Source organism: Columba livia, chromosome 2 (genome assembly GCF_036013475.1).
Source record: "Columba livia isolate bColLiv1 breed racing homer chromosome 2, bColLiv1.pat.W.v2, whole genome shotgun sequence".
NCBI classification, from domain to species: domain Eukaryota; kingdom Metazoa; phylum Chordata; class Aves; order Columbiformes; family Columbidae; genus Columba; species Columba livia.
The window spans coordinates 60,046,023-60,118,111 of NC_088603.1; the positions used below are offsets into that span (position 1 = coordinate 60,046,023).

The 72,089-nt window shown below is 39.9% G+C and overlaps 1 long non-coding RNA gene across 2 annotated transcripts; it reads left to right on the forward strand.

Moving 5' to 3' along the window:
• Positions 1-6,763: 6,763 nt before the first annotated feature.
• Positions 6,764-38,565, forward strand: LOC110364467 (uncharacterized). Of its 2 annotated transcripts, XR_002423256.2 has the most exons (6): positions 6,764-7,123; positions 17,724-17,844; positions 22,427-22,477; positions 23,878-24,068; positions 27,417-27,463; positions 37,260-38,565. It is a non-coding gene; the product is annotated as an uncharacterized LOC110364467 (long non-coding RNA). The 2 variants fall into 2 exon arrangements; XR_010470218.1 differs by lacking the exons at positions 23,878-24,068; positions 27,417-27,463; positions 37,260-38,565 and having other exon boundaries at positions 22,427-23,565.
• Positions 38,566-72,089: the final 33,524 nt, after the last annotated feature.

Genomic DNA, 72,089 nt, shown 5'->3' on the forward strand with positions numbered 1-72,089 from the left:
CTTCTTTTAAAAAATTGGTCTGAAAATTTATTACGAATTGCCTTGTTTCCTCCCAAGGGTATCTACCAAACAGAAGTGGATGAAGAAATCACTTTACTGATGGTGACAAAAGGAAAATGTGAATTGTCTCATTTCAGAAACATAGCACAAAAATTCCCAAGTTAGTGGGCTGGGCTTTCTATGCTCAATCAAAAATAGTGAAACTCCTTCAAAGGGCACTTTAGAGCCTGACTCCAGCTTGGGTGCAAAATGATGTTAACCAGACAAATGACTCTCTCTGTCTTTCTTGATAGCATATGGAGTTGAAGTCAGAAACATCTGACTTTGCAAGCAAAGTTCAATGCTGTTTATTTCCTATATTACATTTATCCTCTGGTATGTCTCTAACTAAATTCTGCATTTATATATATAGCAGTCTCTTTAAAGCATAATGATATATATGTAGTTGTTTTTAGATTCCAGGCAGATTTGATACTACTGGCTGTTCACATGCAAATAAAGGCATTCTATACACTGGAATATAATTATCTAATGATAGAAATTAGCTCAGGTATGCGTCCTGGGAGCTTGCTTCTTACTGAGTTTCTCCAACAGCTGGTTCAGCTGCAGTGAGCAGAGGAACTGTACACTGGTGGGTCTGGAGATGCCGTAGGTAATAATTATAATAGCAATAGAGGAAACAAACAAACAAAACAACCCACATGTTCCAAGTTATCTTTGAAGAATTTGGAATACTTTGTTAATGATTATTCAAGATTTTATTTACCTTACATTCAAATCTACCCGTTTGAAAAAAAAATAATGCTTTAAATCTTACCCAAAATAGTTACCAGCTCGTTGCAACTATATTTTTCTGGTGTAAGACTGGTATCTGCTGGTAAGTTTCATGCAAAAGCTGAGCCACAGGACAACAGCTTTCTTTCTTGTTTTAAATATCCTACAGCTAATGGGGTCTACACGGTTTAGTTCATTTATTGTAGAGGTAACTGCCACTTCCTATAGAAATCACAGTTGTGTGGGGTGTGTCTAGTGTGGAGCAGCTCTCTCCTTCTTCAGATTCAATTTATTAAGACATCTTTTTGAGTTAATGGAGTGTGGTTTAAAATTGATCACCGATTTTGCACTGCAGTTCAACAGTCTGCTTTCAGTCTTAGACAAGATGTAATTTTTCCCTGAAAACGTTCTCTCAACAGGTGCAAGAGTGCTTGAAAATGCCAACAGCTATTCAATGGATGATCTGACATTTTCAGAGTGCCTATTCCCAGTGATGATGTCTAATGGGTACCTCTTGGTTCAAGATACAGTTAATCTCACCTGAGTATATTGTCCATGTCCTGGGTGTACCAAGCACAGCATTGCCAGCCAGATGAGGGAGATGATTGTTTCACTCTGCTCTGCACTGGTACGGCCTCATTTGGAACACAGTGTGCAGTTCTGGGTGCCACAGGACAGAAAGGATATAAAGCTACTGGACAATGTCCAGAAGAGGGCTACAAAGTCAGTGAAGGGTTTGGAGGGGAAGCCGGACGAGGAGCAACTAAAGTCACTTGGTTTGTACAGCCTGGAGAAGAGGAGACTGAGGTGAGATCTCATCAAGATCTACAGCTTCCTCACAAAGGGAGGAGGAGGCACAGGTGCTGAACTCTTCACTTTAGTGACCAGTGACAGAACCCAAGGGAATGGCAGGAAGATGTGCCAGAGGAGGTTTAGGTTGGACATTAGGAAAAGGTTCTTCACCCAGAGGGTGGTGGAGCACTGGAACAGGCTCCCCAGGGAGGTGTCACGGCCCCAAGCCTGACAGTATTCCAGAAATAATTGGACAACACCCTGAGACACACAGTGTGAACTGTGGAGTTGACCTTTGCAGGGGCCAGAGTTGGACTCTGTGATCCTTGTGAGTCCCTTCCAACTCAGGACAATCTCTGATTCTATGGAAAATAGATATGGAGTATCGCAATTAAAAAAAACCAAACGGTTTTGTCTATTGACTGTCAATACAGACTATGTTGGCCCATTCAAACGGGGATTCTCGAATTGCTAGATACATAGGAAGGAGTGCTGTCTAAGGCTTGCTTTTGGTCATTTTGTAAATCTTACTTGATATACTCATCTTCATCCTTAGAGATCACGACACTTACTGAAGTGGTTCAAGATCCACAAATGTAATCATGTCATTTGGTGAATCACAGAGCTGACGTGACAACAAGATCCTCTCATTTTGCAGTGAGTAACTTGACTGTCAGACCTGAAATTCCAGGATTTACAAACTTGATCCAGAGGTGGAAATTAAGTTTAAAACATTTGCATCTTGTCGCCTATAAGGTATCACTGGCGAAAAACTGCAAATGCGAATTACATCTAGGTGCTGACAGGCCAGCTCTGTATTTGATAGCTTCCCCCTTCCTTGTGTGAACTTGTTTTGACTTTGAAGTAATGAGAAGAAGAGAAAGATGATCAATTTCTGCAGGTACCATTGTGGTGGGTTGACCTTGTCTGGCTGCCAGACACCCACCCAGCTGCTCTCTCACTTATCCTCCTCAATAGATCGTGTGGAGAAAATGGGTAAGAAAGCTTTTGGGTTGAGCTAAAGGCAAAGATTAGTTACCGATTACCATCATGGACAAAACAGACTCGATTTGAGAAAAATTAATATAATTTAATGCCAATTAAAACAGGTTTGAATAGTGAGAAGCAGGCAGTGTTTAACCTCATAATTGAAGTGAAAACTTTGGAGAAGGAGAAGGGTGGAGGCTGATGACTTCTGACACCAAGAGGAAGGATCCTGCCCCACCTAAGGGCTTACAACTGCAAAATAGATTTGACTGCCCTCAAAGCTGAAGGGAATCCAGATGTGCCTAAAAGCAAAGAACCTGACCCACCTAACACTAAACCATGCAAGACTATCAGAAAGAAGCAATGAATCGTGTTAACAGGTGCCTTCCTGCTGCAGGGAAGAGAGGCACCCATCTGTTGACCCAACCAATCATTCAGAGTCTGGGCAGGGTCCAGGTTCTGGGATGTTGTGGAGAGACTGCTGAAGGTCACCAGCCCCTCTGACTTAACCCACTGCTGTTATTCTGTGGGGGCACAAATGATACTGCCAGGGGAAACCCAGACAGTATCAAAAGTGATTACAGAGCTCTGGAGGTGGTAGTCAAGGAAACAGGAGACCCAGGTGGTGTTTTCATCAGTTCTGCCAGTGAGGGGCAAGAGTGTAAGGAGAAAGGCACTAATACGACAGGTCAGTAAATGGCTGCAGAACTGGTGAGATGGCTTAGGGTTTTGTGACCATTGGTCCCTGTTTGCAGATCAGCATCTGCTTGTGAGAGGTGGCATTCATCTCAATAAGCAGGACAAAGCTATATTCACTAATAGGATGGCTGATATCATAAGGAAGGAGGATGGAGAGAGTAAATCGCAGTCCTGTGACAGTGATGAGCAAATGGCATAGGGTGATTTTATAGGCAGGGATCACAAAATCAACAAAATGGGTCTTAAGTGGGGTCACGTCCAGCACTTGCATGTATCGAAGAATCACAGAATGTTAGGGATTGGAAGGGACCTCGAAAGATCATCTAGTCCAATCCCCCTGCTGGAACAGGAACACCTACATGAGGTTACACAGGAATGTGTCCAGGAGGGTTTTGAATGTCTCCAGAGCAAGAGACCTCCCTGAGCAGCGTGTTCCAGTGTCCTGTTACCCTCACTGTGAAGACATTTCTTCTCATATTTAAGTGGAACCTCCTATGTTCCAGTTTGTACCAATTGCCTCTTGTCCTGTCATAGGTTGTCACTGAGAAGAGCCTGGCTCCATCCTCGTGGCACTCACCCTTTACGTATTTACAAACATTAATGAGGACAGCCCTCAGTCTCCTCTTCTCCAAGCTAAAGAGACCCAGCTCCCTCAGCCTTTCCTCATAAAGGAGGTGCTCCACGCTCTTAATTATCCTTGTTGCCCTGTGCTGGACTCTCTCCAGCAGTTCCCTGTCCTTCAACTGAGGGGCCCAGAACTGGACACAATATTCCAGATGCGGTCTCACCAGGGCTGAGTAGAGGAGAAGGAAAACCTCTCTGGACCTGCTAACCACACACCTTTTAATACACCCCAGGATGCCATTGGCCTTCCTGGCCACCAGGGCACAGTGCTGGCTCATGGTCATCCTGCTGTCCACCAGGACCCACAGCTCCTTTTCCCCTATGCTGCTCTCCAAACGGTCGTTCCACAACTTATACTGGAACCTGGGGTTGTTCCTGCCCAGATGCAAGACTCTACACTTGCTCTTGATATATTTCATTCTATTTATCCTTGCCCAACTCTCCAGGCTGTCCAGATCCCACTGGATGGCAGCACAGCCTTCTGGCATGTCAGAGACTCCTCCCAGCTTGGTGTCATCAGCAAACTTGCTGACAGTGCACTCTATTCCTTCATCCAAATCATTGATGAATATATTGAATACTACTGGTCCCAGTACCAACCCTTGAGGGACTCCACTAGATACAGGCCTCCAACTAGACTCCATCCCATCGACCACATCTTCTGTCACCAGGGCACCCACCTCATTCAGGGCACCCACCTGCATTGCCTCTAGTGTTAGTTTTGTCTGACATGCATTTGAAGAAGCTCCTTCTGTTGACCTTTGACTCTTCTTGCAAGGTTTAATTCTAAGGAGGCCTTAGCTTTCCTAATTGACTCCCTACAACCTCTGACAACAGCCTTATATTCTTCCCAAGTGGCCAGCCCCTCCTTCCATGATCTGTGGACTCTCCTCTTCCACTTGAGTTTTCCCAGCAGTTCCCTCTTTAACCAAGCAGGTCTTCTGGCTCCCTTCCTTGATTTCCTACATGTCAGGATGCTCTGATCTTGAGCTTGGAAGAAGCAGTGCCTCAATGCTAACCAACTATCTTGGGCCCCTTTAACTTCAAGTCTGATTGGATTTTCCCTAGCAATTGCTTGAAAAGGCCAAAGTTTGCCCTGCTGAAGTCCAGGGCTGCTATTCTGCTTAGTATTCTGTTCCTGCCACATGAAATCCTGAACTCCACCATCTCATGGTTGCTGCAACCAAGGAAGCTCTCAACATTTATGGCTTCAGCCAGACCTTCCTTGTTAGTGAGAATGAGATGCATCAATGTTCCTTTCCTAGTTGGCTCATCCACCATCATCACCCATGCCAGTCTGCCCCTTAATTCCCACACACCTGCCCACTCTCAACTTGCTCCTCATCCGCTCCTGGACAGTACTCAATAAATCATAGTTGCTCTCTCATGTAAAGAGCAACTCCACCACCTCTTCTTGCTGGCCTGTCTTTCCTGAGAAGAACATAGCCATGCACGACCACATTCCAGTCATGTGAGCTGTCCATGTCTCTGTAATTGCCACCAGATCATAATTTCCTGACCAAACAAAGGTTTCTAACTCCTCCTTCTTATTCTCCATGCGCATGCATTGGTGTACAGGCATTTCAGGGAGCAAGCTGAGCACTCTGATTTCACCGTAGGGGGTTGGGAGGCCTCCTGGTCTTCATCAATATTAGAGTGCTGCCCCACTGCTGCAAGCCCAGCTACAACCCCATCTCCTTTGAATCTTGTTTGAAGCTCTCCAAATGAGCCCTGCTAATTCCTGTCCAAGCATCCTTTTACCCCTGTGAGACAAACCTTTCCCATGTATTACTGTCTGGACTGGTGTCTTGTAACACCAGCCATTATCAAAGAACCCAAGTCCCCACCTGGAGCACCAGTCTTGTAGCCAAGCATTTATGGACTGGATCCTTCTGTTCCCTCCCACATCCTCACCCGAAAATGGAAGGAGGGAAGAGAAATAACTCGTGCCCCAGACTCCTTCACCAACTGTCCCAGGTCCCTCAAGTCCTTCTTCATTCCCCTCAGACTATGGGATGCAGCTTCCTCCCCACCTGTCTGGAAGATCAGTATTGGGTCGTAGTCTATCGAGTGCACCAGGTTGGGAAGTGCCCTGGTGATGTCCCTGATCCGGGCTCCAGGTAGACTGCACACTTCCCTATGATGAAGGTCAACTCTGCATATTGGGCCCTCTGTTCCTCTCAGAAGGGAATCACCTCCTACAATTACCCATCTTTCTCTCTCATCCGAGGCAGACTTGAGGTGTGGAGTCAACTGCCTCTTCCTTTGTGACCTCGTAGTTGGGCCTTCCACCACATCCTCATCTACCTCTCCTTCAAGATCCAGGCCCTCAAACCTATTACGGAGGGGCACCTGGGGAAGCAAGGCAGGTAGGGAGAGGGGTTGCTCGTGACGCTGAAGTGGGATTTGCTTTGAACCCTCCTCATCTTTTCGGTCCACTACCTCCACCCAACAGCGACAGGGCAGGGGCTGTTCCAGGTCTCCCCGCTCTGCCTGACAGGATGGGGGGCTCCATCACCTTTTGGGGGATATCTCCCTGGCACCTTTCTGTCTGGAATTTCAGGGAGTTACTCCACCAGTCAATCTCCTTCTCACAGTCCCTGATGATCCTCAGTCTCTTGATGTCCTCCTTCAGTTCCACCACCATGCTGAGCAGATCTCACACCTGCTCACACCTCACACAGGTGGAATGCTGCCTCCCTCCCCTGGCAGCAGCAGCCTCTGGCACTCCCTGCAGCCAGAGACCTGAACAGACACAGTTCAGGGCAGGGCCGCCGTCTGGGTCCCCACAGCGTTTTTGGGACAAGTTCTCTGTCTGGAGGAGACCATGGTAAGCTGCAGTCTGGGAGACTGCCGACAGGTGAGATGGTCTATGGAGCAAGGAGGACAGAACCTCTGCACCTGCTGCACGAGCTCCCACAGCCGCTGCTGCAGCACAGTGTGGGTGGTACTCACAGCTTCACACGCTGGTCTCACCTCCCAGCGCCTGGTGGGCAGCGACGTGTCCCTGCCCTCCCTGAGGCTGTTTCAGGGCTGGGGGCGGGGCTGTGATTATTGTTACCCTGGCAACGCCCACATTACGTCAGCCGCTGTCACAAGAGCTGCCGGGTGCTGCAGCGTCGCACTGCTCTCACAGGGTTCCCTGGCAAAGGAACCTCCCAGACTCGCCATGTACCTCAAGATGTGCCGCTGCTGCTCTGGCTGTTCTGGCTCCAACCTCCTGACCTTGGGGACTGAGAGAAAGAAGGTAAAGAAGTGTCTACAGCGCACCATTATGGAGAAATCCCCCCAACTCTCTCCAGGCCACTAGGGTTCTATAATGCCTCTCGAAACTGACTGTATAAAAATGTACACAGGATGTGGAATAAGCATGATAAGTTCTAGAATTGTGTGCAGTCACAGGTCTATGATCTCTTTTTGGAACTGTTGTGGATGAGTGATTTCAGGTCCTGTTTGCCAGAGAGCAGTGTTTAGATCACTTCTTTAAGTGCGGCTTAACACAGTTTCATGGCAAGGTTCACTCTATTATTTACTGCATGGAGGAAATATTTCATGCAGCATTGGGTAAGACTTGTTTTAGAGTTATTTCTGTGGGGACAGGAGATGCAAAAGAGCAGAGAGAGGCCCTCTCATTGAGTCACAAGGTTCAGGATGGACACCCTTGCATTCCAAACTCCTTCTCTAAGGGGAGTTTAAGTGCATCTGGATCCAAACAGCCCCTGACTTGATCAGTGGTTCATGTCTAAGAGACACAGACGGTAAGGGAAAAGGAGTAAGGAATAATATGTATTTATGGCCAAAAGATTATATGTGCACACCTCATTGTTATATCACTTGGTTAGGATTTCAAAGTTTCATCCTTCTGCCTTTCAACCTGATTACCTCTCCTCTAGGAGCCTGGTGTCAGGTTGTTTCAAAGCATGGATTCTAGATCTCTTGAAGCGAGCTTTCAGGCATCCAAGTTCATTGGCAGTGAGTCTGGATCCTAGGTCTCTCAAAGAAAGCTCTCAGGCATCAAAGTTCATAGAAATAATTTAATGGAGTAGTACAGCGGCAGCGTGGGCTCAAGCTGAGTGTCTTTGCAGAGGTCCCAGTCAAGCACAGAAATCACTGGGTTTTTATACCGTTGCAGAAAGTGACAACAGACAATCACCTGGGAGGTCCAATTCAGTCATGAATTTACTAAAAGTATTCAGTGGAATTACAAACTACAGCGAACAGTGACTTGACAAAAGTTTGTAATTATATCATTAAACTTAGGAAGACTTAGACAGCAGAACCCACAACAATATTACTCTTATATGCCCAGAAATAAGGTTAGGAAGAGAGAAGAGAGGAAAAGAAAAGAGATTAAGATATCAGAATGAAAGTAAGATATAACTCTACAGGTAAGTCAATCCCACAACGTCCTCTGGAGTGGGGGTGGATGCATTAAAAACTTTGGTAATGCTATGCAGCAGTTTCATAACCTAGTCCATTTGCATGCAAGAGAGGAGAGGGGCGGCTTTTCTTTTCCCTCTGCTCGCTCTACATGCTGTTTAAGAAGATCTTTCTGGAAATCAGTCAGAGGTTGACAAATTAGAGGAATGGTCGCAGTACTGACCAGAAGTGAGTTGTTTTGTCTATTGGGGGTAGCTGTGGGTTCGTGGTTTCTCCTAGTGGTTGATAGTCTGCCAGGTGCATCTTTGATCTTCCCAATCAGATCAGGAGGCCTGGACAACAACACTGTTAATTGTCTCTGTCTCAAAAGTTTATACATTCATTTCACAGAAACCTTGAGAAGGACAAGACAGATTGTCTGCCTCTACAGCCACCTATCTTTCTGTCCAAAGTTGCAAAAACCAGATGTTTAAGGCATAACATGGTGCTTTGTTTCACAAAGGATGTGGGGGGGCTCTTCAAAGCTGTCACACTGCACCTCATACCATGATTCAGTCCAATAGCAATATTTGAGTCTGGGGTCTTCTTACTTCTCTTTGGATTCTTGCACTGACCTCAAACAGACCTTTGTTTTGTTTAGCTGTAGATACTGTTTACAGTCCATAACCACTTTGTGCCAGCCTTCAGCAAAGTGCAAAACAGGTCGTATCTTACAGGTGTCCATAATGGTCTGCAGCTGCTTTTGTTTCCAAGTTTGATGAACATGAGCAGAACTTTACAGCACACAGCTTCAGATTTCAGCAGATTTAGCTTATTAAGTAATGTGAGGCAGACAGTATATTAAAAATCACATGACCTTATAATTCTAAGTGATTTATTCTATTTAATATGCATTTACTTAAGCTAAATGTTTATATGAAACTTAAATTTGGCTCATGCAGTGATCAGTAAAAGATCATTGCTATATAGCCATCTTGGTTAGCAGAGAGAGCTCAAAGTAGGCTCACCCAGGCTGTCATACTTATGGAATAAAGTGGTTGGCTCACAGTCAAATTGCATACAGTGGGAAATGTATGCATGAGACTCCTTGTATCCACAACTTATCAGTGCTCAGTGTGCCATTTTGCTTCCTTTTGGCTTTCCTAAAATAAGTTCTTGGCCTGGCTGCAGCTCAGGCCTTTACCTCCTTTGGAGCCTGTATCAAACTATGGATGGTTTGGCTGGTGAGGGTGTCCAAGTGCATCCATCACAGTTACCAACCAAGACACGGTGGAATGGCTCCCATGAGTACCAGACTGGGATATAGGGAGGATAGAGGCTCCTGAGGAAGGACAGTATGGAAAGACTGGGGGAGGTTGGTGTCCTTTGTATGGAGGACGGATGATGAGCCAACTAAGAAGCTTATGTGTTAGGAAAGGACAGGGTGTCTGCTGCAGGCCACCTAACTAAGAAATGGATGAGGTCCTCTATAGACTGATAGCAGCAGCCTCATGTTCACAGGCCCTGGTCCTTATAGGTAACCTCAACTGCCCTGATATCTTCTGGAGGAACAACAGAGCAAAATATAAGCTATCGAGTTGGTTCCTGAAGTGCATTGATGATAACTTCATCTTCCAATTCATAGAGAAGCCAGTGAAGAGACGTGCTCTGCTGGACCTCATACTCACCAGCAAGGAGGGACTCACTGGGGCTGTGAAGATTAAAGGCAGCCTTGCCTGCAGTGATTATGAGATGCTGGAGTGCAGGACCTTGAGGGCAGAGAGAAGGACATGCAATAAGTTGAAGTATTTAATATCTTCTTTGCCTTAGTCTTTACTGGGAAAATCAGCCTTCAGGAGTCTGAATCCTCAGGGAGCGTAAACACATGATAGGTAATGTCTCAGTAGGCAGTGCAGCTCCTTGCTTTGCAAAGAATACTTCCTATTGTGTGTGATTTCACTTATTTGTTCCTTTTGCAAGCTGAAAGCAAAAGCTAAGTGTTTGGGTTTCTTATACTTTCTGCTGACCAGTAGTCAAAGTCTGTTTACATTAAATTACAAGGCTGACATCAACTAGATTTTGAATATCTATCTGCCCTTATCCCTCTGTCCCAGGACAGAGTTGTCCCTTTTCCCATTTATTTTAATGAAATGTGTAGTGCTTAACCTAATTAAAATAACATAATTATATCAGGAGGTTTTTTGTTTGTCTGGGTGTTTTGGTTTTGAATTCCCCACAGAACTGAGTAATTCACCTACCAAAATGCTAACTTCTTTGCAATCATCTTTTTGCTTAAAGTGAAAGAGGTTAGGTAATTATGTCACGGGACATACATCACATTCAGATTTTTCCTGAATTTACTTATACTCTCCCTCATTTAGTAATTTCTCTAGCTTTAACACTGAGGCAATATTTTGTGCATATAGGCGACTTAGTAACCCGAAGATATAAAACCCTCATTTCCTAAGTGTGCATATTTTGTGAATGCTAATAAAGGTGCGATCATGTGAATACTAGTGATCATTTTAGAGTGGGTTAAGTAAGTGGCTTATATCTAGTAACCACCTCTCAGTCAGCATTTTGATGCCTTCTTTGTTGGACATCATAGGTGATCATGCTTACAGTCTTGTTCTGTTGAAATGTAAAGTAAAATCAGATTAATTTAAGCCTCCATGATCACAGATAAAATATTGCATTTGAAGAAGAGGTATAATATTAAGTGCTACATGGTAATGAGTAAGTGAAGGGTAATGGTGGAAAGCCAAGAGCCTGTGAATGGCAAATCATGCTTAGATTAAAGGATAAAGCCTCTGAGATCCTCTAAGGCTGTCTGAATATCAAATAAAGTTTAGGAACATGATCCTGTCAAAACTGAAACTCCTGACAAAACTTTCAGTGATTAGAGTCAAACTGAGACCTTGTGGCAAGTGGTGGTTCTGAGAAGACTGGTGAAAAGCTCAAAGAGAGGGAAATGTCACAGGGGGAAGGCAAAGAGTACAGAGACTGGGGAAAAATGTGGTTCTGCAGAAGTCCTCTGAACAGCATAGTTTATGGCATGGGGTCTCTATTATGAACTAAAGCTTTGTGCTTGCTAGGTGTAGGTACATACATTTTTATGTTAAGACCTATGGTCCTTCAAATGAAATGTGTGCAATAATGAAAATCATAGAGTGGATTCTGATTTTGTGTGTGCTTTTACCACATGTCAGAGAATCTGAAATTACTTTTGCTATTGCAAAATAGCTGAAAATTAGGCAATTATCTTGGCATTCACTGCCACACTCTGGCCATGAGGAAGTATTACCATGGGCAATGGCACCTTTCAAAATAATTTCCAGTTTCCTAGGTTCTCCATTTTTAGATAAGTTCCAATTTTCCAGTTGTAATTTTAAACTGCTTAATTATTGACATATGTTCTTAGCCTTAATTCTAGTTTGGACGGTAGAGTGTTAGTTTGGAAATTATGAAATGTCTGTATGTATGTCCAGGCTACAAAAATAACTTTGACTGTAAAATTATTTCTTCTGGAAGCTGTCTCAGCGACTTGAGCATCTGCATTTGCTACTGCTAATTTCATTCATAAAGCATAGGACATAAGTTAAACAGCCTTTGTAATCCTTCCTTTTGCCAAGAGTTCTTTCTCTTCCCTCCTGCCCCCATAAGGAATACGTGCAAAGAAGATAAAACTGCCTCTTGTCAGGGGAAGAAGGTAAAGTTTGGGCTGAAGGGCAAAATATAATAAAGGATGCATGTGAATACAAATTAGGTGCCTGGCTTTGGGGTTAGAAGCCATCTCTCGGATCTAGGTGTCTTGGCTCCCTACACACCAGTGAAAGAACTTCAGGTATTTCAATTTAAGCAATGAATATATATACATTTTATATTGGGTGATATCCTGAGATTGCTAATGTCACATGCATTCTGCATGTTTCCAAAATAATAATTTGTTGAATGACTGCTTTAAAAAATAATAGTTGACCAACTTTTCCAATTTGAAAGCATTTAAAGAGATTTCTACTTCCTATTGGAACTTCCTTTCTTCCTTCAGAAGGTGGCTGTACAATCATTGATTCAAGACTGGTGTTGGAACCTTCTGGTAGAAAGGCTCTTCAAAGGCAACCTGTGCTCAATAATTTATTCCTGAATTACTAAGCTATCCCCTGAAACGAATGCTTAATACCTGTTTTCCTTAGTGTAGGCAGGGAAGGAGAAGCACCTACTGAGTGTAACATGGCTGCTGGCTGAAGATACTTCGGGTCATACTCTTGCAGAGAGGACTCTGATGTCTGGCAATATCTTTTTTCAGGAGTTTATGTGGATCTAGAGCCAAATTCCTTTTCCTTCCTGTGTTACTGTCTCTGTAGTAAATTATTGACATGAAATAATAAAACTAATAGCTTTAGCATAAGAAAGTGTTGGGAAATATAGACTGTCTTAGCCTATGTTGAGGCCTTAGCTTCTATGAACTATTTGGTAGACTGCTTCTTATAGAACTTGCTTAGAAAGTGGTCACATAAAACCTGATTAGCATAACTCTCTTAGCATAAATTACCTTTAGGCTGCAAGCTGTGAACTTCTGAAGTTTCTGCCTAATTTAGTAAAGAAGGGCCCCAGACTCAGTTCAAACCAGAAGACAAGTGAGCTTTGTTCATCCACAGAAGCTGCATTCCTGGATATAAAAAATGGAATGGTATATCTGAAGACAAGAAACCACAGAATGTGAGAATTTACTAATGTTTTGGCTATTGCCAAGGAGTTTTTTCAACTTCCTTAACTATGGTCTGTTTTCAGTTATCAGAAAGGCCGTACTACTCCTAATTATGCTAGCATTAGAAGAGCTGAATTTCTGATCTTATGAAGGGAATCACATAGCTAGAAGAAAGTCAGAGAAAAGGCTTATCTCAGAGTTTCAGGCAGATTTCCAGAGTTGCAGTGGAAACTTTTTATGGGAAGAGAGAGAGATCATGAAGGGGTTGGCAGTTCAGAAGATCAGTGACAAAAACAGAGGTACAGTGCTACTCCAACAAAGACCAAGCTAGACTTTATCCCTTTGTCTGCATGATTGCTATAAAACTCACCCAGCAGAAGTGTGGTGGTTTGGAGCTGAATCAGAACGTCTGAACCCAACCTCTGTGTTCTGAGTTGGCAAAGGAATCCATAAGATTGCTAGGCTTCTCTTTGCCTCAGAAAGACCTACGGAGGTTAAAATTCTAGTTAAAACTCTTTTTCTCTTCACTGTCCAATGCTTCAGTATCCAAAAATTAATATTAAAGCTACTTTGCACAAATACCTTTGGAAATAATCAATTGACACCAGCCCACATCAATCCCTGGAAGATTTCATAGGCTGCAAAGGTGTTTCAGATTAATATTTTTCCCCACGTACTCTGCTGATCACTTGTTTGATAAAGAATCTGCCCTGTAGGTTCAGCTTCTACAGTTCTTAAACATCTGATTAACTTGAAGTGAGGATATCAGCAACAGTAACATAATAATGTAGTTTAAAATGCTTATGTAAGATTTAATGTTTCTTCCTGGGAGAATGAACCTGGTATTTCATAGTTTAGCCCCAGCATCCCCCACACACTGCCTCTGCTGACAGATAAAACCATGTCCATACTCGGTGGGAGTAGGAGGAAAATTAGGAAACAAAGGCAATACTTGTGGGTTGGGATAAGAACAGTTTAACAGAGCAGCGAAGGAAAAAATGGACAAGTAGTATTAACAACAATTACGAAAGAACCAACAAAAGCACTGGGCACACAGTGCAACCCGGCCCAGGCAGTGGTCCCAGCACATGGCAGTCGTGCCCTGACAGCCTCTCCCGCCTCTGAAGGGACAAGTGAAATCCCGCCCTCATGTCACGTTAGAACTCTCCTGTCACCCCTGCCACAGCGTGCACCGAAACCACCCTTCCCTCCCCTGGCCCCAAACCATGGCTTGCACCCAAAACACAAAAGCACCAAACTGCATGGTCGAGAGGGAACCGGCCCCACCCAAAGCAAGAAGTAGACAACCCCTCTGGCTGATTGCCTTTGTAACTGAGCATGATCTTTAATGGTATTGAATAACAAGATGTCCTGGAAGTGTACAAATTAACCACATCTCGACAGCCCCAGCACACTAGCAAATGTCTGTTTCACTCCTGAAAGATTTAATTTGTCTGGGTATATGTCACAAATAAAAAATATTAGAATCGGACTGAATGAAAAAAGGCCAATTATATTTGTTAGGATCTCAATCAGGGCTGCTCACCGTCTTAATTCACTGAAGTGAAATTTTACGTTATGATTTAGAAACAGAAGGATTTAAGAAATAGATTTTTCTAAATAATCTGACATGCTATTTCATGGTCTAATGAGCCTCTGCTGTTCCTTGTAAGCTTTTAATAAGCTCTAAAACCACATTGGAATTATTGTAAGTCATCCTTTCCTCTTCTAAGATATTTAAAGGAGAGACCGGCTTGCATCATGTTGTGGTTTTCTATTTCTATTCTGTCAAATTTAATTGAAAAAAGAAAAATAAAAAATAGGGCACAGGTTTTCTTTTCCCAGGCAATGCATAGCAATGTTTTGAAAAACAGACCTTTTCCTAACAACCATGGTTGTAAATGGCAAGTTTTCTCTTTACTGCTTCTCGCAGATCCTGTGTTCAAGATTCAAATCAATCTGAATTTGTTGAAAGTTTCTGGAAGGCAATAATATCTTAGATATATTTTTTTTTTTCCTTAGTCTGTAGGTGCTTTCTTACTTTTTGTTTGTTTGGTTTCTTTCTTAGTGTCTATATAATTTGAGATGAGCTGTATCACCTCTGTGTTTATGTTTGTGTTTATATCTGGAGATTTTTTACTGTTTAGACTGCCTTATATTTTCCCATGCATTCAGTATAAATTAGCTGGCTGACTTTGTAGCCAGTATTTAATTGAATGCATTGCTTGTCAAAGAAGGTGGAGACTTGCCATTTAATGTTAAGCTATTTTATATCACAGATTTGCATTTCATCTTCTCTGAAATATGAGGCTGGAACTGTATGTTACTGTATAAATATGCTACCTTTCTGGTTCTTTGAAAAAGACTGTCATTGTAACTTGTGAAATATATTTCTGTGAAATACATTAAAATTCACTGTTGTTTACTCCACCTTTTTTTTTTCTTTTTTTTTGAGGGGGCGTTCTTAAACGCCTGCTCAATTGTACGCAAAGTTCAGAATGACTGCAATAATCTTATTTTTGAAACTTCTGATATCTCTTGAAATACTAGCTTTCTAACATTAGAGGCCAGCAGATTTGCAGGATGCTTTCAAACCAAGCATGGAGGGTCTCGGAAATCCAAGCTCCTTAGACTAGTTTAGGCTCCAAATAAGGTTTAAACAGGGAAAAGCAAGCATTTCAGTCCCATTTGTATCTTAGCAAATATTTCTTGCTAAGCAAATGAAAACCTCAGTCTTATGCCTTTGGTCACAGGTAACCTTACAACCCTGGTGCTTGTCTGTCACTTCTGAGTTTGAGATTAATCACACGAACACAAGCACATTGTTGCTGCTTTGCCACCAGCAAAAGGCTGAAAGGGGATTTATTTGTTTTATTTTCTTCATGTTGGATGGTTGCTCTAATGAAGCAATGTAATTACAGCTGTTTTTCTGATCCAGACACTTACAGATAACCTTTCTAATGGAAATACTTCATGTCCAATGCAGGGGTGCTGAAAAATGCCAGAGGAAACATACCTCTTTTCCAACCTTCTTCATGTTCTTACATTATCTTCCTGTGTCCTCTGTCTCTGATGGTCTGTATTACCATAAAATAAGGGCTTTATGAAAATAAGTTCTCAAATAACCTGTAGCCTCATCTGTTTAGAAAATCAGACATGGTGAAGGAGGAGATTTGACTGAAGGACTTAAAGTTTAGGGACAGGCTGAAGCAGGCAGTCAGTGGTCTATTCAGAAATCTGAAGCACTTCTTTTATTACCACTGCTCCCATGCAGTTATCATTGTTGAATGAGCAGAATTTCTTTATACATAGATGACATGTTATACACTTCAAAATATGATGCTGTTCTGTGTGTTCAGTGTATGCAGCACTTGGAAAAGATACTGCTTACACTTGCTATCACACATGAAACATCACAATTTCAAGCTTAAGTATTTGTGTATGAAGTGTATGGGAGATTGGCTCCTCTGTAAAAATAAAAGTATAACTTTAAAATAAATCTAGAAATTGTGAAAGATGACAATTCAGAGAGAAATCCAATTTCTGCTGTCTCATATATATTATATGTTCATGTTTATCTTTAATGAACTAAGAAAAATAAAGCATTAAAAGGTAATAGTGGTGCCATACATTTTAAAAAAATGTTTTGTTTGTGGATTCCTTAAAGACTGTAATGAACCAGATTATTCATATCTACAACTATATTTTAAATTAAACAAAACAAAACAGAACAGAAAGTCTGGAATGTTGAAAGAGGCAGGGAAAACTGCCATATATGAACTGCAGTAGATGAAAGGTGGGTTATTATACTGAGGAGCTTACTTATACTGTCTTACCCTTCCCTAGTCATCTGCTTTTGGAGGTAATATCTTGGTCTAACTGAACCTTTCACTGTTGCTACTTTTGTTTCCATAATTTCAATTAATCTTCTCATATATCCATTTCTCAGCATGTGTCCAGCTTTAAATACTGCAGTAATCCCATTGGACCAGATGGGAATGCTTTTGTCCTTTAAGTTTAGTGAATGTTTAAGTTTTCCGAGGATCAAGATGGCACTTAGAGAACTACTTGTTTAGAAATTTAAAGGCAACATTCAGAATGAAAAAAGGAAAAATATAAAACACAGCACCTCTGATTAAGTGGTTTTGAGGTTGCAAAACCAGCTGCAGTGGTATGATTCTGTAATTTAATCTCAAGAAAATGCTAGATTTAGTCATGAAGTCATAGAATTCTTTCATATTATTTACCAGATTGTTGTATTTAAAACTGTTGAGTCCAAAGATTAATTATTTGCAGCACAGGCTCTTAAATTATTAAAAACTGAGATAAACTGAAGCCAAATCTGTTCCATTGCACTTTTAAATGCAGAAAAGCATCACTATGAGCAGAACTTAGTTCGCTATTTTTCTTTGTAGAGCTATAAATAAGAAATGTGATTTCATCCATTTATAAATGAAGACCTTCATTACTTGTTTGTGGTTTATGATACACACAAGCTAAATCTGTCCTTCCATGTGATGCAAAATGAAGATCCCTGTCAGCTGTAATTCCTGCATGTGGAAGACAAGTGCTACATTCTTTTTCCCCAGTGGAGTGAATGTTTGATGTGTTTAATACCATACAATTTTATTTCCCTATGAGTCAATAATCTGAGGCTAAATGCTGCCATTCCTTTCGCATTCTACATTGTTGAGAGGTTGAAAATGAAAAGTGCTTCTTTTTTTTTGTATTTTTGTATTTTGTATTTTTGTTTGTTTGGTTTTGTTGTTGTTATTTTCAGCAGGAGAAATGCATACCAATGCTAAATGAACTGATGCTGACCATGAGAAGAGCTGAGATTCTTATCAATACAGGCACAAGGAACTGAAGAGCACCTGTCGTCCAACTTTGGTCAGACACAGGTAAACATGTAATATAGCTTTAGTCAAGAAGGATCCTTGGAACATCTCATCTTCATGTCCTGACATAGCGCAGATACAGAATGCTAAATTAAGCAATAAGAAACCATAGCCACACTTGAAGTGTGCCAGAATAAGAGAACAAGAGAGTTCAGTTTTCAACTGAATAACAAGGAAATTTGACACTTCAAATACCAAATGTCATGATTGGGTCAAGCCTGAGATGGTGAGCCTGATCTATTGGCTAAGCCTCTGACAGATCTACCATCTTAAATGTGGTCTCTAGCTATGTGTGATCTCATCGGAAAAGCCCCTTCCCACCCCAAAATTCTAGAAATTACACATAAAAGGGAGATTATAGGAAGGATCTTTTCTGATTGATGCAGGAGAAAGAAAAGCATAGGATTAACATAGTCTAAATTTGGTGCAAACAGACAGTGATGTAGTTTTGTCTCAGATCCCCTGGGTAATACCAAGGTAAAGAGCAAATATCTTTAAAAGGAAAAAGCAAGTCCCATATTTGATACAAATCTCCTGGGAAAAAGCAGTCTTTTGGGATCCAGATGAATATTACCAGAACCAAACAGCTTCCAAAATGGGTTGCTGAAAGTTAATTAAATGCTTACATTTGAAGTGAAGCCTTCAGTGATGCTAAAAATTGGCACCTCCCTGGAATGTTCTCCTTCATAAAATTTTTCTGCATCTACAGTCATAAAATGAGGCAATTCTTATAAAGCTGAACCATATTAGAGGGCTTATTGGACTCAGTATTGAGCATCATCCCCTAAAAATTATCTCTGAGGCATGTTCTCTATCAATGTGTGGTTTTCTCCTGCTAGCAGCTTCTTTCTGGAATCTGTGTTCATAATTCTCTGAGGCAATTCTTTAAGGGCATGTCCTGCAGAAAACAGTGTTTAAGCTTCCTTTCATCTCTGTAGTCTGTACACCTTGTCTAAAATGAGCTTAATTGAGAAGCGCTGGAAGAAACAGAGGACAATTACTATTGCTTTTTCCTAAAGACGAGATTAAAAATATTACCCTTTATGTTGTTCCTTCCAAAAGCAGGAAGAAACACATTTTCCTGTGCTGTCTGTGGAACAGATCCTGGGAATATTTTAAAAAATAAACTCTGTAAATATGCTTTCTATAGACAGTAATTTTTGTTTTTCCCAAGATGACTCTGAGATTTCTGTTTTATTCTAAGATAATTGGTGAAATAGAAAAATTTCCTAATTTAACAATATGTCTGATTCAACCAGTGGTGCTTGGCTGCTATTCTGCAAATGTTTGTGCAACAGAAAACTTTGCACATCAATATATATGTTAATTTATATGGGATTTTTATTGCTTATATGTAACTGTAGATTTTACATTCCTAGCTAAATCACTTCTGTATTCTAAAATACTACTGTGCTAGGTGTTTGTTTATTTATTTATTTGTTTTGTTTTCAATTTTGGTCATTGGGAATAAAAATAGTAAAATAATTTTAGCACATATTTTTATGAAGATCCAGATTCTCATATTTACTGCATGAAAAACCATTGTGCACAGGCTTAGTACATGCCATAAAGTGTCTGGTCTAAGAGGTCTTAGAAAATGGTCTCCCTTTCCCTGTACTACTGAAGTTTAGCTCTTTGATTAAATAATACACAATAGGGTTCAAGTCCTTAGAAATACTTTGCTAGCTCTGTGTCCACAAGGTGTCAGTGTGGATTCTTAATTCACTTCTACTGTTCTCTGCCTTATAACATTGCTGAAAATAATGGTGACAAACTTGGGCAACCCCTTCTGCAGACGTTTCCTTCAAAGCTGAAAGGGCTATTCATTAAAAATCCCATTATTGACCTGGATCTGTTCTTTGCCACTTAAAGTGACTTTTGGTTCAGTCCATTGTTTCTAATCCTTCCTTGAAGAAATACTAAGCTTTGGATGTGTCTATTGAACAGCAGAGACCAGTGAAGCTTATCTGACAGCTGACACTAAGGCTTGTGGTTTCAAGCCGTACAAGACATTGCTGAGTGTCAGGTATCCAACCTGCATAGAAACAAAATGATAATGACACGGGGCTGTAAAAGCTAACTACAATTGCGCAGAGACAAGGCTTGTTAGGCTAGGATCATTGCAGTGTTAATGTAGCATAAGGATTTTTCTAACCTGAATTAATATTTCTGCATTGGCTTGCATTGCATCTTGTAGGTGCTAACATGTAGTCAGGTTTAATTGATTATCTCAGAGTAAGTAATGTTGTTTGGCAATAGGTCCTGCATATTCATCTCCTTCTGTTTAATGCTTGGTGATTTTAGTTCAGGTTGTTTACTGTGTCTTGCTATGTATCCCTGTAGTGGGGGAAAAAGCCAGCAGAATTTGGTAAACTTTCAATGCCCAAATAGCTGTTGCTTAAATACTGCTGAATTTCATCTGAGTTGCCAGCTTTTCCTAAGGACAATTCAATTGACCATAATACTATGAACATGTAGCACATAAAAGGCATTTAATCAAGTCTCACACAACACTGTTTTGAAAGCCTGCTTGAAAACTCTGAAGATATCCTGATGAACATTTTATTAAAATGCACTTTTAATAAAAATAGTTTGCTTCATGCAGCTAGCTATAGGAGTAATTTTTTTTTTCTTTAGATAAATGAACTAAACTGTCTAACAGACTACTTTATAAATAATATTCTCTAAGTAAGAATTGAAGAGAAACAATGGCTTTGAACCAAAATTATGATAAATCTACAGAAAACGTTTTCTAGCGGCATGCATAAAAAGAATGTGACTGATGTTCCTTGTATAGCAGAACATGATTTTATTTCAAATATGTCTCCCAGGGTCAGGCAACCAGCAGGGAATCTACATCTGTCAAAACCAAAGCTATTTTTTCTAGGCAATTAAAAATACATTTAAAATTGTATCCTTTGTCTATCATAAGGAAAATCACAATTTTTTCAGTAAACATGGAAGTGAAATAATACAATAAAAATGTTAAAGAAGGATTCAACATGCAATTATAAATATATATTTCAATTACTTTTCATAAAACACATTTTTATTGTACTATTGAAATACATCCAGAGGAACTGATACATTCTTTAGTCTTGTGATTTTTATATCACACCTTTCTGTGTAATTGCAATTCTGGTCATCCTTAAATATAGCTTACTGTATTAGTGGATAAGCTGGCAACTAGAGGTGTGGGAGTCTGAGGAAACATTCTGTACTTCACATGTTTATTACACTGTGAAAAGCTGCACTGTGTCTTAAAATAAGATAATGAGATATTAGACATCATCTATTTGTGTGAGAAAATTCTTTGTAAATGTTAAGAAGGTATACCACTGTTCACAACTATATAATTTGACTCTTTGAAGCTTTATGATTCTCCAACTATTTATTATGTGCCTGGCATGTTTTCAATATTTTTGGTACAGAAGCCTTCTCTCATATTCCTTTTTGTCAGAAACCTTAGGAGTAGATATTGTGGAAAGTTCCCAGTTTGGGAACATAGGTGTTCTTGTGGGTCTCACTGACTCAAATGAAACAAAAAATTGTCTGGGATTTCAGCCCATGCAAACATCTTTTGTTTCATGCAAATGTTATAGAAGAAAATGTCAAGTGTGAAACATAATTCATGTCAGGACAGTACCATGTGTTCTGCTTACTCAGCTGAATAATTATTCTATCTTTGCTATAGATTCGATATCTGGTACTGAACACTTGGGGTTTTTTTGCTGTTTTGAAACAGCAGAAGACAGAGTAGCCAGGTAAAGTTTGGAACAGGAGCTCTGCTTGAGGAAAGTACAAGAAGAGGACTGGGTAGGATAGTGGAGTCCCTCTCCTTTTCCCCAAGAAGGAAAGGCTAACTCACCCTGAAGGAAACTTCCCACCAATTTGAAACACTAAAAAGCACAGTTATGCAGCCTTAGGAGGTATGTCCAAACTTCAGAGCAATCTAAATAAGGATGTGGATTTGATAGTACTTAGTAAAAAACCCCAACTTTTCAACAAAAAGAAAGGTTTTCAAATTTAATTATAGCAAAGCTCATGATATAGTGGTTTTAAAAGATATACTAGTGTCTGTATGTGGTGAACATACCATAGCTTGGTAACTCTCTATGTATTATTATTTGGGGGTCAATGGGGAGAACAAGCCAAACACTTCTTCACAGATTTTAAGGCAAGAAAGAATCATGACAGTCTACCCTTTTTTGTACCTTTTTTTTACATGTACCGAGGTTAAAATAAATAACAGTAATAATGCTTAGAGCTTATTTATGAAAGCAACAAGCATACAAAACCTCAGCTGTGTAGTTCCACATACCATTGTATGTTCATTATGTATTCAACAAAGTTGATGGGTAGAAAATTACCAGCATGGTCTGAAAATGCAGAATATTCATCTCAGGGAAAAGATCAGTTTGGGGCTCTGAGAGGAATATTTGCTGTTGGGAATATGGGAAGGGCATACACACACAGAGGTGCTATCATCCATCCGTCCATCCATCCATCCATCCATCCATCCATCCATCCGTCCATCCACTCATCCATCCCCTTCCTCTGACATGTGTACTATTTCTTTTCACAGGACATTAAGTGGCTTCTGGAACCCATCAGCTGACTCAGGATCAAGATCAATGTAATCAAACCTTCATAGCTCATACAGCAGAGAACTGTTAAGTAATCCAGGGACACAGCCCAGTTACATTTTCTGATGGTTTTCCACTGACAGGTTTTTTTCAGTATATGTTGTCAAATGTGATGAGATGTAGGACTCACATAAGATGTGGCAATGGGATGATTATTTTTAAAAAAATTATTCTTGTATATAAAACCAAATTAATTGCAGAGTCATAATGATGCTTTTTTTTCTCCATTCATATGAGTGAGTGTCTAATTAGCTACTCACTGCTACATTTTACTGAACTCCTTCAGTTTTAAACAAAGACAGCTGTATCCTTTAGAAAGTCCAATGGAAAACACATTTTCATTAGATTATTGCTGCTTCCAACTGAATGGCTTCAACATCACTGCTTGGCTACTAGGCTGCTAAGGCATCTCAAATAATCCAGTAGAAGTTAATGTGTTTTGTGAGGTTCGGTAAGAATAAGCTAGAATGAAGGTGAAATGAAGAATGAATTAACGTGGATTCTTAGGTTCTTAATAAAAAGTGTTTCCTTAATTAATGGAAAATATTTTTTCAAAATATAATTCCTTCCTTGATGCTTCATTTGATAACTTGTCATAATTGTTTTCTAATTTCTCTGATTCTCTATGTCATCACTGAGTGAGATATAGGCTGCATTTATTGAACACTACTGGCTGCTCTGGAAGACAGAATGATTTTGCCCATAAAATCTATTGATTACATGCTCTAAATTTCTTTTGAATTAGCTTAAAATTATCACTGCTACTTCATAATAATGAAGATGGCATTAGACAGGGTTGCGACAAGCATTTTTAATTTCAGGGAGCTTTTTAATAATGAAAACCAGTATCAGCTGAAGGGCATATCACTCACCACTAGCTGTCAAGGAAATGAAAGCAGATTCTATTTCTAATTCAGATATCTCATTTAGATGACTGAATAAATGTGGGACAATTTCAGTCAGGAGAGTCTTGAGTGTACCAAGGAATGGGTGGGTAGAAAAGATATAGTTACTCTACAGCAATGAGGTTAAGCATTTCTTCAACTTACAAAAAAACCTAATAAATATTTTTCAGATTTATTTCTCCACTAGTTCTTCTTATGCTTTGCTTTTTTCCCAAGGCATTACAGATTTTAAAAGCCTTTCAGCAAGTGCAGATTTTCTGGTGAGCAGAAGGGGCTGAGCAAACATCTCAGTTTGCTGGTATTACACCTTCACAGATTTGCTGCACTGATATTGGTGCTCCTCATGGTCATTATTCATCTTAAAATAAAGATGTCACTCGGGGATTTCAAGGACTGAGATTGAGCTCAAGTGAATTTTGGCTGTTATGAACTGCAGCTTAACATTGTATAAATTGTATGAATAATAATCACTTTTTATTCTTTAGCATTATCTTCTTTGAAAGCTACTCATTTGGTTTTTGAATCTCTTTGGGGACATTACGAAATGGAGATGCCATCTGTCATCCTGAGATCAGCCCTGCAAATGTAACGCCATCATTGTGTTGCTGTCACAATCAGAGGAGATAATATGTTGATGGGATAATTGCCTTGAATGCCACCAGCTTCCACTTTCAAGGTAACAGATTCCAGAACTAAATTAGGATTCAAACACAGCAATTGTTCTCTTGTCTCTTATATTACTTTCTCTTCACATTCCACCCCTCTATAAAAATGATACAAATGCAAACAATTCAACATTTATCAATTTCATAAATGCTATGAGCTACATTGTTTCTAGCTCTATGGAGGTTTAGAAAGGCATGTAATGGTGGTGGCAATATTGAACCTATATATCTGTATGAGTGACTTTCTCAGTTTGCTGAGAGTTTGAAAGGAAGGACCTCTCCAGAAGATGATTCAGCTTATCTGAAATATTGAATTACCTAAAAAGCATGTCTCACTTCCAATTGCACAGGAAATTAAGGAATATTCGTTATTGAGCTTCCAAAACCTGTGTGGGGCAGGTCCAGATTGGAAAGTCTATCCCATGGGGGAAGGAGGAAGTTTATTCTGTGACCCTTACTATTACGACACCACATTTTTTAATAGCCTTTCTTCATCATTCTTTCCTCCCTTTTTTAATTTGTGCTGACTTAAAATGCACTCTGTTTTTACAATAGCAAATAGAGATTAAATTCCTGGAATGGTATCAAAACCTTATTTGTTTCTGCTGACTTCAAACTCGGTTTTATTTGGGTTCAGGTCTGAGTGGCTCTCCATGAATTTACTCCAGGTGAGCATCTTGACTGCAGTGCAGAGGCACTGCCTTTTGCAGTTAGTCAGGCACTTGATCATGATGGCTGTGGTTTCAGGGGAAGACTCTTTAATGATTTGTAGATTTTTTTCCCAGGAGATTATACTGCTGTATGGCATTTACTTTCCGCATCTAGAATCAGTAACATAAGTAAGCACACAGGAGATGCAACAGATCAGGTTTGTGTTTTGCAGTGCAAAATGCAAGAAATGTTTGGCAATAGATGAGTGTTTCTGATGAGTACTTTGGTTTTGTGTCCATTTTCTGCAGATTCTTTAGGATAAGGCCTCTCTAGATCCTAGATGTTGTGAGGGTCTCATGAAACAGTGATGGGAACAACATAATTTAATAGATGGATATATACAACATGGAAGGAAGTGTTGTCTCCTTTGTAGATGTACACAGAAAGGGTAAGGAAAATTCACTGGGACAACTTAATACCTTACAAAGAAAAAATTATTTCCTTGTGAGGAGGATTTTTCAATCCAGTCTGGCATTGTGAAAGCCAGCTCTGATTTAAAAACTACAGAGTTGTCTTTAAAGAGACACAGAGACCAAGACAATGCATCTGGAATTTGAACAATACTTACTTGTTCAAGCTTTGCATTTCACTCAGTACAGTTGATGCACTTTGTCTCCATTGTGACCAATGTGGAGTGCCTTCAGATCTGTCAGTCTTATGCCATGGAGAACCTCAGTAAGTGATGTGTGACAGCTCCAGAAATTTTGACCACCAAGCTAGAAGCTTAGGCAAGGTCCAACTTTCTGCAAGTAAATCACCCAGAATTTTTCTGAAAGATTTTGCTCCTTGAAACATCTTCAACCAGATATGCCACCTTTCTCAAAGGCTGTTTTCTTAAAGATTTGAGAAGGAAAATATGTCTGGGAAACAACATCAGCAGCATTTTGAACAAGTCTAAGTGTAATAGGTTTCTCATCTACGGAATGTGGTTGTGAGCTACCAGTAATTTCATGAAAGAATGGAAAGCTGTCAGCACATTCCTGTTCCCTGTTGCTAGGGAAACCACTCTGTGGGTATCTCTGTGCTCACAGTGCCACTTTCATTATCCAACAAAGTTGGATAATGAAAGTATAACTCGGTATTTTATATTGTTAGCCACATCACGGTTAAAAAAAATATATCAAAACAGCATGGGTAAATTAAACTAATGATGTCAATTTATCTTCATTATTTTGGGGGATTTCCCAAGTAAAACATTTCATAATCATTTATGAGTAATGTTTGATTTTATCAGAACCTGGAGATAACATTTTTATTTCACTTTTTGTGCTTCAAATTTTATTTGATTTTTGCACAAGGAACACTAAAAATAAAGTATAAAATCTGATATGTAATGTCAGAAATTAGTTGCAGAGATATTTCAAGTGTAGGTATCCATAACTTCTAATATGTAAAATAAATGTTTTATCATGTTGTACTTCCCTATAGCAATAGCTTATTAACTAAAAATAAATGCATAGGTGTACATAGAAAAGATAAAGACACCACTTGTTAAACTTGCCAAGATACTACAGCAGTATCAGAAGACTGAGGGAGCCCAGTCTATGCAATACATTGGTGGGAACCCTATAGAAAAATATCATGTACAATGACATAATTTTAACAGAGATTGCTTTAGTGGTTCTAGCCTTTTACAGTCTTCAGAAGCATTCATCTCTACAATTGTGGTTATGTTATTTAAGTGTACTAGAAGACAAATATTCATTTTAGTGTATCATTTTCTACATAGGGAAAAAGCAATTTAACACTCTCCATTTTTTCCATTATATATTACTAAGGAATTATTTCTTCATAGATTTGCAGAAGATTTGGTGCCCTTAAACTGAATCAACAAATTCCTACTATTGTAGCTGAGTATATAGTGTTTAGCATCTCCATGTGGACTAACAATAAACAGCACAGGTCACCAGTGGTTTCAGAGAGATTTGTGGACAGGACAGGAGATGTAGGAAATTCTGATTTTTTTTTTTTTCCCCCAGTCTGAAGAGTAAGTGGTGAGCTCTAGATTTTTTTTGTTCTGACATTTCTTACCAAAGGCTTTTCTGCCTCAGTCCTGCCTTTATCGTACTACTGGCCTCTTAACCCATTTATTTTTCGAAGTACACTTTGTGGGCTTGCCATATCATTCCTAATTTTCTTCTTAATTATCATTCAGGGCCTTATTAATTCTCTTCCCTTTTGAAACCTCGGTTCCTTGTTACTGGCTTCCCCCTTTCTCATCTGTCTTGCCCCATCAATCTCTGATGTCTGGTCAGCCGTGAGCTCCCTCCTATGCTTCTACCTAGCAGCTTTCCCTCCATGAATCTCTCAGCCCTTTTTTTATTTCTCCCACCACCAGCCTGTTTGTACAACACCCTTAGTCCTCTCCTACTATTTGAAATATGTGACTTCTTTCTGTGGACCTGTCTGGGTACCAATAGAGTGATCTAATTCCTTTACAGTCAGAAGCAGCCAGGTACAGCCATTGCAAAGAAGGGCCAACACTTCCCTCAGTAGTATGATCATCTATTAAGTATTCTTTTCCTCAGTACAATCATGGCACCCCTCACTATTGCCTCTCTAATATTTTCTTTTCTCCTGATATAGTCTCCTCTCTTAAAGCTCCAAAATGTACATTTTGATAGTGTTGTCTGTTGCCTCTATTGCAGAGGGAAACATCCGGCTCCTTTCTGAAACTGTGAAGTCTCCTTCTAAGGTGAGTTACCAAGGAGCAGGGCAGGAGTGGAACACACAGAATTACACAGAATCACAGAGTGTGAGGGATCGGAAGGGACCTCGAAAGATCATCTAGTCCAATCCTCCTGCTGGAGCAGGTACACCCAGATAAGGTTACACAGGAATGTGTCCAGGCAGGTTTTGAATGTCTCCAGAGTAGAAGATTCCACAACCTCCCTGGGCAGCCTGTTCCAGTGCTCTGTCACCCTCACTGTGAAGAAGTTTCTTCTCAGATATTAATGGAACCTCCTGTGCTCCAGTTTATAGCCATTGCCCCTTGCCTGGCTCCATCCTTGTGACACTCACTCTTTACATATTTATAACCATTAATGAGGTCACCTCTCATCCAAGTAATTGATGAATATATTGAATACTACTGATCCCAGTACCAACCCTTGAGGGACTCCACTAGATACAGGCCTCCAACTAGGCTCCATCCCAATGACCACATCTTCTGTCACCAGGGCACCCACCTCATTCAGGGCACCAACCTACAGTTATATCTGCCATGAATTTGAAGAAACTCTTTCTGTTGTCCTTGACCCCTCTTGCAAGGTTTAATTCTAAGGAGGCCTTAGCTTTCCTAGTTGCCTCCCTACATCCTCTGACAACAACCTTATATTCTTTCCAAGTGGCCAGCCCCTCCTTCCATGATCTGTAAACTCTGCCACTTGAGTTCGCCCCACAGTTCTTGTTTAACCAAACACGTCTCCTGGCTTCCTTCCTTCGCTTCCCACCTGTTGGGATGCTCTGATGTTGAGCTTGGAAGAAACAGTCCTTGAATGCTAACATTGGGCCCTTTACCTTCAAGTACACTGTCCCATGGGATTTCCTCTAACAACTGCTTGAAAAGGCCAAAGTTGGCCCTACTGAAGCCCAGGGCTGCCATTCTGCTTGGTATTCTGTTCCTGTCACATGAGATCCTGGACTCCACCATCTCATGGTCGCTGCAGCCAATACACCCCTCAACCTTTACCGCTTCAACTAGACCCTCCTTGTTAGTGAGAAGGAGATCCAGCAGCGCTCCTCTCCTAGTTGGCTCATCCACCATTTTCATCAGGAAGTTATCATCAATGCACTGGAGAAACCTCCTGGATAGTGGGTGGCTGGCTGGCTGAGTAGTCCTTCCAGCAAGTATCAGGGTAGTTAAAATCCCCCACAAAAACCAGGGCCTGTAATTGCGAGGCCGCTCTCACCTGCCTGTAGAAGGCCTCGTCACCTTCCTCATCCTGATCTGGTGGCCTGTAATAGACACCCACAACAGTATCACCCCTGCCAGCCTGCCCCTTAATTCTCACCCCCAGACCCTCAACTCGCTCCTCATCCACCCTGGACAGTACTCAATACATTGTAGTTGCTCTCTCACGTAAAGAGCAACTCCACCACCTCTTCTTGCTGGCCTGTCTTTCCTGAGAAGGACATAGCCATCCATGACCACATTCCAGTCATGTGAGCTGTCCCACCATGTCTCTGTAATTGCCACCAGATCATAGTCTCCTGACTGAACACAGGTTTCTAACTCCTCCTGCTTATTCCCCATGCGCATGCATTGGTGTACAGGCATTTCAGGGAGCGAGCTGAGCACTCTGATTTCACCCTAGGGGAGTGGGAGGCATTTTGGTCTTCATCAATACTAGAGTGCTGCCTCACTGGTGCAAGCCCAACTACAACCCTGTCCACCTGGGAATCTACTTTAATGCTCTCCAAATGAGCCCTGCTAATTCCTGCCCCAGCATCCTTTCACCCCTGTGAGACAAACCTTTCCCATGTATTACTGTCTGGACTGGTGTCTTACACAAACAGCCATTATCAGAGAACCCAAGTCCCTGCCTGGAGCACCACTCTCATAGCCAAGCGTTTATGGACTGGATTCTTCTAGTCTGCTCCATATGATCATCCAAAAATGGAAGGAGGGAAAAAAAATAACTTGCTCCCCAGACTCTTTCACCAACTGTCCTTTGAAGTCTTTCTTCATTCCCCTCAGACTATGGGATGCAGCTTCCTCCCCACCTGTCTGGAAGATCAGTATTGGGTCACAGTCTGTCGGGTGCACCAGGCTGGGGAGTACCCTGGTGATGTCCCTGATCCGGGCTCCAGGTAGACTGCACACTTCCCTATGATGAGGGTCAACTCTGCATATTGGGCCCTCTGTCCCTCTCAGAAGGGAATCACCTCCTACAATTACCCATCTTTCTCTCTTATTGGAGGCAGACTTGAGCTGTGGAGTCAACGGCCTCTTCCTTTGTGACCTCATAGTTGGGCCTTCCACCACATCCTCATCTACCTCTCCTTCAAGATCCAGGCCCTCAAACCTATTACGGAGGGGCACCTGGGGAAGCAAGGCAGGTAGGGAGGGGGGTTGCCTGCGACACCAAACTAGGACTTACTTCCAACCCTCCTTGTCTTTTTGGTCCCCTAACTCTGCCCAACAGCAACAGGGCAGGGGCTGTCCCAGGTCTCCCCACTCTGCCCAACAGGACAGGGAGTCCATCACCTTTTGGGGGATATCTCCCTGGTACCTTTTTGGCCAGAACGCCAGGGAGTTACTCCACCAGTCAATCTCTTCCTCACACTCCCTGATGGTCCTCAGTCTCTCAACCTCCTCCTTAAGGTAGACCACCATGCTGAGCAGATCTCACACCTGCTCACACCTCACGCAGGTGGAATGCTGCCTCCCTCCCCTGGCAGCAGCAGCCTCTGGCACTCCCTGCAGCCAGAGACCTGAACAGACACAGATCGGGGCAGGGCCTCCGTCTGGGTCCCCACAGCGTTTTTGGGGCAAGCTCTCTGTCTGGAGGAGACCATGGTAAGCTGCAGTCTGGGAGACTGCCAACAGGTGAGATGGTCTATGGAGCAAGGAGGGACAGAACCTCTGCACCTGCTGCACGAGCTCCCACAGCCGCTGCTGCAGCACAGTGTGGGTGGTACTCACAGCTTCACACGCTGGTCTCACCTGCCAGCGCCTGTTAGCCAGCGAAGTGTCCCTGCCCTCCCTGAGGCTGTTTCAGGGGTGGGGGCGGGGCTGTGATTGTTGTTACCCTGGCAACCTCCATGCCACGTGCTCTGCTCTCGTGAGAGCTGCCGGGTGCTGCTGGGTCCCAGAAGCCCTCTGTACATCAGGATCTGCCATTGCAGCTCTGGCTGCACCGGCTCTAATCAGCTGGTGTCAGGGACAGGGAAGTGGTGGATTCCCAGACCTTGGGCACTTTTACGATTCAGCTGGACAGGGTGCTGGGCTGTCTTTTTTAGACTGTGCTTTTGCCAAGAAAGACTGGACCAGATGATGCTTGTGGTTCATTCCAACCTGGTATTCTATGACTCTATGAATTCTTGTACTATCACTTTTCTCTCTTGGCCCAAACCATTTTATTTGGAAAGAATTTTCATTTTTGTTTTACAGACTGAGACATAAAGAAATAATTTGTCCTATGTCAGCCAGCAGATGATTTGTATGGCCAAGATTTTGAGGATCACAATCTTTGGTTCAGAGTGATCCAGTGTGCATTCAATGAAGAGTAGCTATGAACAGCAGAGGAAGGAAGGGAAACAGACATACCAGCCAATATACGTTCATATGGATTTCCTCCTCCTACATGTTTTTTGTCCAGAGTCACTCATGCAGTTTGTTCAGTGTCCCACCAACACCTTAAGTATATTCATTCATACCTTCCAGCAGAGGAGACAGGCAACTTTCAAGATCTACTTTTCTCCTTTAATCTCACAAGGAAAAAGCCCTTAGGAATGAACTCAAAAACTGAGAATGCTTATTTTAGCAGACTAAAAAATATTGTTAGGATTAAAGAATACATAAAGCAGCATTTGCTATGACAGATTTGACTCTTTGCTACCCGCTACAGCCTGGGGACTACCACAGGGAAGAGAATTGTAAGTGCAAAGACAAAACCAGCTGTAAGACAATTCTTTTCCCAGTTAGTACTGAGGATTAACTAGTAACTATACCCAGAGCATGTTCTTTTTCTCCTATTAGAGCAAAAAGAAATAACACGTCACTTGGGTCTCTCTTCCAAAACATTTCTGTATAAGAGAGGAATACTGGCCATAGTTCTCCAAAGAGAAGAAAAGAATTTTGAGTCAATGTTGGTACAGATCCCAAGGGCTCAGTTTCCAGCATATATTATTGGAATTATGTCATTTTAGCTAGTATAATTCAGCAAAACAAAATAATGTTTGAAGGTGATATTTCTTTTAATAAAAATAAATCCATGGAGAAGAACTACAAACAAACCCACTTTTTTTTTGTTTCTTAAACTTCCCCCTCCTCCGCAAAAAGCAAGAGTAAAATCTTTGTATTAGCAGGACAAGTCACGCATCTGTGTGAATGTTGGTGAAGACATTCCTGGAGATTTCTGTGTCACAAGTTTGATTTCAACAGCTTCAAAAATCCTAAATCAAGCAATTCCATATTGGTAGGTAAAAAAATAAATCAACACAAATCAAAACCCAAAGCAACTGACCACACAAATACATACACTGCCATCAGAACTCCATTTACCTACTTTTCTTTGCCCATGAATCACACTGCCAGCATGAACTGTGGACAATTAAAACAGTAGCTCCTACTGCAAAGAGGATCAAATCCTCTTAAACTTGCATATGGCCTTTTAATCTGAGTGCTCCGTACAGAGGACTTAGTTCTAGTGCTCACCCCACATGAATCAGCTCGAACTCTGTAACTGACCTCATTTGGCATCTATCAGAAACTAAAAACAATAGCACCCAGCTGTTCACTTTAGTAAAACATACAATTGCATAAATAAAATATAAAACTACACATTTAACTCTAATCCTTTGTAAACTCAGCACTACTCAGTGGCAAATATTCAATTGTTAGACTTTTTAGGTCTGGCATTTTAACACCTTCTGAACAAACCCTTTTTGGTTCCAATTCCAGTCCCAAAGATTTTCTGCTATGTTTTCTCATTCTGTGCTAAGACTCTGTTGTGGCACATGGGATTCCTTTCTACCCTAAAATAGAGTCCTTTTCTCAGGGTGAAAGAGCATTTTCAATGTCACTTATCATCACTGAGAAAAGCATTCAGCAAGCTGTTTACAAGGGATTAGAAAAGGGACTTCTGCCCTTTATACCATTTCTTAAAAGCTGCAGTTCCTCTAACCTCCCTTGCTTCCTACCAGGAATGGTACTTGTCTTCATTGATTACAGGAAGCGCTGGTCAAGAAAAAAATGTCACGCAGTCCTTAAGGTCAGCTGATCAGAGCCAGTGCAGCAGTATGGGGGAATTTTCGTTTTGGTTTAGTGACCCGACAGCATCCAGAAGCCCTTGCGAGAGCAGCTGATGTGGAATGGGCGTTACTACAGTGATGGCAATCGCACCCCCACCCCTTGCCTTGAAACAGCCTCAGGGCCAATCTCTGAGAGGGGTGACCAGCTTGTGAAGCTGTGAGTAGCACCCACACTGTGCTGCAGCAGCGGCTGTGGTAGTTTGTGCAGCAGGTGCAGAGGTAGTCACTCCTTGCTTGTTAAGACCCTCTCACTTATTGTCAGTGTCCCAGACCCCTGCAGACCGTTGTCTCCTCCAGACAGAGAGCTTGTCCCAAAAATGCTGTGGGGACCTAGACGGAGGCCCTGCCCAAATCTGTGTCTGTTCAGGTCTCTGGCTGCAGGCAGTGCCAGAGGCTGCTGCTGCCAGGGGAGAGAGGCAGCATTCCACCTGCATGAGGTGCAAGATCTGCTCAGCATGGTGGTCTAACTTAAGGAGGAGGTTGAGAGACTGAGGACCATCAGGGAGTGTGAGGAGGAGATTGACTGGTGGAGTAACTCCCTGGCGTTCTGGCCAGAAAGGTACCAGGGAGATATCCCCCAAAAGGTGATGGAGCCCCCCCCCCCTGTCAGGCAGAGTGGGGAGACCTGGGACAGCCCCTGCCCTGTTGCTGTTGGGCAGAGTTAGGGGACCAAAAAGACAAGGAGGATTGGAAGTAAGTCCTAGTTTGGTGTCACAGGCAACCCCCCTCCCTACCTGCCTTGCTTCCCCAGGTGCCCCTCCGTAATAGGTTTGAGGGCCTGGATCTTGAAGGAGAGGTAGATGAGGATGTGGTGCAAGGCCCCATTATGAGGTCACAAAGGAAGAGACCGTTGACTCCACAGCTCAAGTCTGCCTCCAATAAGAGAGAAAGATGGGTAATTGTAGGAGGTGATTCCCTTCTGAGAGGGACAGAGGGCCCAATATGCAGAGTTGACCCTCATCATAGGGAAGTGTGCAGTCTACCTGGAGCCCGGATCAGGGACATCACCAGGGTACTCCCCAGCCTGGTGCACCCGACAGACTGTGACCCAATACTGATCTTCCAGACAGGTGGGGAGGAAGCTGCATCCCATAGTCTGAGGGGAATGAAGAAAGACTTCAAAGGACAGTTGGTGAAAGAGTCTGGGGAGCAAGTTATTTTTTTTCCCTCCTTCCATTTTTGGATGATCATATGGGGCAGACTAGAAGAATCCAGTCCATAAACGCTTGGCTATGAGAGTGGTGCTCCAGGCAGGGACTTGGGTTCTCTGATAATGGCTGTTTGTGTAAGACACCAGTCCAGACAGTAATACATGGGAAAGGTTTGTCTCACAGGGGTGAAAGGATGCTGGGGCAGGAATTAGCAGGGCTCATTTGGAGAGCATTAAAGTAGATTCCCAGGTGGACAGGGTTGTAGTTGGGCTTGCACCAGTGAGGCAGCACTCTAGTATTGATGAAGACCAAAATGCCTCCCACTCCCCTAGGGTGAAATCAGAGTGCTCAGCTCGCTCCCTGAAATGCCTGTACACCAATGCATGCGCATGGGGAATAAGCAGGAGGAGTTAGAAACCTGTGTTCAGTCAGGAGACTATGATCTGGTGGCAATTACAGAGACATGGTGGGACAGCTCACATGACTGGAATGTGGTCATGGATGGCTATGTCCTTCTCAGGAAAGACAGGCCAGCAAGAAGAGGTGGTGGAGTTGCTCTTTACGTGAGAGAGCAACTACAATGTATTGAGTACTGTCCAGGGTGGATGAGGAGCGAGTTGAGGGTCTGGGGGTGAGAATTAAGGGGCAGGCTGGCAGGGGTGATACTGTTGTGGGTGTCTATTACAGGCCACCAGATCAGGATGAGGAAGGTGACGAGGCCTTCTACAGGCAGGTGAGAGCGGCCTCGCAATTACAGGCCCTGGTTTTTGTGGGGGATTTTAACTACCCTGATATTTGCTGGAAGGACTACTCAGCCAGTCAGCCACCCACCATCCAGGAGGTTTCTCTAGTGCATTGATGATAACTTCCTGATGAAAATGGTGGATGAGCCAACTAGGAGAGGAGCGCTGCTGGATCTCCTTCTCACTAACAAGGAGGGTCTAGTTGAAGCGGTAAAGGTTGAGGGGTGTATTGGCTGCAGCGACCATGAGATGGTGGAGTTCAGGATCTCATGTGACAGGAACAGAATACCAAGCAGAATGGCAGCTCTGGGCTTCAGTAGGGCCAACTTTGGCCTTTTCAAGCAGTTGTTAGAGGAAATCCCATGGGACAGTGTACTTGAAGGTAAAGGGCCCAAGATAGTTGGTTAGTATTCAAGGACTGTTTCTTCCAAGCTCAACATCAGAGCATCCCAACAGGTGGGATGTGAAGGAAGGAAGCCAGGAGACGTGTTTGGTTAAACAAGGAACTGTGGGGCGAACTCAAGTGGCAGAGTTTACAGATCATGGAAGGAGGGGCTGGTCACTTGGGAAGAATATAAGGTTGTTGTCAGAGGATGTAGGGAGGCAACTAGGAAAGCTAAGGCCTCCTCAGAATTAAACCTTGCAAGAGGGGTGTCCTGGTTACAGAAGAGAGAAGGCAGAGTTACTGAATGCCTTCTTTGTCTCTGTCTACACTGCTGTACGCAGTCCTGAAGAGCCCCTGAGGCCCCAGACGAAGTCAGGCCAATGGAGATGTTTTCCTCAGTATGATTAGGACTGGGTTAGGGAACAGTTAACCAATCTGAACATCCATAAAACCATGGATCCAGATGGAATGCACCCGTGGGTGCTGAGGGAGCTGGCTGAAATAATTTCTAGGCCACTCTCCATCTTCTTTGGTAAGTTGTGGGGAATGGGAGAGGTGCCTGAGGACTGGAGGAAAGCAAATGTCACTCCAGTCTTCAAAAAGGGCAAGAAAGAGGACCCGGAAAACTAGACTGGTCAGCCTCACCTCCATCCCTGGAAAGGTGATGGAACACCTTATCCTTGGCGCCGTTTCAAGGCATATCAAGGATAAGAGGGTCTTTAGGGGCAATCAACATGGCTTCACCAAGGGGAAGTCATGGTTAACCAATCTCATAGATTTTACGAAGACATAACCAGGTGGATAGAGGATGGCAAAGCAGTGGATGTGGTCTATCTTGTTTTCAGTAAAGCATTTGGCACCGTCCCCCACAGCATCCTTGCTGCTAAACTGAGGAAGTGCGGTCTGGATGATCAGGGAGTGAGGTGGACTGTGAATTGACTGAAGGAAAGAAGCCAGGGAGTTGTGGTCAATGAGGTGGAGTCTAGTTGGAGGCCTGTATCTAGTGGGGTGCCTCAAGGGTCAGTACCAGGACCAGTACTATTTGATATATTGATCAACAGCCTGGATGAAGGAATAGAGTGCACTGTCAGCAAGTTTGCTGATGAGACCAAAATGGGAGGAGTGGCTGACATGCCAGAAGGCTGCTCTGCCATCCAGCGAGACCTGGACAGGCTGGAAGGTGGGCTGGGAGAAATTTAATGAAATATATCAAGGGCAAGTGTAGAGCCTTGCATCTGGGCAAGAACAACTCCAGGTTCCATTATAAGCTGTGGAATGACCTGTTGGAGAGCAGTGTAGGGGAAAGTGACCTGGGGGTGCTGGTGGACAGCAGGATGACCATGAGCCAACCTTGTGTCCTTGTGGACAAGAAGGCCAATAGCATCTTGGGGTCAAAAGAGCTTCTCCTCCCCTCTACTCTGTCTTTTTGAAATCACATCTGGAATATTGTGTCCAGTTCTGGGCCCCTCAGTTGAAAAATGACAGGGAACTGCTGGAGAGAGTCCAGCACAGAGCCACAAAAATGATTAAAGGAGTGGAGCACCTCCCCTACGATGAAAGGCTGAGGGAGCTGTGTCTCTTCAGCTTGGAGAAGAGGTGACTGAGGGGTGACCTCATTATTGATTATAAATGTGTAAAGGGTGAGTGTCAGGAGGAGGAAGCCAGGCTCTTCTTGGTGACACAAGTAGTAGAAAACTGCTTTGCTCACACTTCACTGAATCTGTTATTGAACCTATGGTTTGTCATTATATTCACATCTATAATCGCCTGATGGACATTATCAGACTGTGACATACAGTTTGGTACATACATACATGTAGGAAGAACAGGAGTATGTTTGTATGTGTGACTATATGAAAACTGCAAAATGTATTCCTGTCTTAGGACTGTGAGGGAGAGGAAAAGTAGAGATGTTCAAGGGTACCTATTTTGAACATTTCAGGAATCTATAACCAGTGCTATTAAAACTATTACCTCAAACACCCATAAAATCTTCTACATAGACTTAGAAAGTTTCATATCACAGTGTGGTATCTCTTACAGGGAAAATAAGTATGAGATTTGTTTTTTTTTTCCTGAAGTGACTTTGGTTTCTTGTACTGACTGGTTTAGTAACACTTGCCAAATTAAGGATAATTTTATATTATACTCATGCTGTTGACATCTAGAAAAGCTTCTGAGCTAGGAAAGAGAAGGGAAGAGCATTTCTAGTGAACTGTTTCTTCTTTTCTGCAGTGTTTTCCTACTTTCAGTTCTTCATAACACTCTTGAAGAAGCTGAGTGGACACCTCTGCGTCCCGGAGCCTTGGCCCCCATACTTCTCTGTCCGGGAAGTGAATGATCACAAAATCAGAGAATGGTTTGGGTTGAAAGTGACCTTAAACATCACCTAGTTCCAACCTCCATGCCATGGGCTGGGGCAGCTTCCACTAGACCCGGTTTCTCAAAGTCCCTTCCAACCTGGCCTTGAACACTTCCAGGGATGGGGCATCCACATCTTCTCTGGACAGCTTGTTCCAGTGCCTCACCACCCTCACAGAGAAGAATTTTTTCTTATATCTAATATGAATCCACTCTCTTTGTGTTTAAAGACACTGCTCCTTGTCCTATCACTACACACACTTGTAAAAAGTCTCCAGCTTTCTTGTAGGTCCCCCTTAGGTACAGGAAGGATGCTGAGAGGTCTTTCTGGAGCCTTCTCTTCTTCAGGCTGAACAACACCAACTCTCTTAGCCTGGTCTCATAGGAGAGGTGCTTCAGCCATCTGACCATTTTCATCACCCTTCTCTGGACTTGCTCCGACAGACCTATCTTTCTTATGTTGGAGGCCTCAAAGCTGGACTCATTACTCCAGGTGGAGTTTCAAGAGAGTGCAGGAGAGAGGGAGAATCACCTCCCTCAACCTCCTGGTCACACTTCTTTTGATACAGCCCAGGATATGTTTGGCTTTCTGAGCTGCAAGTGCACGTTGCCGGGTCATGTTGAGCTTCTCATCAACCAACACTCCCAAGTTTTTCTCCTCAGAGCTACTCTCAATCCATTCTCTGTCTACCCTGTATTTGTGCCTGGGATTGTCCCAGCCCTGATCCAATGAAAGTGAATGGTATGACTGCATTTGAATGAGCAGCAATATCATGCCATTGTGAATACACATTTGGCTTGTAACTAAGATATCATGGTCTAGAAGAAAGACCATGTGATCTGAAGTCAGTAACTCTTGCTCCTTCCATATATCAACCTTACATGAAGGGAGTGCCTATGAAAAATTCCAAGAACAGCTATTGTAATTCTCCATATCTGTTAAGAGATGTTCAGTGGTACTACAGAAATGTGTGTAGTGTGACTTTTTTTTCTACTCTTCACATAGGAAAATACTGTGTTATGTCAAATATTAGTGTGCTTAATATTAATTTAAATTATAATGTATCATCTCTTGCTCAATCTTTTGTTCTCTTATAAGAATATTATTGTATACTAATTAACTGATTAAGAAAATAAATATGTTTTGTGATGGAAGAAGAACGTATTAAAGAATTTCTAATGTCTTGGCAGTCATGACTCATCTGTTAGAAAATGTGGGATTTACACCGTATTTAATTCCGTGAACTGGGTCTGAGATGCATGTCTATGCATTTGGTCTGCTTGTTTACCTTGTTTATCTAGTTTCATTATCTAATTTTATTCCACATGGTGTAGCTCTGATGTTAAAAATGACAGAAAAGAAAGGTACTTTGATGTCACATCCAATCATCAAATACATTCTTTGACAGATTTATTCCTATTCTAAATGCTCTAGCGATCTGAACTAAAAATCTGGATGGTGGCTCAATGTAATCTTTTACCAGTACTACTAAGCATGAGCCACTTTTCTGTCACCTCTTGATGACACTTTAGTCTTCTTATTTAATCTCGTAGCATGTTAATGTATTTTTGTTTTATGCAACTTCTAGCAAAGATCAGATAGAAAAATGATAACCTCATGCACTAAAATTTCTCATTCATTGGCAAGCTTGCAGCAAGTATAGTCAATACAGAGCAACAAAAATAGAACAACCACATCTTGAAAGACTATGCCAGATAAATCTGAATATCAACAGCTTATGATATATATATAGAAAGATATTTTTAAAATCTTAAAACCAAGTCCAGATTGTAAAGTGTTTTCTATTCTGAAAAATAACTATTCTAAAACTAGGCAGATGCATGGGTTTTAATGGAATTAAATCATTATAACAAATCAATTTTGGAATTACTGTAGTATTTTGGGATGTAAAGGGTTCTCAAAATCATATTACCCTAGGTTATTTGTATAACAGTTATTAGCGTTTTCTCTGAAGAGCACAATAACAGTGCTCTGACCCAGCTGTTATGCTGCCCAACCACCCAGCTTCTCTATGCGCTAAGCTGCAAATGGAAAGGAGCATTTTTCCACCACGAAAATCTTTTCTATTTTTGTCCTTTTTAAGCTCTTTAACCTGCTTCTGCCTTAATTCCAACCAATAAAAATAAGCTTGATTGATGTGACCAATTTTAATTTGGTGAGGGGTGGGGGCAGAGAAAGGGAGCAATTTCTAGATAATCTGCAAACTCACTGTAGTAAATTGACAGTTACTGTCACAAATGGTGTTAGCAAAAAAGAAATATTGCAGTGTGATCTTACTCAAGGCATTTATTAAACTTTCTCCTGGAAGTAAAAGGGGTTAAGGGTAATAAATTCAGCCTTTTCTTAGTCAGGTAGGCTTGCTGACACACCCCTGGATGTGCATTTATTTATTGTCTGGAAATTGTAGGTATAGGGACCAGTTTCAAATGTTGGAAAAATAGCAGAAAGCTGAGACTAATAACCATGATTTAAATAATACTTATCTGCACTTGGATAGCACTTATTTTAATTTGTTCAGTTCAGAGCATTAAGCCTTTAACTGATCAAGACCCCGCTAGCCGCTACTTAATGTAAGCTAGTGATTTGATTTCCTTAGAGCTGAAGATTTCTACTAGACCTTGTTTAAAAATGTAATCCTATTTTGAAATTAAAACCAAATCTGAAAAGCTCTGACATGTTTTCAAAAATTTTTCTCAGTGTTCTGCTTTAATTGTCAATGTTTATTTTGGGGAAAAAAGATAAAGCAAAATTGAAAAAAGAAGAAATCGCTGAACTGCCATTATCTTTTTGTTTTCCATAGTCAGCTTTATTTTTAATCTTTACTGACATACTCAAGGACAACAATATGATACAGGTTTGGATGCTTGAGTGGTAAGGCAAAATTCAACTGAAAATTAATTCTAAAGAAATAGAGAGTATAAATGTATACAAATACAGATATGCTGTATCAGGGATTTAAGCATGAGTGAAATCAACTGTAAAAGTGTTTGAAGTACTCTTTACTCCAGAGAATTAGCTAGTTGTCTATCTCAATTATTTTTTTTTTTTAACAAAAAAGGATGATGAGCTAAAGGGATGCAGAAGTCATAAAAAGGAGATACTTATTCATAGTACACATGCGTTTTTATTTTGCCTCTGTTCTTATATAGTAACAATAACACTAGTGATTGCTGTGACTATTGTCTGTATTGAAATTGGGCTTTTGAGTCATAGTCATGCAGCAGGATCCAGTAGTCACTGTATACATGAAGCATTTTTTATTCCCAAAAAGCTTACTTTGTGCCTTAATCTCCACTGGAAGTCAGTGCAAGCACACCAGTTAAAAACCTGTCTCCGTGTGATGAAAAAGCCACTGTATGTGTTCACTGCATTATCACAGAACCATATAACAGCCCAAGCTGGAAAGGACTTCAGAAGATATCTGGTCCAACTTTCATGGGAAAGGCAGCCTAGTCATCTGTTTACTAGATGTCTACTATTTACATCTATTTGCAGACTTACTTACTATCTTCTATTTTCCAGCCTAATGCTTGATGTTTCGCAGCACATGTTAGTCCAGTCATGGGTCATGCTAGCTATTATTCAAAGGATTGATAATAGCAGGCTAGAAACTTGTAGAAACAAAATGGAAATAGAAGCATGCCATAGAGAATTGATATATGTTTTTGCTAACTAATTTAAATGAAGGGCTTAAGAGAGTTTAATGGGAGATGTGCATTTTCCAACGTCTGCTACTTCAAAGATCCATTTCAGTGATGTATATGAACAAATGTAGTGGCAAAGATTTTCTTCAGAAAATCACACCATTCATGCTAAAGAGGAGTGGAAGGCATATTTATTTTTAAGTGGAAATAACATCTCTGGCAACTTGATGTCACTAACCCAAGGGACAAATTAAATCTCTATAAATTATCAATAATGTTTGGAAATTCAATAGGGAGCATTTGTCTTTCAGAATATTAATAAAACCATCAAGATCAAGAGAACATGATTGTGGCATACAAATGCCAAAGTACTGATCAGAGAAGAGGAGAAGAAAGTAAAAATGAAAAAATACATATTGATAATCTGATTTACACCACTGAAACTATTCTCAAATATAGGATTTTCCAAAAGGTATCTGACTAAAGAATTAGGTTGACAGAATTTTGAAAAACAATTAAGGTTTAGCTTTACAATGTAAAAATATAACATTTTTTTGTTTTAATTGTAAACATTAATAAATGAATTGTCATTTCAATAATTGCCAGAATTGTCAGAATAATGTTGTTTTAAAATTTAACAAGGTTCAATAAGATCTATTTTGAATGGGTAACTCTTCTTAAAAAAATTTCGCAAAATGTTTAATCTTACAAAGAGAGGCAAAACTTCTTTTCATATTATTCTAATGAATTTACCAAAGGATGTTATGACAGAGACCAAACTGCCAACTTCTAATTGTAGGCTCTCATGTATTGATAGTGCTCCCACTCACCAGTCCAGCTGGTGCCTTGAAGGACTACATTCGATCTCCGTAATAGTTTGTTCTTCAAGGAGGTGGACAGTGAAATACATGCTACTTCAAGTGGTGAACAGAACAACAGGCTTTATCACTCAATATGTGGCTTTGTTATAAACAGCTACAAGATCTATCAATTAAATATGCCTGGTACCATACACTAAGCCACTGCCAAGCAAGATATGCCTGGAACTTAAACCTCCTTGTAGGACCTCCTTAATTCTAGTGCTTCCCTGATGTTTCATGATGCCTTGCTGCTCCTTGATGAAGGTATGATATGACCTTTCATTATTTTCTTCTCTTCACTCTCCCACCTCACCAGTCATTCCTCATAGTCTCTAAGATGCTATGCAGATAACTTTATTTCTTTTATCTGCTCACAGTTTTATCAGATCTGCCATAGACAGTTAACCATCATCTTGCCATTTTCTCCTACTCATTATGGATTTAAGGGCATCCTCTGGTTAGTTTTTGTTATCACTGATTTTTTTTTTTTTTTTTTTTTTTTTTTTTTCCCCAGTGTACATGATCCTGTACATGCATATACAGGTTTGATACTAATTGATTTCTGCCTCTAATTCTTGTATCCTCACTCTGGGCTTCAAAGGTGGGTTGCACCACTAAGGGTATGAGTGCTTTCTGATTCTTGGCTTAAGAGACAGAAAGATGTAAATCCAGATAGAGACTGGGGGACTATTTCATAATCCAGATGGATCACTACATTTTTGTAAAGATACAGAACTACAAAAACTGATTTTCTTCATATTCTTTTAGCATGTATTGTGAGGGTACCCAGCTGATCTTGAGATGTATTGTTAGGAATGTGGCTGTAACCAATCATGTTGTTTGGTTTATAAATAATTCAACTTTAGCTTGAATTCTGTATAGTGAGCTGTCCAGCATCACAAGATCCATGGTTGCTATTGATTTGTATGGAAAGGAAATTCAGCTGTGCTTGCTGATGGGAAATATATTCTTAGAGGCAAAATTTATTAATAGGAAAAAAATTAAAATAATTGAATTTGCTTAAGAATCAAACATGCTACTGACAGATAAGTGTACTTCTAGATGTTAACTGTACCTTATTTTATCCTCACCAAAGGTCTTTAGTGATGACAATTATAATTGAGAAGTCAAAACAGGCTTTCAATTTATCAAGTGAATAAAAGCTTTAATTAATGTATTTTGAGACCGTTACAGTGTGTTATCAATATAAGTCAGAATACGTAGACTTTAGTTGTCAGAAATAACATTTTATTCCCAAAGCCATCCTCACTGGATTTGGCAGATTATTTAGAGTGCTGCAAGATATCAAGACCTGTCTCTGAAAAATTAGTGACTGATTACAGTTAAAAATGTAATAAGAGTCAGGTCAGTGCCATAAACTGCATTAAATGTAGTCAATACTATTATAAGATTCCCTGGAACTTACTTTTTTAATCTAGTCTCTTAGATTCTTTCTATCACTTCTATTGTAATTTAGGAGTATGCGTTGTTTATACTGAAGCAGATAAAACATATTGATAAGACCTGTCATTAGGCAAAAATAAAACAAATGGATATGATTAATAAGCCTTCCTGTTATTAAGGTTGTCTGACATTGCCTGCTCTAGCTGCTTAGTATTTTTCTTTTTTTTTTACTAAGTTTAACTCTTGTGGAATCTGGAATTACCCATTACCCCAGGAAGAGTTAATCTGCAAAGTCCTCAAATGTATGGAGCACAAGGTATTATTGTTGAATAGTGTGCTGGCGTGTTCACTGTGAAGAAACAGAAGAAACCGGATGCATGAGGAGTTGGGAAAAATAAGTGTGGTAAAAAACATCAGTGTTTGCATGGCAGCCAGATGCTTCTGGCTCTTTTCTCCAGGTTTGTGTTCTTGCTTTTTAATATTAAAAATAGGATTTTAAGCACTCAATAAAGATCTAATTATGAGATTGTCTTACTTCAGAATTAGTTCTATTTGTTTTAATAGAACTCTATGTAAGGTAATGGGCTATTCTCTATAAATAAATATTTCAGAAACTGATCCCAAGAATGGAGAGCTTTATGCTACTCTACAGCAGTAAGAGCAGGAATAAGGGGATACAATTAAGAAGATAATATATCTTGATTCTGTGGAAAATTTCTATCAAGACTTTTTTTTTCAATATGAAAAAGAGTTTTGGTTATTCATTAAAATTTGGCTGGTCATTTTGTTAGAGAATGTTACATGGGAGGGAAATGAATGAACAATATAACAATCTTTGTCTACATCTAATTTCTTAGGGTCCTTCATGCTAAATGAAGGAATTTTCAATTGATCTATCTTCGCCTCCCAGTTACCCTTTTCAATTTTGCTTATGCTAATGTATCTTCAGCTATTACAGCTTCCAAATGCAGAAGAATATTACCCATAGATGGCTACAAACTCTGTAGGCGACAGAGTTCGTACCCTTTGGTTAACACGTTACTGTTAAGTGTCACAGCACTGAAGAATAGAGATTTTTAAGGTTTCAGAGAAGCTGAAGTGGCAGGACTATTTTCTCCAGTTAAGCTTTGTTATTTCAAACATTACCTTGGCTAAATGAAAATGTCTAGCTGAGCTATAATGCTAGGTTTCAATAGATGGAATCACGTCCACTGTGATACAAATAAAACCACCTTACTTTGAAGACATAACACCAGATTATTTCTAGCTGAACAAAATGATCTGTGAAGCTGCTGTGATGCTTGATGCCAATGTAGAGCTCCAGGAGCTTAAAAGGATCCATCTCATAACAGCCGTGAATTCAGCCCCTGGGATTAGTCAGGCATGCAACACAGTGTATCATAAAATTACTTTTTCAAAATAAAATGGGTATTAGTGATTAATTTGCCTCTAGGATATGTGTTTTCATCAAGTTTTACTAAGAAAACCGTGTGAAGAATCAGACTTGAACTACCACAGCCAGACATCTTCTACATGCATAAATTGCACATAAGTGTTCCCAGCCAAGTATCAAGGGAAGAAACAAATTATATTGTTTGCAGGTAGGACTTCCAAAGATTGTACTCTTTTTGCTTTTATGCTGTCTTCTATTAGATGAGATTTTTCTTATCTCTGGTTGTAATTATTTCACTGACTTTACACAAGGTTTCCTACCTAGTTTTTTCTTCTCTGATTAAATCTTTGAAATCTCTAGAAAATCTCTTCAGCCTTTCCACATTTGCAAACTTGCCTCCACTTAGCCTTCTTTCATGAGCCAAAATATTTATAAATATAGATACATATTGATCAGTGTGTGTATTTGAATGAGAGAAGTGAGAAGGTAACTGTGAAAACATCTTTAATTTCTAACTAACCTTTTTGGACCTAAAAAATAATCCTTTTAAGTCCCAGCACTGCTCATGGCCCAAATTAAGCTAATCAATTAAGCTAATCAAAATAAAAATGACAGTGTTATTTGAATTGCAAGAAAGGATTAGTTTATGTCTTGGGTGGTTCACATTTTATTGCATCTATTCTGCAGTGGGTTTATATATACTGTAATGTAACTTGTTATGTTTGCTTTATGTTCAAATAAAGACCAACATCAGGACTTTACTTGGAAAAGCACTATGGTTGTTGTCTAATTTTAAGCACTTCTGATAACATTAGGATTTGTCAAGGTAGTTTTAAAAAATACCCTTTTTATGAGGTTTGGTGTGTTTTTACAAGAAGAAAATATATGCAGTGCAAAAGTTACCTTCCTAGTTCATAAAAATTACATTCAGATGATGTATAGAAAATGTGTCTCTTTACAGGTTGTGATGGCAGTGAAAATGCACAGTAGGTGATAGCATAGTACGATACTCCTCCTATATTTACTGAAATGTCTGTCCAGTCGGTTTCTTGGTTGATAGAAGTGGGCCCCCCAAAAAAAACACAAACTGAACAAACAAAAAAAAAAAAAAAGAAAACCAACCAACCAACACCCCAACAAATAAAACCTTTTTTTCACTCTAGCCACAACACATGTTCTTGAATATATTCCACACACATAAAAGCTGTGAGGAGGCTATTCTCAGTAATGGAACACACTAAGTTTGTTGAAAATTACAATTTGTGATGACTTCCTCACAAAGACTGGTTAGTGGACTTGTAAATCAAGATGCAATAATAATTTATTTTAGTTGCAGCATTTGTGTTTACAGAGTGGTATGAGAGAATTACAGTAAGCTATTTACCTCCTGGTAATTGCTGTAAGACATGCAAAGACCAAAAAATGCTCTGACCTGGAATGCTCCTTGGGAATATACTTTGTTTATTTGAAGATCTGTTTTATTTCTAAAAACCTAGAATGTTTCTTGCAGTTGGTGCAGGAACTAGCAGCAATTGTTCCTTTTGTTTAAATTAATCACTATTTTTCTTAATCCTAGAATAATGAAATGGTAAAATACTCTGGTTCCCTATTGTGCTCTTTTGACTGAAAATTAGTTAATTTTCTTTGTGCACTCAGAAACCTTTATTTTTTTGTAGCTAGCACAGTAATTATTTGGACTTAGTTTGAGAAAAAGAGATAACACCCAAGCACAGAGTTAATGTTTTTAATTGCTCTGGTCTGAGAGCCAAGGATGTTCTGAGTGCTCTGCCCACAGGTGTGAGGCATCGAGGAAGCGGGGCATGGATGGGACAGAGCTTGACTGACATCCAGACTGATCAATAAGAGTATTCCATCCCATGAGTGTCATGCTTCATATTTAAGGAGGTGGGGGGATCTTCCACTCTTTCTCTCTCTCTGTCCCAGGCATCCCTGCTCTTGCTTGCTCTCAAGCACCTTCTCTCTTGAGCCCGGGGAGTTTTGGTTTGGGACATTTAGTTCGGCCTTTTGCCATTTTGCAAAGGCCTCTGAGCCTTTCTGCCTTTTTTCTCTTCTCTCTTTTGGATCAGTTGTTGGGACTGGGTGTTTCTTCCTGGGACTGTCTTCTTGGTGTGGACAGATTTTGTGGGGAATTGCATTGAGTATCTTTTATTTTATATTCTATTTCTATTTTATATATATATTTATTTACTAGTAGTGTATTAGTATTTTGTTATTTTTTTAAACTGTGTTTATCTCAATCCAAGTTTCTCCTTTCCCTTTTGATTCTCTCCCCTGTTGACAGGGAGCCGGGGGGATAGTGGGGAGTGAGTGGCTATCGTGGTTGTATTGCTAGTTTGGGTTAAACCACGACACCTATCACATAAAAATGTGAATGTAAATCCAAAGCTGTAGAGGTCCATAGAGTTAATGATGACTCTAGCATAACAATGCAATGAAGAGAAATACAGGTTTGATATGAAAGCAGAAGACTTAATATGTGGTGACACCAGATGCAGAGCAGAGGAGTACACGTTAGTTGATAAAAAATGAGACACAGGCTGACACTGGGGGCCTCACAGCTACAAACAACTCACCAATAGTAAGTGAAAGAAACACAGACCTGGAGCTGAGCAAAACCATTTTCCGGGGTACCAAAGTGAAAAAACCAGAAACATCTCATGCACATAAAATGTATCATAAATAGTAAATTCATATGTGATGTGTACTTGCAAACCAAAAAAGAAAGAGTAAGGTCTAGAAGAATATGTCTGCCAGACATATTTAAGTGACCCTAAGCACACTGAGGAAGAAGAAGCCATCATCATGCTACTGTCAGCATCCCCAGCAAAAAACTCAAGATGCTGTCAACTTGCTGTACCCTCCACCTGCTCAGACTGAAGCTGTGCTTCCAACCCTACTGAGACTAGTGCTCTTGACCTCACAAGCAAGGGGAATGGCAGGCTTTGCTGTGTTGAGATGATTAATTTAACTGACACTAAATAAAAGGGAAAATACTGTGAAGTGCAAGTATAAGAAGTTTATTATGATTAAGGATTGTTATGTATAGTGATGTTCATTATCTTTTATATTCACTTTCCGTAATAACTAGACCTGCAATAATAATAACAACAACAAGAAGAGTAATAGAATAATAGATTCACAGATTCATAAGATAATTTGGATTGGATGGTACCTGTCTTCAAAGGTCATCTAGTCTAATCCCCTGCAACGACAACCAACATCTTCAACTAGATCAGAGCCCCATCCAGCCTGGACTAGAATGTTGCCAGGGATGGGGCACCTACGACCTCTCTGGGTACCCTGTGCCAGTATTTTGCCACCCTTATTGTAAAAAAAAATTCTTCCTTATGTTTAGCCTGAATCCCTCCTCCTTTAATTTAAAATTATTATCCCTTGTCCTATCACAAAAGGCTCTGCTAATAAAGTCTGTTCCCATCTTTCTTATAGGCCCCTTTTAAGTACTGAAAGACCACAATAAGATCTCATCTGGGCCTTCTTCAGGTTGAACAACCCCAGCCTTTAGAGAAAAAGAAGAAGAATTTTATTGGACTGCTGAGTTTGCAATTACAGTAACAATAAGTTTTGCCTTTATATATGACATATGTTTCTCTTTCACTCATAAGATTTTGAGTGTAACAAAAGCATATATCATAGTCTTTCAATATATTTTCCTTTGTGTGCCAATGATTTCTGATCTTCTTCATCCTGTGGTGAGCATTCCCCACAGAAAAATACTGTTTTAAGTCTTAAACCCATTGTTCTCCCTAAAATGTTAATCACTTATATTTTATGACTAATTTTACAGATGGATAACCATCTGTTCAGGCCAATCTTCCTTGGGGCGGCTAAAGACACCATTATAAATTGCCTTCCTGGTAGCTGTCTCTACTTTAGCAAGAAAAATATGGGTGGACATTTTGAACTGAGAAAGAAAATTCAAATACAGTGAGCCAGATCCATCTATTGTTGTACTGGAAATCTGCAAGGCTCCTTAAGGTGGTGTTTTCTATTCCTTCAGGCAAAACTATACATCAGAGGATCTCTTATGTGTCTTATTTTTTTTTTTTTTTTTTTCTGTCAGGTGGAGAGAAACACCAACGAACAAAACACTCCTCTGGCATCTTGGTTAAGGCCTTCATTTAGCAGTCCAACTTTGAACATCAGATGAACTACTGAATAGGGATGGACAAAGCAGAGATGAAAAAAACTGTCAGATAACGTGGAGCTTTATATCCAATCAGTGGAATTAAAGCTGCTGTTACAGTGTTGAATTATTTTTCACAAATTCTAAGGTAGGATTCAAAACAGAGACATATATCACTTCACTCATGCCCAATAAATTAAACATTTGCTCTAGACACCTCTTCATTTCATCCCACATTTACTGTTCCCTCTTCTTTACAAATTGATGAGTCTTAAGTAGGTCAGGTGGCTGAGGAAGCCAGCTGCAACACTCTGTACAATCTGATTTACTTAAATTAATAATCTGAACACAGCAAACCCAGTCAGGCACTCTTGCATGAAGCAGTGCACTAAAAAAATATTCAAACTGGAGAAGAGGTTATCAGAGGTCGTACAGAGAGCTCTGCAGGGTCTGTAAATAAGCCCACTATCCACTGCTTTCTGTTCTAGCTTCTTTAGTTGTGAAGATGTTTTTTATAAAGCTTCTTGATTTGGTATTTAATTTACAGTCTCTTCTGTGTTACAGCCACAGCTGTTTGTAGCCCTGATTCCTCCTTCTATTTATGTTTAATCATTTCTCACCAATTTCATTATATTTACTCTTGTGTTAAATATAACCTTAGCTAGTTGTACTCTTTCTAAATAAATTTTAAATCGTAAGAGTTCTACAGTCTATGAAAGTATCAGTGAAGATTCAGAAGCAGTCAGCTCTCCTCTTCTAGAATGGTCTGGAGGTGGCTTGAGAAAAACTACAGTTATTGATTAGTTTCAATGATATTTTGGTTGACTTTGCAACCTGTCAGCTTCAGGTGTACTGGTAACTTACTAACTTCATCACTACTCATTTTCAGAGATGCATACCTATGACATCATGGCATGCATCTAAGTTTTTTTTCCAGTGAAAGCCTTTTTCCAAGCCTTTCTACAGTGATGGAAAATTCTGCAGAAATTATCCTTACAGACAGCTTATTCAATTGCTTCATTGTTCTTGCTGTTATAAAGTGTCTTCATAATATCAGAACATCCTGCACTTTAATCTCACCGTTTCTTACCCATATAGGCACAGAAAAATGGGGGTTTTCTCTGTTTCCATTAAGGAGAATGCTAAAAGAAGAACAACTTAAGATATAAGGATTTCAAGAGCATAACAGAATAGGCTAAGCAACTCTGGTTCTTCAGCCATTTCTCATACACAGCCGTTCCTGTTCTCTCTAGATTTCTTATGGTTGTTGCACATCTTTTCTGAAGCACAATATTGAAGAGAACCGCAGAACAGTTATCCAACCATGCTATCTGTTTTGGTGTGGTGCTTACTATGGAATCTTGTTCTTGTCCTTACTGAATTTTGGTACGTTTTTTTTTCCAGGCAGTTTATCTAGCATGGCAACGCTCAAGTTTTGTCCTCATTTCCATTACCCTGCTAGTCCTTTCTAGTACAATGAATCCTGTACAGAAGGATGAGATTTTCTTTGTGGTTGACAATCCTTGGTTTTAGAATTACAGATACTCAGAAAGTAACTTTAACATGAAGTGATTATGAATACATTAAATCTTTAATAAATACATAGAAGCACAAATTTTTCTGGAATCCTGTGGGATTTGAAGGGGTGTCTTCCCTGTCCATGGGGAAGAGGGTCTCAGGGTGTGGGTGCTATGAAACATGATTTTATTATTGATTCTGATACTAGACACATACCTTCCTTCAATTTCTCTGTTTGCTGGAGGGCAATATGAATCTGACTTCTTTTGTAATATGCTTTGAAATCAACTGTCAGAGCTATGTAAAAATTAATTACTGTTGTTGCATATTATTATGATTGATCTTGTACTGTTAGTCTGATTAATCACTTTTAATAGTCTGCATTTTCACTCTTGAGCCATTTCCAACACCAAATGAAAGACTCAGACCAACAAAGCATGATAACTCTCTCAATACCCTCCCAAGGCTGTGCCTTATCTTCCATACTGCATCCCATTTCAGGCTGGTGAAGTAGGACACAATCTGAAGCTGGATAGTCTGCAATCCATTTTCATGTTTGCCAGTGGTTCAACTGATCTTTGACAACCACTCAGAAATAAAGCAATATGGAATACTTTGTGTAATGAAAGAGGAGAAGACATCCTGTGAAATTTTTTACTGTGTACTGACACTAGAATGCATTTGCTGGCATAGGGTGAAAAAAAAAAAAAACAGACTTGAATTGTACAGTTGATTATGTTTTAGTTTGGTTGCAAACATTTCAAATTACATCACAATACCATAAAAAATGTAATTTATGAGGTGATGTTTAGACCTTCAGTTATTCTTCATTTTTTTTTGTGTGTGTGTAAAACCTTTAACTCTCACAGCAATATGTGTATTGATTGTAGTAAGTGGGACAGCCCTGCAAGAACATCACATCAACCTTATGTACCCTTGTCTTTAGATAGTATCTGTATTACTTTGTTCACTATAGAGCCACAAAATGCATGTTCAGGAAGAAGATTTCTGCATTTTCACTATTGAGGAAATCTTTGCAGTAGATCAACTTTACATTTTAAACTAGCCAGAAGCACACACATTTTTCTAGATGAAATCCAGCATGGCAGCTGGAGTGCTATAGGTTTCCAATAAGTTAACTAAATTCCTTTTCAAATCATCTAGGAAGTATTGAGGAACACTTGCAAAACTGAAGAGTAAGAAGAGATTTTGACCTGATTGTCAGCAACAGAAGAGCCTGAACAAGCTGTGCTGCTAGCAAGCCATCTGTTGACATTACTGTACTGAACACGAGTAGCTAAAAATGTAATTATAAGAGGGAGTGATGACAGCATCTTATTCATAATCTATCCATCAAATGTGGATTTGTGAGTTTAAGGTATTTATATTTTTTTTCCCTGTGATGGTGTGTTAGACCAACTCTGGAAGGGCAAGCTGGCGCCTCAGAGGATGGCTAGGGAAAAGCCATGAGCAACTGAAAATGAGTTGCAGAGTGACTGGGGGCTCTTAAGGAAGTTGCACGGTCTAATTCCCTCCTGACTGCAGGTGTCAGGGTGCTGCAAGGCATGGGAGGACCCCAGGAGCCAGGTGCTGGCAGGACAGGGTCTGGCAGCCAGAGTCTATCCCACTGCCCCAGTCAGGAGCAGGGCAGCCAGGGAGCAAACTCCCTCATGGCTGATCCACTCTGGGACTTCTGATGGTCAGTAGTAATGGAGCTGATCAGTTGGGTAACTGTGTACATTTACGCAGGCACGTCGCAAGAAGAACCAGAGGCCACGAATGCATTGCAAAGAGCAAATTTTATTTTAGTTACCTCTCTACTGGGGGATCTCCAAAGCCACACCTGAGCTCTCAGGCAGAGGTGACACAAGCGGGGACGCAGGTGCTGGACAGTTCAGCCCTGCTGGAAGATCACTGGGCCTGCTGAGCTCGCCTGCATTTCAAGGCTTCAGGCAGGCGCAGCCTCCCGCTCTTTCTCACAACAAAACAGGATCTCAGACATAGTGATAAGGTGCCTGGAGTTTCTCACAGCCATATGTTATCTAACACAGAGGTTCTACTCATCAAGCACACAAGGCCAGTAAAACAATTAGTGTGATGTATGTGCTTTTTCTACAGACAGGTGCAAGTCACTTGAGCGTATTTACATTTAACTAACCTCCTCGCCAAATCTTCCGCTATATCCCCATACAGTAACAAATTTTGCTGACATTACATGTTTACATAGTTACAGCTGAAACCAAGACTGGGGAGTGGCAGCAGTTTTGCATGGTAGTAGTGACCGAGTTCAGTTGCCAAAACATGGATGTCTTGTGCCATTTGAGGCTCCCTCATTTATCTGAGACACCTGCATGCAGCTGGTACATTTTCCACATGACTCTTGGGAGCTCTCTATCATTCCAAACAGGCAGCTGGAGGCAAAGCATCTCCAGTGGTGCTGTACACCTCTATTTTAGGAACTAATGGAAAAGGCATAGTTATAAACACAGAAAAATACCAACAGAAGTATTTGGAAATCCTTTCTAGATGAGTTACTACCCCTCATGAGTAATGAATGGCATTGAAAAAATAAAGAAGAAATGCTTTTTTAAAATTTCCCACATATCAAAGGAAGTAGGATACTTTCAGGGAATTCTCATAAATTTTGGGACAGACAGAGAGAAGCAACTTTTCCATACAAGTTATATAATAATTTATTTCTTGAGTTCATTCATCATGGAGACTAAAATTATCAATTGGTTAGAAAAGGAGCATGACAAGTTCTTAGAGGATGAAATTCTTCATATTCTTCTCCATGAGAAGCAATGGTGCAGTATCACTCTGGCTCAGGAGTTTCCAATCCATTGATACTGGGAAGGCAGAGGAAAAATGATTGCTTGATTGCTCTATTCCTGGCTTGTTTTCACATCTTTTTTTTTTTTTCTCCTACAAATCTTATTTGGGCTATCACATGTAGAATGTCTGAAAGTGGACCTCAGTTAGATTCAGAATAGCCATTTTTTATGTTACAAGGAAGAAATCTTTGTGCAATTGTAATTTCAGTCTCATTTGCATTCTTGGATAATAATTATGTTGCTGTTTCCTAGTTTGTAGGATGTAGACATTAATGTAGAAATTGATTCCTCTCAGGAACTGAAAATCACGAGTAGCCCTATTGTATTTTTCTCTGGGAAGAAATCTAGTAGATATCATTTTGTATATCATAACATGAATATACATATAGAAGTGCAAACCAATGGTAACTCATTTTGCATAGATATGACTCTTTGCATACTGGCTGGTAGAAAAAACATTAAAAATATGTGAAAAATATATATGTGAAAAACAGATATGTGAAAAATGCTATTCATACTGCTTACCCATTTGTTCAGAAAGTGTGGTGAGTAGGATGTTGCAATAATCTGCAAAAAATAGACATGTTTTGCAACATGTTTCTAGTCATCTCTCTTTTTCTTGGAGAGGAGGAATAGCTGCAGCATCGTGGACTGTAAAAGCTGAGTAACACCTCTGTTAGTCTTACTGCTACAGCAGTAGTGACAGAGAAAAGAAAGGGTTGCTTCTGAAGTAGAACTCTTGGTTAGAACTGTCTGATTTCTTTGATGATTTGAGAATGTTTCTGTTTTGTAATGGAACCATTACTGGAGTAAACAGTTGCTCATCTTTATGTGATAGGAACCTAACAATTCTTAAAAGATAATTTCACGTATAACTTTCATTACCTTATTATAATTTTCATCACACTATAATCTCAGTATCATAAAATTATAAAATCATTTAGGTTAGAAAAGACCTTTAAGATTGAGTCCAACCATTAACCAAACACCGTCAAGTCCAACACTATCTCATCTATGCATCTTTTAAACACCTCCAGGGATGGTAACTCAACAACTTCCCTCAGCCACGTTGACAACCCTTTTGGTGAACAAATTTTTAACAAAATCTATACCAAACTTGGACTGCAGAACATCTGTGTAAGTTAGCAATTACAGGCCCTTTTTTTCATTAAAAAAAAAAAAAAAAATAAAGAGGAAAAAAAAAAGAAAAAAAGAAGAGAAACAACCTAAAAACAACCTGAAAACCTAAAAACATGCCTTGTAGAGGAGGTTAACAGAAGGATTCTTAGCTGTGAAGATCAAATTTAGCTTTCCATCAGTGACCTAAAGTAGTCTTACGTAATTTAAACAATTTATCTAAAAAAGCAGTTGGAGAGAGAGAGAAGGAGAGAGATCACATTGTTTGACTTCGATATTCTTGTGTCTCTAAGGACCCAGATTTAGTTTAGATTACTAGAGAAATTAATTAGACAATCTTAGCATGCTCCCCAGTGGACAGTAACACTCCTATAGTATTTAGAAAATATTTAGTTCAAAGGAAGGCAGGTATAAATACTTTTGGAAACAGAATCACTTCTCAAATTTCCCAGGACACTTAACCTGAAAACTGGCCTGATTAGTATTTTTAAAGAGTAAATTTCTTTTCATCCTTTCAAAATGTGAAAATTTTGAATATTTGCAGTAGGAAATAATTTTGTGTCATATTCTGTTTGGGCTAAGAACTCATTAAAATTACATTTCTGCCTTCCAGGAGGGCAAGACCTTTTGTCATCAGGTTCAATAGGTACTTTACAGGTTTCTCAAAGGAGTTTGTGTACAGCCCCTGAACACTGTACCTGAACTGTGTAGGGTCAGAATCAAAGCTGTGTGTCTCTGCATGGACTGTGGGAAATGCATTAACAGAAATTTATGAGCCATTTAAACCCAGGGCATGCTGTAGATCTCGTGAAGGAAATGCATTATCAACCTGCTGTCTGGATCAGAGAAGTCTGAATTTTCACCATTGCATATGAATTTATCTGAACCAAATCTCTTTGAGGTTCCTCTATCATAAATTGTTATACAGCATTACAGAACAAATGCAGCTTGCTGGAGGGAACATGTGCTCCAAACTGAGAGACAGCAAATATAAGAATGCTGTCTGTTTTCAGAAACAGCTTCATATTTATTGCATTGTCAAAGAAGGAAGGACCATGAAAATTAATCTGGGCTTTCAATTCAGTTCTCTTAACTTTTCCCAAATGTAGGGTGGCTGGGCCAAAACCCAACTTACTGTAGTGACTGCTTTCTACCTAATCAACTTCCACTTACAATAAGCTTATTTTACAAGGAGTGTTCAAGAGAGACTATTTTTTTCATGCTAAAATCTTAAAATATCTGCCTTGAAAAAAACATAGATTTTCGTGGGGTAAAAATTCCAAATAACCTCCATTGTCTTGTATTTTTCCTTGTTTCATAGAATCACAGAATAATTTTGGTTGGAAAAGATCTTTAAGATCATTGAGTTCAACCGCTAACCTAGCACTGTCAAGTTCACCTCTAAACCATGTCCCTAAGAAACTCACCCATGCATTTTTTAAACAACTCCAGGGATGGTGACTCAACCACTTCCCTGGGCAGCCTATTCCAATGCCTGACAGCCCTTTCTACAAGGGAATTTTTCCTAATATCCAGTGCAAACCTCCCCTGGTGCAACCTGAGGCCATTTCCTCTCATTCTATCACTTGCTACTTGGAAGAAGAGACCAATCCCCTCCATGCTACAACCTCCTTTCACGTAGTTGTAATGAGTGAAAAAGTCTCCCCTCAGTCTCCTTTTCTCCAGGCTAAACAAGACCAGTTCCCTCAGGTGCTACTCATAAGACTTGTGCACCTGACCCTTCATCAGCTTCATTGCCCTTCTTTGAACTTGCTCCAGCACCTCGATGTCTTTCTTGTAGTAAGGGCCCCAAAACTGAACATAGTATTCAAGATGCAGCTTTACCAGTGATGAATACAGGGGGATGATCATTTCCCTAGTCCTGCTGGCCACACTATTCCTGATACAATCCAAGATGCTGTTTGCCTTCTTGGACACCTGGGCAAACTGCTGGGTCAAATTCAACTGGCTGTTGACTAAAACCCCCAGGGCCTTTTCTGCCAGCCAGCTTTCCAGGCACACTTCTGCAGGCCTGTAGCACTGAATGGAACTGTTGTGACCTAAGTGCAGGACCTGGTGCTTGGCCTTGATCAATCTCATGCAACTGAACCTAGGCCATCGATCCAGACTTTCCAGCTCTCCTACTCTTAAGCAGATCAACACACATTATACATCCACTGGAAAAGGAGATTTTTTGATTGGTTGGTTGCTTTGGGTTTTTTTTGGTTTGTTTTTTTGCATCCATTAAAAAGACCATACAGAGAAAGTAAGTATAAATTGGGTTCTTGGACTCCCAGATATGTAATTTTGCAGAAGGAAAATTGGAAGATTTTTCCAGCTATACAGATTTTGGTAACTTGTGAATAGTAGAGAAAGGGTAACCAAGGATGAAAACATAAATATATGATTAATCCAATGCATCACCTGTTATGACCATAAAGTGATGCCTGTATATAACAGTCACAGTATTGGTGCAAGTAAAATGTGTCTAAACCAGGTAAAGTTTTTACAAACTGATCAGCATGTGTTTAGATTTTTATGCTTTCTGGGTCCCATACTAATCACTCTTATGTTAAGACAATGCTTAAATAGAGCCTTTTGTAAGCTTATAAAACTGCAGCAGGAGCATTCAACATAAAAGAGATATTAATCTGTTTTCTGTTATCCTTAGAGTAGACCAACCCCTTCTGGCTATCCTTCTATGAATAGCTGAATATTTATCTTGAAGACACGTTTTTTATTTTGTTTTCTTGCTTATATCATGGAGTTAACATGTCAGCAGAAATTAAAGCAATCAATCACTATACCCCTACTTAAACTCTTACTGTCTCAAGGCTTGCTCTACTTGTAGGCTATTTTTTTATGATTTTGTTTGTGACTACCTAAAATCACTGCATCACTCCATGGCTTTGATCTGCTTCTCTGCTCAATACCTTTTTGTCTGAAATTAGAATTATAAAGAGGAAAGCTTTTGAAATTTTGTGACATATTGGCTATTATTTGTGTGAGCTACTTGTAGCATTTATGTGGTGTTGACAGTCTTACAGAAACCATAATTAGTTGCAGATTTTTGATTCATGGTAGATTGTTGGCTGTTCAGGTCCTGGATCTCACTAAGGTTAACAGGAATTGATATTCTGGCAGTTTTTTAACAGTGTTATTATCCTGGTTTGCAGATAGGGAAGCTGAGCACAGATAATATAATTGACTGCCACCAAATTATATCCTAATTTAATAATCAAGGCAGAAATCTTACCTTCTAGAATTCTAGTTCAGTTTTGATCTTCAATGTCTACTGCCTTATAATGACCCAATACACATAGTTCCTGTCTTCCCAGCCCGATAGCTATCTTAGTAAACATTAATATATTGAGGTGACAGAGTACTTATGACTAATAATTCATGGCATTGCATTAAGAACATTTTTTTAAAAAGAAGTAAGACAAGGACATGGTTAATTATGTAAGTAGTGTGACTGTGTGTGCATGCATAGACATAAAAATATATGCAGGCAATGTAATATACATGTATTGACAAAGGATGTTACCAGTAGTGCATTGCTGTGAGTATTTCTACTCACTAACAATTTCTTGGGCCTGTTGTTCGAATCTGGGTTTTTTCATTGTATTTCCTGACCAAAGTCTCTGTCAAAAATGAAAGGAATATGAATTTTTGGTTTCTGAACAAAGCAGAAGTACACAGAGAAATTCCGGGTTTCTCTGAACTCTCCCATTCTGGCTGTCCTCAGAAGTCTTGTGAGTCATCTTCATGCCTAGCTCTTGCTTGTACCCATTCTGGTTCTGGAAATAAGACAGTGCTGTTCCTAAAGAGCTCCAGTTGACGGGTTGATTGGTGTGAAATAGTAGCACTTTCACCCAAAAATAGAGCCAGAGAGGGGCAATGCGGTGGGTTTGTTGGAGAGGAGGTTGCATTTTCCTGTGGCATCATGAGAGTTTTGAGTCTAGTTTCAATAGTAAGATTCTTGTCTTGCACCAAGATCACATCAGAAGAGAATTAGAAAGCCATTAGCATGGTAATATGTTTTTTTCAGACAGTGATGAGAACCATCTCCTGCAGAAAGAGGAATTTGGTTCTGGTGGCTTTTCCCCAAAGTCATTCTATGTTTATTCAATCTCACTTTTATATAAAATATAGAAAGAGTGCTTGCGGCAAACCTAATGCCTGTCTTCGTGTTGCTGTAATGTGTGTGCTAAGGTGTATAGGTGGGGTTCAGCTACTAGGCAATGTCAAGATAGGAGAGCCTTAGTCCTCATCTTCTGCTTCCACATAGCACTGAAGTAATTGGTGTTCCCAGGACTTTTTGAAAAGACTTGTTTCTGTGCTAGGAACACCAGTGGTACTGGTTTTGCACAAGCACCCTGTATTAAGGCCTCTCACAAACTGAAATGCTATGGCCTGGTCCAAGTCCTCTCATGACCCAGCACTGCAGAGAGGTGTTACATCTATGGTATGCAAACACTATGACTGCATTTTAACAACGTGATACATGTTCCTGTATCGCATTAACAGCTATTTAGAAGGAACTATGGGTCTTTCCTTTCAGTGCACCTGACTGGACATTCTTTTATAACTGCATGCAATTAGGGTTTTGAAAATCAGTGGAGGTATGTACACTTCAGTTTAAGGTTAGAATTCACGACACATAAGTTCAGTATATTGTGTTCTTGTTCTTACCTAGCTCCATAAGTTGGGTCTGTTTTATTTTAAAACTATACTTCTGTTCCATTTGATAACTGCTTGCTAACCTGGGCCTGGGTATATCTTCATATGAGATTGCATGAGGTAAAATAATATTCAGCCTTGTCTTTTGTTAAAAGTTCTGCTTTGTAAAAAAAAAGATGTTATGAAAACAATACATTTTGTCCTCCTTACTGTCTGCAGTAACTGATTACCTGCCTTCTGGGAGCTATAGTCTCTCTTTCTAGATATGGTATGTTCATTAGAAACTCAGAGAGTTACAGAGGTGCCTCCAGATGATAATGCTTCTGTGTTGCTTGTACTAAATTGGATCCTTGGGTCTTGTACAGCAATTACTGACCAGTAACAAAACTATAAAATCATCAGATTATCATTAAGAGTTTTCAATCTCTCATAATGTTTAATACAGCTGTAATAACAGCCCATGCCTTTCTCCTGTTGATTTCTAACAGACTGCTTCAAAAATTGCACTCAAAAGGCTACTCTGTCTACCACACCAGCCTTGTTTGCAAGGCTGTCCACTTCAACTATAAGGTATTAATTGAGAAAATTATGCTAGACCTCATAAAATGCAACCCTATTATATAAGGGAACAGACTTGTAGTCTGTTACTGTAGGAAGAAAAATGAAAATGTTGTCACATGCAACATCATTGACATCTGAGCTTCTGTCAGAAATACTAGCAAGGTCTTAGTGAAATAGAAACAAAGGTATTATGGCTAATTCAAAGGGATACACATAGTCAGCTGCTACGTATGTTAACAGAGATGATTTTTCAGGAAGTTCACCACAGAACACCACACCAGAATGCTGCAAGCCTGAGTTTGCCTAATAAGAAAACAGCAGTCTCTTTGTGTCTCACGGCACACAGGACATATCTATATAACACAGTGCTGAGCAGGGTCTATGCAAAAAGTTTATATTTAAGCCACATATAGTATTTGTCAAAAGCTAAGAATGCACTGGGGAACATAAGTTGAACATGACATATGTACAATCAGTACTGTTCAATGCATTGGCTACTTTTTTATGATATATAAAATATTTTAACCTTCAAAAAGTTCTAAACCTGTTTAGTGTACTTTCCCAGGCAGGTTAGTAGGTGAACGGCAGGGCAGACTACAGAGGAAATGATGACTGTAATAGTGTCCAAGTAAAAGTTTTGATACATTAGGGGTTAATTTGATAATAAAAATAAGAAAAATGTGAAGGGAATATAATTGAGATTAAAAATTCAGCCAAGCTGATTATAACTGAAGTGGTGTCCACAAGGTAAGCAGAGTGCATGAAAGGCAATGCATTTTCCAAACAAAATCAAAGCCAAATGCCTCAAATAATGGTTTGTAAACAAGACATACTAGAAGGGAGTGTACATTACAAAGAAGGTATCTGGGTATATATTGAATCACTTCTGGTATTGTTTTTCCTTATAGTCTGTGTCTTCCATCCCATTACTTTAATATTTGTCACAGTTTACTGTAGGGCGACAATAAACCACGACAGATGCTCTCTGTTAACCCCCACCCATCCCACTAAAGAAAGTCAATAGGAGGAAAAGGGAGAGAGACTTACAAATTAGAAAGTTAAAAATGCTTTACTAGTGCTACTAATAAATAGAAAAAATAATACAAAATATACAAAACCGATCTTGAATTTCCCGGGATAGAGAAATAGGGTCTGTGCTAGGCCTAGGATCGCAAGCAGCAGGTCAGGGTCCTTTTCAGATGCTGGCCATGGCTGATGAGAATGAGACCCTTGTGATCTCCCACTTTTATAGGGTGTATGACGTCTATGGGACTTAGTTGGTCACCTGTTCTGTCCACCCCTCCTTGCAAATATGCCCCTCTCACTTACGGGACGTGCAAAGCTTATCAGTAACCTTGGCTGCCATCGCAATAAATCTAAACCTGGGCCTCTTCTGGAAAAAGCATGCAGCCAAATTTAGAAAAATGCAGTTACTTAGAAGAACTTAGCTGAAGAGAAAGCTCACTGAAAGAGAACTGGTCTTGTTTTAAACAAAACCAGGACAATATTAAAGACATGAAGAAGTCTTTTCATTCTTCTTTTGTTCACATCTATCAGATGACAGAGTCAGAGTGTGAACTGGGTGAACTTAGCATATACTGCTTGCGTGGAAATGGTGAATCAGAACAAAAAAGTCTCCAGGGAGACTCCTGAGACTTCTGCATGTGTTTAAGGTGCTCTGGCACTGGAGAGTGTTTCTTGTCAGTCTGCAGGATAGTGGGGTTAGAGTTCTTCCAGCAGCTCTGGGGGCAGATACCGTTCAATAAGCACAACCGAAGGCTCTTCCCAAAGGAGCAGATGAGCGACAGCTGCCAGGGGAATACTTGTGTGGAGCTAGTATGATTATTTTGTTGTAGACTTTCAATATATAAAAGAGGCTCATGAGAAACATAAAGAATTTTTATCAAGGCCTGTAGTGACAGGATAAGGAGCAACTGTTTTAAACTGAAAGAAGGTAAATTTAAATTAAGCATAAGGAAGAATACTTTTACAATGAGGGTGGTGAGGTGCTAGAACAGGTTGCTCGGTTGTGGAAGCTGTGAATACCTCATAATTGACAGTATTCAAGGTCAGGTTGGATGGGGCTTTGAGCAACCTGGTTTAGTGAGAGATGTCCCTGCCCATGGCAGGGCATTGGACTAGATGATCTTTAAAGGTCCCTTCCAATCCAAATAATTCTATTATTTTCTTCTGATGCAAAAACCAGTTCATTATGAATAACACCACGTTGTCTCATGTAGGCGTGCTCATGTAATTGCATCCGCAGGGCTTTAAAAGTCCTTTCTCAAGTTTAACTTTCATTGGGATTTATGGATTCTGAATGCTTCGCCAAACTTGAGTAGTGCCAGCTTTGGATGAAAAAAAAAAAAAAAAGGAAGAAATGAAAGAATTACAGATTTACCCCTTAAGGAATTTCATATTGTTTTGATGTTGACTGTGTGTTACAGATGTTGTGCACTCAGGATAAAAATAAAACCTTTAAGCGTGTCAAAGATGAAAGACAAAATTGACCAAATTATAAGCTTCATTATTATGTGTCTCATAATATTAACCTTTATTAGCTATCCCCCCTGTCAGCTGTTCTCTGTCTGACACAGATATTTTTTATGGATGTCATATATTGTCCAGGTGTTCAGAACACATGCTTAAGAGAAATATAGTATCACTGTCTTTGTTCCAGAGTATTTTCCAAAGTAATCTGTTACAGAGGTTCATAATGTTTGAGGGCCATGACTGAGCAGAGCAGAAGGTCACCTTGAGGAATGAACAAGGTTTGGTCCTTAAGTAAGACTGTAACAAATGTGAATTCAGCCTCCAAACTGTTGATGAATTTTGAAGAATCTAGTGAAACAGTAGGGTCTGGAAGCTTTAATTTACGGAATTGCTAAAGGTTTCTAAGAAGGAGATAACCACCCTTTTCATGTCCTTTTAATTACATTTAAACTCTTTCTCTGGACAGTTAAGAATGGGGCATGGCAGGGTAAGACTGAGAACCACATGGAGGAGACAATCTAGAATCACGGCAGTAGAAACGAAATGTAGATTTTATTATTATACTTTCAATGCTCTGTTTCTAAAAAGCATCAACTTAATCAGGCATCTTCTCCATCCAGAGAGCATTCAACATGGGATATACTGTAAGCTAATTTTTATGTAGTTATTCAAAGTATTGGGAAAATCACAATTGTTTCAATAGTTTTCCTATTTTTTTTAAGAGTAAGCAGAATTGGATCTCTACTGAATAAATTTGAAAATTTAGACCTTAAAGTTGGGCTTCATTTTCTAGATCAGATATCAATTTCATTTCAAGCAATGAACCACAGTGTTTAAATTAATTTCTGATTTGTAGAAAAAAGGCATTTTACCATATTTACACAGCATGTATAGATAACCAGTTATATACAGGAGAAAAGGTCTGAGTTCAGGCAATGTAATCAAGATTGTATCCTCAGTACTAGACAATTTTATAAGTGTAATTGTTATCAGGAAAGTGAACAGAGCTTTGTTGACTACTGAGGAACTGTTAGGGAAACCATTAGATTGTTCATGCAAGGGCCCAGTACTCTAGCACTCATTTAGAAAAGAACTTATGAAGTGAGTAGTCTATTGACATCAGGAAAGATAAGCACATATTTGAAATTAAGCAAATTCTTTGCTGCATCAGATGCATGGTGCGTAGAATGGTGTTTGCAAGTTGCTGTTGAGGAATAGATTGAGCAGTTTGGGATCAGTACCTATGTCACTACAATTCTAGTGCTAGGTACTTTAAATTCAATTCAATAGTGTCTTTACACATCCTGCCTGTTTAGTTATAATTTGAAAACTGCTCATGCATCCCTATTTTCTGACTCTACAGAACCATAGCTTGATCATGTTAGCAACTGCCTTTGATTTCTCTTTTATAATGGGTACAATTTTGCATAATAGGACACTTAAATCAGCTTAGATTGCTGTATTGGTTTAGCTACTACCACAATATTATCCTTAATTTAGATGAAGTTTTAAAACTCTATCTGCTTGTCCTTGTGGAAGTGTGCATTGGTTTCTCCTGTCTTTTCTCAAATGAGATAATTTTATACAGGTACATTTAAAGGCACAAAGATTCTAGTGACTAAATTATGACATTATTGAAAAAAATCCAGTATTAGAAATATTGAGATACATGATGTAGAGAAACATTTTCTGAAAAAGAGTTTTTACAAAAGTCTTTGTGGTTTGTTTGTTTGTTTATAATTTGTTTGTTTGTCTTTTTTGTTTGTTTGCTTTTGTTATGTGCCTGTTATTCCACCAGTTTTCCAGCTTTCCTATACAATCTGGTCTTGGATTCCATATTGACTAACTAGTCCATTTCTGACGAGCTACATTCCAGACCCTGGTTCAGGTGTTACTTTCTAGTATTTTTTTAAAGACTATGACTTTGTTCCATACCTTTCTCTTTTAACATTGCTTAGACACAATCCTGACTGATACTGGCAAAATAAGACAGAATCTTTGTGACTTTGGAGAGCTAAATCAGAATCAGAAGATACCACATCGAATTTAATGGTAGCCCAAAACAAAAGGACCTTTGGGAACTCTGAGTTGACAAGTGACTCAGGATTATCGCACTGTTCCATGATGCCCTGATCCTCCCTATACTTCCACAGATCTTAGAAAAACTTCTGTCTCTTATTCTCATTTAATACAAGCAAAGGAAACAGTATAATCTCCTCATCTCCACTAACACCTCCTCCTTTAACATTTTCCTGAATGCATTTTTTCTATATTTGTATCAATGGTCATTTAGAATTATTTAATTAATTAGTGACTGAAGGCAAGGAGTTATTTGTAAGCATGCATTTTGAGCTTTTTTTTTATCTCATTGAAAACCATTAAGAATCTCTCCACTAACTTCTTACAGTAGATTCCTAATTATGCAGAATAACATCACTATCATATTACTTAATAAAAAAATGTAAATCAAAGTAGACATTTAAGGTCAGCCTTAAGTCCTGTAATCACTTACGTACCTTGATGATGCTGATTATGATTGTTTACTTTGGAAGTATGCTTGGTTTCCATTGATGTAAATGGAAAAACCTGTCATTGTTATTTCCAATAACTTTTATTTCCAGTTTGCACAAAGAGCAAATGCTGTTACTGCTGTGTGGGTATAGTAAGATTTCATGCCCCATAAATCCATCTGTACTTTGCAATCACTTCCCCACCATCATGACTACCTCCACTAAGTTATATTGCAACGCTTCTTGGAGGCACTCCACCTGTCTCTGCCTCCTTAGGGTTAGGCACATTGGTGACAAGAGGCTGGAGCCCTCTTTTTGCTGACATTCAACTTCTGTCTTCATTCTGTCTCTTTGGGAGAAGCCTAGATAAAGCAAAGCTTGCAAGGTAATATGTCTTTCCTCCATGTGGGCTCCACCTGAGAGACTGTTAAGGCTTCGTGGTATACATATGAGATGTAGAATAGCTTTTGTCCACATGAAAGAAAAAACACAGCATTAGAACATGTGTTAAATCATTAATAGCTTGTAAAGGTAAAATATTTATAACCTTTTTTTTTTTTAAAAAAAGATTTTCTTTTCCTCTGGGTTTCTTTGTAGGTCAAACTTGTACTGAGGCAGTCAGGTTAATAAAGTTTAGACCAACCTTAATGGCTCCAGAGCCACCCCTAACCCAATGAATATTTAAACAAATCTGCTAGCAACAATTACTAAGATGCTTTATGCAACACACACACACAAATTACTGTAATTTGTTCACAAGTCTCATATATGCAGGGATTATGATGGACTGTCCAAAGAAAGAATTTCCAGAGATCCCTCCAGGTAAGAAAATAGATGGGTCTGCTGAAGTTGCCTCAGGGTGCAATTGTCTTTCTCAAAGCTGCTATACTTGCCGAGAATATTTCTTCAAGGGCCTATCTGAGACGCCCATAAATTTTGTTATGTTGTTACTGACACCAGTATTCATCTGTGCTATTAAACTATGAAAATCCAAGGTATTTTAATGTCAAGGATAAGAAAAGGCAGAAGATATTTTATTTCACAGTAAGAATCACACTATTTTTATTTTTTGAAGGCTGTTGTATGTATAGTGTAAGAAGTTCTCCAGAGGTTGATTTTTTGTTCAGGAATTTGTTTGTGGCCCCTATAAAATGCGACTATTAGTCACAACAAGAAGCAGTTATTAATTGCGAAAGTTATTTGGAATCCCATGAGCCCAGTTAAATAAGTTTGTGGGCAAATACCATCCACTGGTATCCACCATCCAGAACTAACAGCTTGCTGAGTTTTACCTATAGCCCATTTAATTTCTGTGAATACTGATTAAATGGGGAGCTTTTTTGGTATATATTAGAGAAGAGTCATTGTGACCATGTTGAGAATTTGCAGGGAATTTGTGATAAAGTTTAAGCTGAACTAAGCAGAATTTTAATAATGTGAACATGCATGTGTTTGGTTCTATTTTAAAATAATTCCAACTTGGTATTAAATACACCTTATTTTTTTTTTAATCATTTTGTTTTGAGAAGCACTTCCATTCATTAAATTGCAAGACAAGTTTGAAATAAAAGCCAGTATTTCTGAAATAGTAGGCTGAAAATGTGAGGCTTCATTTGGTCCCAAATGACCTACAGAACAAAGCATTGCTAAACACATGATGAAGTCAAATATGTTGACATCTTTGAATTGTTTGTCCAAGAATATTTGCAGTGTTCGATTTGATTTCTGGCAGAATCTCTGTCCAAAATTCCATTTTTCAACAGTTTTACTATTTGTGAAAAAGTCATCTATTTCTAGTACATCAGAGTCAGGTTTCCCAAAGTAGTACTTAACAATGGCAAATTTATGTTCAAGTAAGAATAGACACAGAATTATATAACTAAACTGGCTAAGCAGAAATATGTAAACTATTGCCGCTATTTACTTTCTCAAGTATCTGTTGTGTATAGTTACCAGTTTATGTTAACTTGGGAATTTCAGTATTGGGCAGATGGTTCTTAAGCATCCTACATTGCTTGTAAAATCCTCTTAAACCCTTGCAGTTTTACATTCCTGCAATATTTGTGATACATAGACATTTATGTTGGCCTCATGCAGAAAAGGCATTTCATAAAAATAAGCACAACTTGCAAGAAATAAATCCACATAGTTTTGTCTGTTGTTTTTAAATAGCCCCAAGGACTACTTAGGACTGTGCTTGTACAGAGAATAGTCCCGTCAGAGCAGTGGAAGTAGTGTGAAGAAGCAAAGATCTGTTCTTCACTCTGCCTCTAATCATGTTAATAGAATCATACAGTCACAGGATAGTTTGGGTTGGAAGGGACCTTCAAAGATCATCTAGTCCAGTCCTCATGCGATGATCAAGGACATCTTCAACTAGATCAGGTTGCTCCAGCCTGGTCTTGAATGTTTCTAGGTATGGGGCATCTACCACCTCTCTGGGCATCCTGTTCCAGTGTTTCACCACTCTCATTGTAAAAAAATTTCTTCCTCACGTCTAGCCTGAATCTCCCCTCTTTTACTTTAAAACTATTACTCCTCGTCCTATTGTGAGACATGGTGGTTTTTAGCACATGCTGTGAGTGTTGGAGGCTGAAGTATTGTGAATTATTGTCTCAAAGCTTGTTTGCTGGAATAATATGAATTTTTGTCTTGATGTCTGGTTGTTCTCAGAGTGGTGGCTTGTTATGCTCACTGCTTGTGGAGAAAGCAGAAAATGCTTGATCACTGTGAAATGCTAAAATTAAGAAAATGCTTAAAACTTGTGTAAGATGAAGTGAAGCTCAAGTGACATCAGCCACCAACATCTGGGACCAGGCTGGCAGTTTGTTCAGGCAACACCCAGCACCAACTGCAATAAAAAGCCCCAGGAAAAGACCTGTGTGTGGCCACCCACCACTGGGACCTGAAACCTGTGAACCGCCAGTACTTTGGGGACCTGAGATTTGCCAGCACTACTGGGACCTGAACTCTGAGACTGGCAGGACTTGAGAGCCAAAAGCTACCAGTGCTACCAGGAACTGAGAGCTGGCCAACAGAAGACGGTGATTGGATACAGGTGGTGTCTATCTCTTGCTTATCTTCTTGAATACTTGCTTAATTTTCCTCCTAATTTTTCCCACTTATTCTATCATTCTGTCTTCAGGCGTAAAAATAAAATAGATTGTTTGGTGCCATCTGACCTCATTTGCATCTTAATCTCACTCTTGGGATTATTTCAAAACCTTCCCAAGCCCAAAATTGGACTGGGACCCTACACCTATCACAAGAGGGCCTGCTAAGAAGTCTGTCCCCATCATTTTTATAGGCATCTTTTAAGTACTGAAAGGCCACAATAATGTCTCCCTCCTTGTTTGTTGTTATGGACCCTAGGCTTGATGTCCAGACTTACGCTTCTGTCTTTCTGCCTCAGATAAATCTTTCACTGAGGGCGGTTTGCTTGTTCTTGGGTTTTTTTCCCTAAAGAAGTGTCAAGTAAAGCTAAAAACCAAACAAACAAACAAACAAAATCACCAACAATACAAAACAGAAAAACTTTAGGATTTGGCTTCTGGTGTTTTCTAAATATTTTAACAATTCTGTTAAAATACTCCTAATTGCGACTTTAAGGTGGTCTGACACACTATACAAAAGCTCACCAAGAGAAAAAAAACTTTCAGAGACTTAAGATGCCTCATCCTGTTTGTTTGAAACTTAATTTTGATTTGGCAGCTGATTCTACCTCTTCACTGCCAAAGGATCATGTATGCAATGAGGATATATTATGTTTAATGCATCTGACATGGATACAGGTGCATTCATGCAGAGGCTTGGTTGCATTCTGGTGCTAACATGTTTTACAGTACCAAAAGGCTGAATTTCATTTTACTGAACTCTTATAGTGTAGTATACAGTGCAACTGGTTATAGGTTAGCAGAGAAAAGGGGAAAAATTACAGAAAAAAAATGACTTTGCCCTTATTTTAGCATCTCTAATCTCGATTTAAAGGTGACATTCTCCTGTGCAATCTACTCTATGTGTACCTGCTTCCTTTGCAACATACTTTAGGTGTACCTACTTGTCGAGGGTTAGATTGCTGGGTGACAATAAAACCCTGGCAGAAGTATTGTTAACCTCCTCTCCCCCCGACTTCCCCCTTTTGCCCCTCCCTCTCCACCTTTCCCACTAAGGACAGGCGATTGGGAGGGAAAGAAGGACAGAGAGAAGAGAGCTGGAAAAAATTAAAGATGTTTTACTGATGCTACTAATAAGAATAGAGAAAATAATACAAAATATACAAAACCAATCTTGAAAGTCTCAGCAACTGCAGAGCCGGCAACCAAAGTCCTGGATTGGACTCTGCAGCCACCCAGAGCTGGATTCAGTCTCTCACTAGGCCTCAGTTCGCAGGGACGACTAGCAAGGTCCTCTCCTAATGTCAGCCATAAGCAGAAGGGAAAAAGCAAAGGCAAAAAAGGGATGAGATCCTCGTGATCTTCCACTTTTATATGAAGTATTCACGTGAATGGAATGTTATACACAGTTGGTCAGTTTCTTGGTCACCGGTTTCTCGTTGCCCCTCTCGCGAGATGTCCATCCATGCTTATCAATAAGTTTGCATTCCATTGCTAGGTTTACCAAAACATGTGTCTGGTTCTCCAGGAAAATGCAGTTAATATGAAGGCTTTAGCTGACAGGCAAAATTCACTGAAAGAGAAACTTGTTTTTAACAAAACCAGGACACTACTTTAGCAGGTGGGTTGGACTAGATGACCTCCAGAGGTCCCTTTCTACCCTAACGATTCTGTGATTCCCGAAACAAGGTGTTTAATATTTGGAAGGCGATTTGTTTTTTTTGTATTTGAATGTTTCTAGCAATGTCTGATAAAGAAGACTGGTATCTGCAGAGGAACTAGGAGATAGCATCACATTTGTAGTTTCACATACATGATCAATGGAAAAAGTTTCCTCAATAATGCAAATTCCTCATAAAGGCTCTCATTCACTACGCATATAGCATAAGGTAAAAATGTAATTTTGTGTGTGTATCAACAGGCCTGTGTACATTGTGCATTTATTATATGTAGTCTAAAAAAATGCATACAATGGTGTTCATTTTCTGTGCATTATGGGAATGATCATAGTATTTATAACTTTTGGTTTTGTTTTTAAACACATGATAAAGCAATGGAAGAAGCCAAGTACAGAAATCTCTAAAAAATGTAATGTCATCACAAGATGTAATCTAACTGAGACCTACAGAGAACCGCTTAGTGCCCACGCACAAAGAATGCCCATCACTCTGGAGTGTGGGAGGGTTAATTCTGGGCAATTTAGGAGTGAGGTTTGGCACTGGTTGAATGGAGCACAGTAGGTAGTGTGCTCCAAAGAACACACAACACTGCTCGTTCCCAGGAGTCCATAAAGTCTACCAGTAGTACCTTTTATGAACAGACAGGTAATCATCATACCCTTCTGCTGACAATCACGTGCAAGCTGGTTTGTCAATGTTCCCATTTAGAAGGTTGCGGTCAGGGAGAGGTCTTTCCAGGAGTCTGCTTGGTGCAGGAACCGCTCACGGTTGTTGTGAACAGGCTGCTAGAGTTGTCTTTCTCCAACAGACTGTAGAAAAAGCTACAATGATTGATTCAAATAGCTAGTCTCTCTTAAGTTTAGACCCAGTGTAAAGCTGCATTTAAGTTACATGATTACTCACTATTATTCAATGTCTTCTGTCTTTTTGATGGAACATAAAAATAGGCAATTGCCCTTAATTTAAATATCAAATACTCTTTGAACTAAGTTGTCCAGTTAAATGGCTGAGTTTCTACCCAGGAGTAATCTGTAATAAGCACTCTGCCAAGAAACAAAGCCATGGCACCTTTCCATTTTTAAAGTGTTAGCAGCATCTATTATAAATAAGATGTTTTCTATATTAAGGAGATTAGCTTTTCCATTTTTAGAGTATTTTTGAAATATTTAAGAATAACTTTCTTAGGCAAAGTGGATTGTGCTGCTTGTTAGCATTAGCTTCCCAAATTTAGTACATGCTGTTACCATTGAAGTCTCCACACCTACCACACACCCCCACTAGCTCTTATTGCTTACTGCTGAAGTCTAGCATCCACTGGCAACTTGTCCAGCAGCTTGAAAATTCTCAGGACATTGTAAAGCGTATTTAAATCCATCAGGACTGAATAATACGGTCAGCAATCATCATTTAGAGATGAGACATATCAAACTTCAGACTGAGAGTGCAAAGATGTCCTTCTCTATCTCCAAGTGACTGGGATTGTCACAGTGTCTAGTAGTTCAAAATAAAATATGTTTCTATAGAGCATTTCATTGGATCTGCTGTGTGACTCTGGTTGAAAGGTTGTTTGTTTACTGCACTTCAAGAAAGATTTCTCAGTATTTGTTGCTAATGTGATTAGGCAGCAAAACCAAAAACTAGGCAGCAGAGATCTGCATATAGAGGAAGAGTTGTAAGCTTTCTAAATCTGTTCTGGCAACTATCTGTGAGCCACTCTAGCAAATCTGGATCTTCTGTTGTATTTAAATTACTGGGTTAATTTTTAAATAGAGATGTGTCCATTACAGTATAAAAGCTGAAGAACTGTTAGCTGAGGAAATCTCTTCCCTTCTTGACATCTCAAAAACTGAATTGATGACCTCCATTTTATACTGTAAGATCCATCCATTTAATTATCTGGATTTTCTGTTTGAAAAATGGACAATCGGGAGGGAAAAGGTGTGAAAACGACAGGATGTGCTAAACAGCCAGCTAAATGGCCTTAGACAGGTTCTACAGATGTATGTTATTTATGAGTCTAAGGAGTGATAGCCCAGGCCAGTGAAAATGATATCTTGGGCCAGAAAACTGTTCCCGTACATATGTGTGAATGTTGGACCTGGGCATGTGAATGAGTGGGCTGAACACCGCCCACAAGATATGCGTGGAAACGTGACTGAAAACAGACACAACATTGAGCGTGGTGTGTCTGGAATAACAATTATTGAAAAAACATCCTGTCTAACCTCTTGGTCCAGGCCTGTATTTGAAAAACGATAAATTGGGAACTGTTAATAAAAGTGAGTTCTGCCTGGCTCTGCTCTTGCTGCTAAGAAGAACTCTGTGTCTTTGCCTTTCTGTCTGCGTCTGTGTGCGTCGTTCCTCATCACCGCAAAAAGAACAGCTGATACACTAACGGTAGTCAGAAGTCAAGGTCTCAAGGTCTCATGTTACATGCTTTTCCATTTTTTGTTTGTTTGGTTTTCCCTCTTCTCTTTCCTGCCTACTGCCCACCTTTTTCTGTAAGTTTAGAAGATGTAAGAATTATGTTTTTGGAAACTAAAGAGCAATAAATATGTGCCAGTTATTGCAATTGAACCAGGAACCTTTTTCTTGCTTTTTGCATTTGTATGTCTGTATATGAGTGTGCATGTATTTGTGTGTATATTAACCCATAGTAACTTTAAGATGAACATAGTAGACAAATAG